This window comes from Tripterygium wilfordii, chromosome 14 (assembly GCF_013401445.1).
Source record: "Tripterygium wilfordii isolate XIE 37 chromosome 14, ASM1340144v1, whole genome shotgun sequence".
Lineage (NCBI taxonomy): Eukaryota > Viridiplantae > Streptophyta > Magnoliopsida > Celastrales > Celastraceae > Tripterygium > Tripterygium wilfordii.
In genome coordinates, this window is record NC_052245.1 from 4753493 (window position 1) to 4823989 (window position 70497).

Genomic DNA, 70497 nt, shown 5'->3' on the forward strand with positions numbered 1-70497 from the left:
GTGCGTATTCTGAATATGTAATTTTTTTTAAAATCTAACATGTATTTTGAGAGTTAAAGCGTTTTAAAATTTCGTTTAAGAGACTTGACCTCCCATGAACTACCAGTATATGGATTACCTACTACCTGAATAAAAATATCTAATAATAGGTTTAATGGGCCTCAATGGGCTTCCACTAATATCTATTAATAAATATGGGCCTTGCGTTGTATTCGTGTCGTAATTGGGCCATGAGAAGAAAAACTGGGTTTGGATTAACAGCAACTATAACGTGATTTTTCTTCTACTTGAGAATTCTAATGGGCCCCAATATAGCCCTTGATGAGACATTTTATTAGTTAAAAGATATTTATTAAGCATCATTATTTAGCCCATTAAAATAATTTATTCATATTATGGTTAATAATTAATTAATAACCTCCATGAATTAAATTATTTTATAGTAGCTGTTTTAATTATTAATACTAAAATGCACCAAACAAAAAAAGTTGTGGATGTGAATGGAACACTGGTGGGTTTTTGGAGTGCTATACATACACAGTGATAGGTTTTGACACTCCAAAAGCCAAATAAATTTTAGAGACACTCCATATATAAAGTATTGATTAATTGATGAATAGTCCACATGCGGGATCCAAATAACTACATAAAAATTTGACACATATCCTTCTCTTACTCTCAATCTTTTTCTTTGGTTGGCACATATACCTTTGGAGTGCTTGAGAATGCAACCCTAGTGTGAAGCTCACACTTGATAATGAAGGGTATGCACAAGTTTTAATACATATGGAGTGCCTCTCAAGTGTATACCATTATGAATGCTCACAAACCCATCAACTGCTTATTCTAGAATGGACGACAAACAAAAGTTCAATAACTGGTGACTTAAGGACGCTTGTTAAAGATTGACTATAACATATCATGATATCTCATGTGTGATGAATACTCTCTCACAAAATCTTTTAAACTTAATACACATCTTTTTTTAGATTTCAATACACATTTTTCATCTTTAACTATGTCAAAAAGACACTCATTTCATTTTTTTTAACTTAAAATACATATTTTTTTTTTCAAATTTCAATGCATTTTTTTAACTATGTCAAAAAAAACGTGTATTTTAAGTTTTAAAAATATGTGAGAGATTATTCATCACACATGACACATTGTGATATGCTATAATCAATCATTAACAAATACTCTTAAGACACCGTTAACACTACCCTTCTTTATATATATATATATATATATATATATATATATATATATATATATATATTCTGTCTAGTTTGGGGTCCAACTGGGGGTTCTGTTTTGTTGTCTGGTGGGTCTGTGAGTTACGAGGGAGTGAGGTCTGGCGGCCACATGGCTGCTATCTTGCGTCCAAGGCACACACATCATTTCTTCATGCAAAAGAATTCTCCTCCAGTGCTCTTCTTTGCTACTTATGGAAGATGAGTGATTAAATTGATTGTTTATCATTAATAAAATAACCCAATTAACTAAAATATATGAGTTTATTATGAGAGTCAAAAGTCAACCAAGTTTAGCCAGTGTTGTGCTGTGTTGTGTTGCCTGTCAAAGATAAATACGGAGACTGACTGCATATTTCCAAGAAAAAAAAAAACTTAAACCATGCAATTGTTGTATTTGTTGCAGAAAGAAACTGTGGCCGCCATGCATGCCTACCATTCTCTTCGTTCCATGGGAGTCAGGAAGAGTCAGCACTGTAATTAAAGTTGGTTCCCATTAATTCTCATCGAAAGTGGAAATCATGTTTTCATCCGTTTATGCCTCAAATTTATAGGATTGGTACGCTGCATTCCATCATGCATGTTCTTAGTTTTGATATCAATATTTTTTTAAAAAAAATCTCATAAATAATATGTTAATAATTGTGAATCTAATATTGTATTTTATGTTGAATAAAAAATAAAATTTATTAAAAAATACATGAAAAATCTAAACTAATATATAACATGTTATTTTCTAATAGAAATCTAATAATTGAATACATAACTCAACGATCAAAATTTTATATTTTATACCTAAAAAATGGAAAAAAAATTACTACCAATCAAACACACCATTTTTTAAAATTTTTTTATGCAACACAGACACCTTATCCAATCGGATTTTTTTATACCTAAAAATAGAAAAAAATTACTACCAATTAAACACATCATTTTAAAAAATTGTTTATGCAACACAAACACCTTATCCAATTGGTAAAATACAGGTAGGTCACTGAAAAATAAGGGTGTTTGCAATTTAGTCACTAAAGGAAACCGTTTCAAATTAGGACATAGAATGTTCCAAATTTCAACAATTAAGTCACTTTGATACAATTTCGATCAATTTGAAGCTGCAAATTGCTAACATGTGAATTAGGTGCCACAAGTCAGCAATTTTTTATGACTCGACTCATACATGTCATTTTTAAAAAAGGAAATATTGACTTGCAATATCTTTAAATTTAAAAAATGAAAAAAAAAAAACACAAACCCTAAAATCTTTCAACTTCTTCCATTTTCACATGCCGCCAAACCTGACATTACCACAACAATTTTTTTTTTGATAAAATCAGATTTCATATTTTGTTGATAAACGGAAACAATTAATTACACCAGGGAAAGAAGAGCAAACCCTTATATACCCCTACAGAGTGAGACACCTAAACAACCCAAAACTAGAACAATAGCCAATAGGGAACTCTGAGAAGAATAGGGCTAGCCTAAAATAGATACCAATGAACTCCAATCAACAAGACTCTTACGCACATCCCACATCGGTTAGATGCGGGTGTGAAGTTCTAAATATAAGGGGGTGCAACTCCCTTAGCAATTAGCAACTGTTTTCCTTATGGTAGGGCCACGGGCCTGCAAGGGGTTGTTGTTGGACCGATTTCTTGGGCCCATTATGGGAGGGGCTTGGGAGGACAAATCCGTGAGTGCCTTGGCCCAAAGCGGACAAACTACTAATTATTGAGGTGGGAAGGGTTGTTCGTATCATTTGGTATCGGAGCCTCTCATTTGGGTGCTTATGGGCTTGTGTGTAGCGCCCACATCATAGGCGCCTGGGTCGGGTCAACGTAGTGTAAAGGGCTACCTGTGGATCTGGGCCACAACCCCTGGTACCTACAGTGTGCAACCAAAGGGGGCGTCTGCTTAGAAGAGTGGGGGAATGTCACGCACATCCCACATCAGTTAGATGTGGGTGTGAAGTTCTAAATATAAAGGGGTTCAACTCCCTTAACAATTATCAACGGTTTTCGTAATGGTAGGGCCACTGGCCCGGGCCTGCAGGGGGGCTATTGCTGGACCTGCTTCGGGCTTGGGAGGACAAATCCGTGAAGGCCTTGGCCCAAAACGAATAAACTGCTAATTGTTGAGGTGGGAAGGATTTTTCGTATCAAATTGAACCCCCGTTTAATTGATTGCCAAAAAATCTAGGCAAGAACGAGTAAGTTAAGATTAACGAGGTCGGTCTCTAATTGCACGAAATGTATTAACAATATGAAATTATTCCAGGAAAAAAGAAGAAGGCATCAACCATCTTTAGTTTCAATTACCCAACTCATTCCAAAATAGATCCTATATGTTTATGTTACTAGCTGCTAATAGTGTCTTCAGGACGTTGGTTAAGGAACATCCTTCAAGTGTGACACATGACATAACATCATTTCAAACATAATACTTTTTTTTTTGAAAAGGTCAAAAGACCCAATATATATTTTAAAACTCACCACATGAGTAAAAGAAATGGAGGCCAGCAAAGGCACTCGGGCCACCATAATGGTGGAATACAATATAAAACAAGAAAATTGAACAAAACATATAATAACAAGACATAAATCAACTTATAAGACATCTTATACTGATTCCCCTCCTAAACCATACATAGCACTTTCCCAAGCTAGCTTCTCTGCTTGAACAATACTCACAACCGAACTAGAAACTTCCTCAATCCAAACTTGCATATCTTGTACGAGGAGCGCATGTTTGGCCATGGAATGGGCAGCCAAATTTGTTGTACATCGCACAAAGACAACCTTCCAACTCATGAAATAGCCTAGCAATCTCCTGATTTCCTCTATCACTTTACTCCATACAACATGGGTTGGAACACTCCCATTAATTGCATTAACAATGACAGTAGAATCACCTTCAAATATCAACTTCGTAAACTCATAAGACAATCTCACTGCTTGTAAACAAGCCAAAGCTTCAGCCAAGATCGGATCTAGTATAATAGATCTCACCAATGCACAACTGGCCAAAACTTCGCCACATTCATCTCTAAATACAATACCCATACCTGTTCGATTAGTCTGAGTATGTAAAGCAAAATCCCAATTAGATTTAACGACATTCCTAGGAGGACCTCGCCACAACTCTAGTATATGTTGATTACAGGTTGAAGGACTTCTAAGCTTTGTTTAGCTTTAATAAAATCATTAGCTGTATAAATACCACTCAAGGCTACTTGTGTAGGGTGCATAAAATTCCCTTCATGTACAAACTTATTTCTCCTTAACCATATCATCCGTATTGTAATTGCCAAAGTAGATACTTCTTGAGTAGAAAGAACACACCTTATATCATTCCAAAACTGCCCAAAGGATCCATTGAAGTATGAGTTCAGCTTTTGTAATTTTCAGAGACTAACACAGAATACATCTCTTACGGCAGGACATTCCCAAAGTGCATGGAGTGTTGTTTCATTAGTTTGCTTACACAATGAACAAACCGGGTTATCTATTGGCTATTGGCTCCGAACCAAGTACAAAGATTAGCTATTGGCTCCAAACAAGAAGCAGAAGGTCTATCTCTTATTTCAATCGCACGGTAATATCCACTTCTCACTGTGTATGAACCATTGGATGTCCCATTCCAATATATTGAATGACTAACATAAGGAGACCCAATTGGTTGTTTCAATATCATACTTGCCGTTTCCACCTCAAACATTTCCTCTATTACCCTAACATTCCACCATCCAATTGACCAATCTATAAGTGTATCCACCATAGTTGTCCTGAGGATGCCCAACTCATCTATATTAACATTATAAATAATTGGTTTCGGCAACCAATTATTCCCCCATATAAGTATTGTTGCTCCATTCCGTATCCTTCACCTTAATCCATCTTCTATCAGATATCGTGCATTCAAGAAGCTTGTCCACAAGTAAGAAGCATTTCTCTTCTTCTCCACCTTAAGGAAATCAGAGTTCAAAAAATATTTAGCTTTCAATACACGGTTGGATAACGAGCTTGGATTTATAATGATTCTCCAACACTGTTTCGCAAGTAATGCTTCATTGAATGCCTCAATATTTCTAAAACCCATCCCTCCACTTTTCTTTGATTCATAGAGTTTAGACCAAGGAAGCCAAGCTTTATAAGTACTCTTAGAATTATCACCCCACCACACCTTACGTAGGATTTGATCCACCTCAGTACAAAGACTCTTAGGAAATTGAAATAATTGCATTGCATACGTGGGTATAGCTTGTAACACAGATTTAATAAAAACTTCTTTGCCCACCTTGGATAAGTTTCTATGTGACCAACCCATGGCCTTCTTTCTCATTTTATCTAAGATATAAAGAAAGGTCGATTTCCGTGATCTTCCAACGATTGCCGACAATCCCAAATATCTATCATAATTTTTTACCTCCACATCACCAATCATAGATATCATCCGTGCTTTCTGTACAGGAGAAGCAAATCGGCTGAAAAAAATACTGATCATAATACTTAAGCACAGTGTTGTATTGAAAATTGAAAACAAGTAGCTTTTAATATTTTAAATTCTTATTTTTATTTTTTCACAACTATTCTTGAATTACAATTAAAAACAACTATATATTTAAACCCTAACTAATGAATTCTAAATTTTAAGTCTTAAATCCAAATTCTAAACTCTAAATAATAAACCTTAAAAACTAAACTCTAAATCATAAATATTAAATACTAACTGTTGGCACCAAAAATATGTTGGTTCTAACGGGCTTAGAACATGTGCAAGGCCCAGGGTGCGGCCTATTATGATTTGGAATATTACAGCTTATAAGCCCATATTGGAGAGGAAGAGAAGCCCAATTGTTGAGAAGCATGGCCCAAGAAGGAGTGTGTTGGAAATGACTCGTGTAAAGTGGAAGAGGTTGTGACAATTACAACAAGATGGTCCAAGTGGCAGCTCATGAGAGAAGTGGGGGAAGTTGTTATGAGAAGGTGGTATTAACTTCCAACTGACAGAACATTGCACAAATAAGAGGATAATTGCAACAAGATCATGGTTTATGGAGGGAGAATTTATTGCAAGACATGAATTATAAAAGCTGGTGGACAACAAACAACAAACACACACAAACAGTCAAACAGATAGACAGACAAAAATTCAAGCCCAAAGACACTTTCAAGGTTCCGAGCATTCTAATTATTTTCCAAATCCTTGTCAATTTCGAGCAAATATCATGTTGTTCATTCCAAATTCTTTTGTATTTATTCCTTGTTAAGTTTCAATGCCAACCATCGTTGTGTAAATTGATCTTAGTGTCTATCTATTTTTTCTTCATTCCAATCTCAACGAAGCGCACTTCAGTGGAGTTGGGGAACCTAGAACTATTGAGGTCGCAAGATAGTTCGTTCAATCGTCTAGATAAAAGTCTTACTTATATTCGGTGCATTTCGTTTAAATTAGTGTAGGAAACTATAAGCCTTGGCACACCTGAAAATCATCACCACCTTGGGCCACTTTTGGGTGACAATACTAACATATTTTTTTAGTAATCGAGAATGACTTGGTCCATCGTGCTCTTCGAACAACTGTAAACACTAAATCACATGTCACTAGCTATATGATAAAGTTTAATGAGTGCCCTACTATCCTTAGGGCAACTATAGAATAAATGTTTAATGAGTGCTCAAGGGCATCGTTAACATTCTCCTAAATTATATTGTTGTAATTGGGATGACGATGTGAAGGCGTAAATTATTTGAAGTTGCCACCAATTGATGTTTATAGACACAATTGGATGTCTACGGATGAGGCTTGGTCTCAATGCGATTCAGAGATCCATATGGGTCTGGGGGTCTAGTTATACTTGAGGAAGGTGTTGGGCACCCCACGACATTTGTCCAAATAACACAGTTGCCATCCAAGGTAAAGGGATTTTTGGTTTTAAGTATTACTAAAAATGAGTATATATGTACAGTAAAAATATAACGCCATAGCCAAAAGAAAACTGATGTGGATTGTCGGGTTGGATGTACCACTCTGATTCCATACGGTCCTATGATGAAAAATGTACCACCTTGTATGAATATGTAAAAAAAAAAAGCAATGAAATGAAATGAGCCCAAGCAGGCATTTACTCGGGAGAGGGGTTGGAAGGATAGAGAACAAAATAGGGAAATACGAGCAGAGGTGTGGAATATGGGACACGAGTAGAGATTTACTATGTGAAACACTAGCTATTTTAGTGAGATGGAATAGGGGATAAAAGTAAAAATTTATCACGTGAAACACCGTCTATTTTGAAGAAATAGAATAGGGGACACAAGTACAAATTTACAAAGTGAAACACTATCTATTTTAGTGAGATGGAATAGGGGACACGAGTAGAAATTTATTATGTGAAACACTGTCTATTTTGAATAAATAGAATAGGGGATGTGAGTAGAGATTTACTACGTGAAACATTATATATTTTGAGTAAATAGAATATGGCTTCCAGCGGTAGTTTGATGGCTTGTGATTCGTGATTTGAGTCATTTGACTCGAAAAGTCGTTTGAAAACATGAAGTGATCATTCATGAGAAAAAGCTTTTGAGTCATTTGAACCTCTATATATCATAGAGTACGTTTTCGGTAGTGTGTTTTTTTTTTATTATCTAAATGATGTATCGAGCTCTGCATTGAGTCATGTATTGCCTATTTATTTTCCTTAATATTATTTAGTTTAGTTGATTAAATTAATATAAATTTCAATGTTCTCCCATCCCATCCCATCTCATCTCTTTCCCTTGGAAGAAAACAATTGGAAATGCTACGTCAATATTGCGTTTCATCAGCCTCTAACAAGTTTTGCTCAACAACTCTATGTTGTAATTAGTCTAGGAATTTTAATTCCAAAACAAAAACAAAGATCGATTCTTACACAAGGTGTACTGTATTCTCACAGAAAAAGCAGACAGACAAAAATAAATACAGAGACTATAAAAGCAAATAAATAAATTGATTCCAAATTCCAAAACCAATGTGCACCCAGTTCGGCCTGCTTTCTTCACTGCGCAGCAATCCCCTCTCTCTCTCTCTCTCTCTCCAGTATATATAAAGAAGCACCGCCCTCATCAACCAACAGCCACCTCTACTTACACCTAATCAAACTACACACCACGAGGTGGGTTTCCATAAAGTCCTCTCTATCTATGGACGCCTCTGAATCTGATCCCGCTCCCCTAGACCTAGACTACTCCACCACCACAACCACCGCAACCATAACCACTCCCAGTACCACCACAGCAGGAGCCTGCAGCAGTGATAGCAACAACAGCAACAGTGGAAGCAAAAGCAGCAGCAGGAAGTGCAAAGGGAAGGGCGGACCAGATAACAGTAGATTCCGTTACAGAGGCGTCAGGCAGCGAAGCTGGGGGAAGTGGGTTGCCGAGATTCGCGAGCCACGTAAGCGCTCTCGAAAGTGGCTCGGCACCTTCGCAACCGCTGAAGATGCCGCTCGTGCTTACGACCGTGCGGCTCTCATCCTCTACGGCAACAAGGCTCAGCTAAATCTACAACCGCCTGGCTCTTCCTCCTCAAACTCCTCCTCCTCCTCCTCTTCGTCTTCCTCGTCGAAGTCTTCTTCTTCCACGCAGACCTTAAGGCCCTTGCTTCCTCGCCCCTCGGGGTTTGGCTTCACTTCCTCTCCTGTGGTTCCACTGGTCGCCGCCGCCTCCTCTATGCCTTACGGGATGATTCCCAATGTAGATCCTACATTTCTTGGGTCCAATTTAGTGCAGATTCAACAACAGTACCAGCCTGCGATGTTAGCGGGACCTTGCAACGTTGGTGGTGGAAATGAAACCAATTTCGCGTATTCAACTGATTCGAATCAACATCGTTATCAGTATCAGTATTATGGTCAACAACAGCGGCAGCAACAAGAAGTTGAGGGTAGTGTGTATGAGGATGTTAATGCGCTTGTGGGATCGGTGAGTTCGAGTTTGTCCATTTCTGCTACTTGTACTCCTCAATTACCTGTAGCTGCACCACCAGCACCGGGTCTGGATCTGGGCAACCCGGTTGGCCCGATGGGGCCCGTGTCTCCGGCTGTGTGGCCATTAACCAATGAGGATGAGTATCCATCCACGTCCAGTCTTTGGGACTATGAAGACACTTCGTGGTTTGATTTTTGAGAGGCTGGTCATCGAAAACCCTAAAAATTTCAAAGAAAGACTTTTGCATGCAGGTAATTCGTGCTCTCTCTCATCCGGGGGGTTTCATTTACCTTGAAGAGAAAAGATTCAATTTACACAATTTGTTGGGAGTATAACCAGAGATGATGAGCTGATCACACGTTGCATGTTCCCCTCTCTCTCTCTCTCTCTCTCTAAGGTGTGATTTCTTCTCATAAGCATTGAATTGGTGGAGATTTGAATTAGAAGTAGTACTAGTCGCTCTCATTAGGCTCAATTTCTTGTAGTTTGTTAGGAAGAAGGCATTTTCTTTATTCAATGAAGATGCATTCCATCTCTATTTTTCAATATATATCATTAATAAAAAAAGAGAGAAAAAAGAATCTTTAAGGAAGAAATTATCACTTTCTTACGCATATTTAATTTAAGGATATTGTTGTTTTGGATCTGTGAACTAAGAAAACTAAATAAAATTAATTAATTTTGTAAATAAGTCCTAGTACTATTATCTAATATAGTCTATAGTTTCATGGCTTTTTGTGTTTTTTTTTTAATTTAAAGTTATGCATGTTGATGTTTAGTTAATTAAATGGTACTTCTCCTTGAGAATATTTTTCGATTGAAGATTAGATCTTTATATATGCATTGATAAATATTATGGAGATTTATACATGAATTAAGTTGATATATATTGTGTTTTGTTCATTTTCTTTCTTGGAATTTACCCTAATTAAAGTATGCGCCCCCCGGCCCCCTCTCTTGAGAGTGTGTGCGGGGAATATTTATGCATATAACTTGTTTATATGCAACCGCAATGCGTAGACGCTCCATACATATGTGGGTCAATACTATGAATATCATTGCAAAGAGAAGAAAATCTACACTTTCCATCAACTGGTTTGGGTGAGTACCTTCCAGCAATGGCAAGCTTGCATGGTGTCAATTCCGTTTTCCGTGGGTATTTATTTGTATGTCATATATATCACGTATATAACGTAGTGTTTATGATTTCTTGCATATCATCTTCTCGAAGGAAAGCCTGATGTATAATGCATTTATAATGTTTATATGCATGCATGTTACTTGCATCAATGAGTCTTTCTATTTCTCTTTTTCTTTTTGGCTTTCGGCGTGAAAGTTAGGGCAACTTATATATGAGGAATATATATGTTGGAAATTATAACAACTGCTTTTGAGCAATGCACGACTGTTTATCAATATATCAAGAATTTGGCTACATTTATAGTATTTTAATTCCCCCTTTTAGTTTAATCCAATTACTTTTGGAGATGTGATTAGTATTTGTGCCACCTAAGTAGGATGAAGCTAGGACATAATATGAGACGGGTTGCCAAGGGCGGACACATGATTTTTATGCCAATGGGCAAAGCTAAGTGTGGTTCGGGGGAAGCATCGTCGGAATTATTATTTTTTTGAGATTATCTATTAATTATACATTCGAAAATATTAAAAACAACACTAAAAATCAAAAGTTTATAAAATAGGATAAGTAATAATTGTTACGTGTTTTCTTGTTTTAACCATTTGATCATGATTTTTTACAATAAGGGGTCTACATGGAAAATTTCAGAAGATCTTTTTGTAATTTGTCATATACTTAGGCTTATTTAAGTTTTTTGGACTTGTTAGTGGCTTCGCCTCTGCACCTAAGGCAATCTATGCATATGCGCGTGACTGTTTCAGAAGATCCCTATATATTTCTTGGATTCAGTAATCAATTTTACATCTGCTTTGCTTTGCATGATTTCTTAACGTATCAAAAACCGGAGATTGATTGGATTTTTATGATTATTTTGGTTTGGGTTATATACATATATGCACCCGTAAGCGGAGTATGGGTCCAAATTACATGGATTTGGAAGATCCTAAATTTGATTTATATTGAGAGCAATACCCTTGTGATCACGCGTTGAGTTTTGACTTAATTTATCATGTTGTTAAACGAGAAATTTATGTGTACGCTGGTATGACGGCTTTTATGGTGTCAAAAAGTACTTGACTTAGGCAATTAAAATTTTATAAGCTTAATTAATTACGTATGGATCATTCATATCTTAGAAGATCATTTGTTTGTGATACAATATTAATCAGCATTTATTTCTTGATATTTTGTTTTCAAAATAAAAACACCCATTCAAGTGTAAACCAGGATTTTGAATTCACGATTCATTGGTTCAAATCGGATTCGAATTGGATTCAACATAATACATTATTATAAGTATTTATTTAATAGAAATAATGATTAAAAATATTTCATATATTATAAACATAATACATTATTATAAATATTTATTTGATATAAATGATGATTAAAAATATTTCATATATTATAATACTCACAATAATAAAGAAATACATCATTGATATGCCTCAATTCAAAAATTCACTATCATTCATGTGTTCTTAAGTTTTCACATAACAAAAATATAATATATAAAATAATAAAGTAAATAAAAAAGTTGTTATGAAAAAAATACAAAGAAGCATATAGTGAAAAAAATATAACGTATATATGTAAAAATATTTAAATTATTAAATATATATTTATTATAATGTATATATAAAATAAATGTGCAAAAAATAATTTTATAGCTCATTATAATGTGTATGGACACGAATATAATATATACAATAAACAATTTATTTTGGACATGAAATGTCTTATTGCTTAGTGGTAAGACCTTTACTTTTATAGAGGAGGTCATGGTTCAGACCTCTGATTTTTATGTAGTAAATCGGACCGGAACCAAGCCCCGTCAAAGGTCGACTAGTCAGACCGGCCGGTCGGTTTCAAAACATTGGTAAAAAGTGTAATTTTTGGATAAGGGTCCGATGATGATGCACAGGGGCACGTATAAAGGGCTTGAATATGAGTTCTGCACGAACAACAGAAAAATATCTCCGACTCGTCCGACCATGTCAGTTCTGCAAGTGTAGCTTAATTTGGTCACAGACATGGTTTTGGTTTTCTCTATGACTCTATGTGTCTGTCTGAGGAGTTTTTAGTTATACAGAATCTAGTGGTGAACTGGTGTGTCCTGTCAACTGTGTATGATTCCTAGGACCACTAACTTACAAAAAGATAAAAGATTAGGGCTTCTTAATTGCTTTCAAGTTTTAGATTATTAATTAAATAAATTTCATATTGGACCTGTTTGTCAGATGGGCTAGGTCCATGGGCCTAAATTCAGCCCTTTCCTCAAGCTTCTTCTATTATTACCTACACGGTGTTGTGAGGACAACATATCAATATCAATATTATGGAGTTTTTGTCAACCGAATACGTATCTGACTATCTGTGATTGACGGTTGATTTAACAGATCCTTACCTTATTCAGTGTCTTGAATCGGATTTAACATGCATTCTGATGCTATGTATATGCTTGCAAATATTTGTCCGAATAAGATTCTGATGGCTGATGCTGTCTTAATCAATATATATATATATGAAAATTCTCAAGTAAGTGAGGGATCCCTCACTTTATTTAAAGTGAGAGTGAGAGATCCATCTAACACCACTTATTTGGTGTAAGTGTGGTTCCACATGTGGTGAGGCTCTCATGAATGATCTTAGATAAATCCCGCATGTTAAATAAAGTGTAGGATTCTATACCTAAGAAACTCTCTCTATATATATATATATATAATTGCAGTTTTGGCTCGTATGGCAGAGGCTGGCCACTGTATTCACAGTTTTTTGTCATTTTCTTTTTATTGATAAGGCATGTCACTGTTTTGAGCTTAAAAATATCTAACGAGAATCTTCTCTCCCCAAAAAAATAATTGTTTTATCAAAATTCAAAAGTGTGCAAACATTTGGTTTTCCCAATAATGGCTATTACTTGTCCATAATTGAATACTTAGACTGGACATGCCTGAAATCAGATATAAATGGATCCGTTTCGGGAGTGATTTGTATTTTGATCAATCGAGATGTGTTGTAAGGTAAAAAATCGTGGTGTTTTGAATTGAATTTTGTTGATAAAAAACATTTGAAGTGAAAAAAAAAATAAAAAACACCCTGTGGTGAGGTCACAGCGTGAAATATATATGGATGCACGTAACTCGGTTGTTAACGCGAAGCCATAGCGTTCTGCAAACCCAGCCGCCGCGAGCAGTGGTCATGGAAACGACGCAAGATTCTCAGACATACCACTGGCACTACACGGAGCTCGACCACAACTTTACGATCCACGGCCGTACTCTATTCTTCGTCCTTGCCCTCTTCTGCATCGTCATAATCGTCACGGTCCTCTTCCTCTACGCGCGCTGGGTCTTCCGCTTCCACGACAACCAAATCCTCCAGCCGACCTCATCCCGTGCGTGGGCAACGAGAGTACTGCAGGGACTCGACCCCGCCACGATAAATTCGTTGCCGATAAAGCAGCACAAGTACTCAACGACGGTTGAGAATAGCGAATGTTGTATATGCTTGGGTCTGTTTGAAGACGGTGAGAAGGTGAAGGTGTTGCCGCAGTGTTACCATTGTTATCACTGCGAGTGTGTGGATAAGTGGCTCAGTGCGCACTCCAGCTGCCCACTCTGTCGAGCTTCTCTCAATCGTAACGGAGTAAGTGAACTGTGATTTTCATTGTAAATTATGTTGTAAATCACATGGGTTGTAGCGGTTATTAATAGCTTGGATTGCTCATTTTAATGGTGCTCTATCTTCGTCTCGTCTCTAGATTAGATTAGATGGCGTGAAATGTCATCTTGATACATGCTCACTTCCTGTTCGATGATTTTCCTGAGAGAGCTAGTAGTATAAGCACACATTCCTTTCTTGGTTTAGTATCTCGAAAATTACTTATATTCTTAACATTTTCGTACACAACAATATTATATTATCTAATTATATTGAATTTCATTATTACTTTACCTAATTAAATTTCTTTACTACTGTCTGATTACATGTTACTGCATTTAATACTTTGAAGCCAAAATTCTGAACTGGTGCTTCATTAACTGAATCTTTTACAATAAGTCAATAACAGTTATTGAAAGTTGAGACCCCTGGATTATAGGTAAAGGAAATCGTTCACAAATGTTGAGTATTCTGGCAATGCCACTTATACATATAGGAGGTGAATGTGGGTCAGAGATCTTTATTGCAGCATCAAAATTGAAAGCATACATGATAGGGAACCAAATGGATCCTTGACATCCAAATTACCAACGAAATAAAAATCATCAGAATAGCAAAAAAATCAAATCTTTTTGTTGAAGGGTCTAAGGTACCTAAGGGTTCTCTTATCTCATGTTTGAATCTTCATCTGGACCATCACAAACAGTTTTAACTCCCTGCAAGGGCTCAAATACAAGAACACAATACAGACTAAATAAAAAATATTGATCTTAGAAAGATCCATCCTATTGGTCAGCCAGTAAAACTGATATCTGGCATCAGCTGATGATCATCTTGTTAAAAAATGCAGCTTTCTCAGGGAAGTACTCCATTAGTTCATCCTTGGTCACCCAGACAAAATCCTCACATCTATCAATTTTAAATTTGTTGGTTGCAATCACCTGAGACTTGAAAAAGAATCTCTGACAAAAGAAGAAATATATAATCAAGCCACGGAATAACAATTAAGCATACACATAACGCAAGGCCAAGAGACGGAGCATGGTCCCTTTGTTTGTTTATGGTCAAAAGGTAAATTGTATTCAGGTAAGCCATTACAAGTATAGGAGTAAAGATGTACCTTGCAAGGTGACAAATCTGGCACATCCTCTGTTGGCTGTATAACCATATGAGCCATAGGAGCATTCCCAACAAAATACGTGTGGGAAAGGTCCCCTATGACAGATTGTAATGCAGATTCGGCACACTGCAAACACAATAGCAGGAGATATAACAGAACGAAGAAAATGAGAAGATAAGAACATAAAGCAAACTTTACCTTACGTAATGTCTCCTCAGATTCGTACACTTTCTCTGGAAAATGCCACACAGGCTTGCCATTGGGAGCTCCAATAGTGTTACCGTAAATAAGAAGATAGAGTCTTCTGTCAAGGGCTCTCTGTAATGACCTGAAGTGATCAATACACTAATTGAGATTCGAGAAATGTTCGGGTTCAAGACAAACTCCACCCAAAAAAAATAGAGAAAAATTACTGCTCCAATGGGTAACTATCTTTTCCTTTGTCATCGTTCTAAAGAGGAAAATGTTCGCACAAAATGTCAATGCAAAAAGAGGAAACCACAAACTAAATTGCAAATGAGCCTCTACCCTAAAGAGATGGAGCATTGTGAATCACAGGAGTCTCATGGATGACAGATGGTTTAGCAGGAGAAGATGTCAAGATTCAAAGCATAGGGGTTTTTTAATAGTGCCGGTAGAAATGACTTTGTAAATGCAATATAGCTTGGATAATTTTTTGAGACATTTAGAAAGAGATAAAACGAGACCTTTCAGTGTGATAGAAATTAGTTGGATAATTGGAAATGATGGAGGGATGGCGAATATAGAGTGATCAATGAATGCTTGATTCCAGTCATGATAGAAAACCAGACTGTAGAAACTGATATCATTGAATGCTGGATTGGTGTATTCCCTTTTTAAATAAAATTCATTCATAATAAATTACTCAAAGAAAAGAAAAAGTGAATGCCAAGAGAACAATGAGCAAAGTGGACCTCCGCCTGCCACATATCCCCTTCATGCACTAAGTGAATTGTTTTAAAATGTGATTGGTTTGACAGTAAAATTTTAATATAAACATACTCATGTTCCACTTGCAGATCTGTTTCAAACAACTGTGAGCTCATAATGCACATCTGAAGCCCGGACAAGTTAGCCTTTTCAAGTAAATAATGCACTATAAGACCCTGTAATGATATTAAAACAAGGGAATCATGCAATCCCATGTAGAGAATATAAATTTCACCATGAAGCCTGTCAAGCAAAGGATAACTATGCTCCATCTGGTATAAAGAAAACCATCAGCCGGCATAAAACATCTCAATAAAAATGAATTTTAAATGATTTAATTTCAGTTATTATGAAGACAGGCTTAATACTGGAAAAAAAGTACGCATTTTGTATGCCATAGCCCCTATATAGTTTGACAATTTAATACTAGTATGAATAACAGTAAGGTGTAGAGATATGAAGGATGAATACAGTAACACCAAGATTTACTGATATTCCAAAGGTGTTTCAATCTCCCTTAACAAATAACTTTCTGGAAAATGTTTCCACAATATATTCTGTAAAATAATCAAAGCAGTTGTAGCACTTTCTAAGCAGTTGTGGAATGAAATAACTGTGGCAGCACTTTCAAATGACCATTACAAGCCAAACCCTCCCCACCCACCCCCTCGCCCAAAAACATAAAAGAAGGAAAAATAAAACATGTCAATAGGAGAAGCGGGGAACATGACTTGGTACAAGCTAAAATTGGAGATCTTGCAGTAAAGTATTTCACCACTGGCTGCTCAATGCATATGTGTGTGTCTGTTTATACGAATAATTTACAAACAAACACTCATACCAAATTCAAGTGTTGTAAGGTTACTGTCAGATATTTCTCCATGCAAGTCAATCTCACTTGACAGTGCGAGTATGTAAACCAGAACTGTTAGTTAGTCTATACTGTTTCTCTATCCTAGAACTAATCACAAGTCACCACCAATAACAAGCAGACGGAATTTTCCAATAATGACATGAAAGAGAAAAAGGCAACTGAAAGTAAAACAAGTATTTTAATATCAATCCCACACGAAAAAGGTCACATAACATGAAAGGCATTCTTTGAAGTACTTTTTGAAGCTGTTACTTACTTCCTATCATTTGTTTCATCAGCTTCAGTGATCCGTGGAGCTGGCTTGTAGTCAATTTGGTAGTCCCCCTTTCCCCTGGTTGAAAATGTGTTAAACATAGTTAATTAAGGAATGAAAACTTCCATCTGCACTAGTCTCTGTGCGCAAGAGTGGAAGTTAAACAGAGCATATGTGCACAAAAAGATAAATTATTATGACTCATGATTGCAATTTAGCTTAACTGGATAACAAGAAATTCCAGCCTCCATCAGATTTAATAAACCGCATGGATATACCTACTTACGTTGGCAACTAAAGAGAAGCAATCCTCTGGAACATACCTCAAACATGAGTACAAAAACAAAATTTTATTCAAGGGCACAAAGAGAGTGCCACTCAGAGAGAAGTTATCATTTAAAATTACAGATACCCATAAAAATCCAATCAAAATCAGTCATACTTTGCACATTTAAGAAAATATTTATTAACACCGATCCAGAACAGCAATTCATGTCAGTTTAATTGCCACTTCAATTTCAAGGCAAAGTGTCAACTTGAAGACATGTCGGCAAATGGCTCCCTAACACGATTTCATCACATCCTACTTCATCTAACACAAATTTAAGTATGGAGACTATGTTGCAATGACACAAGTTGAGTGTGAAATAAAAATTAACAGAACAAAAACCAGCAATCAGCAACTACCTAAACAATTTGCAAGGAAAAATTACAATGTCGACAACATTTAAGAGTAAAGGGAAAAAAATAGATAATTTGCAATCATTTTACTGCCACGATTGTCACAACTTAACAGGAGAAACAAATTATGGTAAACCTGCATGCATCTACCTCATCTTGAAAATATCAGCAATTAAACACTTTCAAATCAAAGCATTGACAGAAGCTAGGCAAAGTCCATCGGAATGAGCACTGAATGATCTAGAAACAAGACCCATTTTAAATCTAGGCCAGAATATTTACATCTTAGAGGACATGGCACAGCATCAGAAATGAGAAGTAAAATCTTAGCATCGCATGCTCGAAAATGGTTGAGGTTTACGAAACTCACCCAGCTTTAGACTTGTCTAGAAATTCATCAGGATATCTGCGTCGGTATTGCTGCCCCCACCTAAACCTATAGACGAACCGAACCATTATGGATGGAATCGGAACATAAGAACATAAATTAACAAAAAATAAAATTGAAAATAAGCGAAAGAGAGACTCACGAAAACTCCTGAAAAGCATAGACAACAGGGTCGATTTTGGGGATAACAACCGGTAACCTCTCGAACAGCACCGAAGCTACAATCTTTTCAGAGTTTGTGCTGAACCCTCGCCTCGCTATCAGAGATCGAGCTAACGACGTCAACGTTCTCTGCATTCTTAATCTACAAAGACCCAACACATAAATTCCAAACAGAGAAATGCAAAGATCAAAATACGTAGCACCGTGAGAGAAAGGAGAATCGTACAGTTACTTCCGAATATATCCCGAATGTGGTGCAGCCCGCAGCGGCAGTGACGAAGTGACCTGCGGAGGGATTAGCAGCGACTGGTTGGTTTTGGGGCCTTCAAAGTTCTGTCAACTAGCCTCGGTGGGCTTTCTTAATTAAAATTGGGCCTATATAGATCGGCCCAAACTTTCAGAGCCCAAAACGGGCTTTAGGGTTTTAATTCCATATAACTGAACAAAAGCGAACAGGGGTTCTTGTGAATACTCGACGGTCGAGACCCTCGCCGCAGGTTTCAGTGGACGCAACTAGGGTTTCTCAGTTCTGCAGCTGAAGAGTTTGGCAACTCCGTCACCATGAGAGCCAAGGCAAGCTTGCTTTGATCTTCTTGAGCATTCATCATATCACTCTGATTTGTAACAGTCCCTTTTCGATTTTACGATTTCAGTTGAATTTACTTTTTGATATATGATTATTCCTTTTTTTCAACAGTGGAAGAAGAAGCGTATGAGGAGGCTTAAGAGGAAGCGCAGAAAGATGAGGCAGAGATCTAAGTAGGCTTGTTTGCTGTAATAATGAAACGATTTGTCGTTCTAGTGTTGATCAGTATTGCTATTTTGTAGTTCGTTTTAATTTGTTTCATTGTTTGACTTTTGACGAACCTCTAGATTATGGAAATGAGATTTGGATTTTATTATTGCGTTCTTAATTTCAAATGCTGGTTCGGTTCTCTGTTTTTACTTTGCAAGTTTGTTATCCATTAGTGATATTACTGTATCTGTGATTTTTCTTCAGTTTTTAAATGTATTTTCTGCAGATAAGTGGTTTGAGTCTTCAATAAGATAGGGGTCTGATTGTTCATTCTGGGCTTCCATTAGTTTCTGACTAAGTTTTGGTTTTTAGCCAACTTGGATGCTTGAATCCAGGGCCTTCTGAGTAAATTAATGTTTTTTTTTTGTGAATTTTGTTATACTGATGTGACTTGACGTTTTTGTTAGCATTGGTCTTTGTTAATTATCTGTTCATGAGCTTTAGATACTATTTGAATTTATAAAACTGCTAGTTCAAAGAAAAACTGAGAAGCTGATAGCTGATATATTATCGATATTGGGTTATATTGGATTAGGAATGTGATTTCTGTGTGCTCAAGGTTTTGGAAGTTCAACGATGTGACTATATTGTTGAGGATGGAGTGGCCTGTTATGTTCTGTGGTGCTGATATTGGCCATTAAGAGAAAGTATGCAGATGGTGAATGGTACATATCGGTTTAGTTTTTTTTGCGTTGCATGAGGTTGTATTTTTTGTGCAATTAGGATTCAAATATTTCATGTCATGCTTTTTGCAGAGTGTTTTTTTTTTTTGGTGATGTTAAAAGACTGACAATTTCTATTACACGTCCAGAGAAAAACTGATAGGCCGACATTTTATTGATTTTAGGTTAGGAGTGTGATTCTTTGTGCCTTTAGTGTTATTGTTGGGGTGGGCAGGGTGGCTTATTAGCTATTGTGCTGATCTTGGCAATTGAGACAAAGTATACAGATGGTGAATACCGCATACCTGAATGAGTTTTACATCGCTTGAGGTTACTGTTTTTAGTGCAACAAAGGACATCTCTTTTGTGTCATGCTTTTCGCAGGGTTTTTTTCCCCTTGTAATGTAAAAAGGCCTTGCAATTCCGAATCCATCTTCTGATTGATATGTCCTTTCATCAAAGCATGCATCAACTTCTTCTCTGTTTTAATTCAAGTAGGCTTTAATTTGTTATTTACTATGTAATAATCCTCTTTACTAATTAGTGGTTGTGACGAGTTTACATAGTATCAGAATTCAGGCTTCACTAATTAGTGTTTGATGATGCCTACTAAAATTGTGCTGTCATATCCCCCTCCCCCTTTCTCTCTTATTCCTCTTTAAGCCTAGATTATAAATTTAAGAGTTGGTAAATGCTCTTGGAGCTGCTAAAAAATGTAGCAATAGTTTGAACATCTTATAGCTAAGCTTGTTGTGTGACCTATGGGATGGCGATTCAATTGGAAGTGGGATTTTGTTCTGCGGTTCTATACATTGCAGATATTATATAGTAAGTACACATTGGGATAGGATGCCTTGTTGAATTTGTCTTTTGTGTGTTATTTGTCATTTAATGATTTCGGATCAAAACCAGTTTTTCTCATATTTTTGTTTTGTTTTTATACTCGAACAGTGTTGTTTTATTCTGTTCCACTCTGTTGCTCTGTTAGTCAAATAATTAATGGTTAAACCAACTTTTATACCCTCAAAGTTGTGTGTATTTCTCGTTTCTATATTTGAAGTTTAAAATTCAGCTCAAATGTCCTTGAAGTTTAAAAAAGCAAGTTATTTGTGTCCCGATTTTCCTGTTCCGACGAGTGAACGTCGGATTTTGGATATGTGGCAACCGGAATGACAGTGTGGCATATCTACATATAACTCATGATTTTAAAAGAAATGCCACATCATTATTTAAACCCCAACTCATCAAATACCCAATTTGATAAAATCAAGGAAAATCCCTTCTTCTGCAATAAGGTCTTCTAGTTCTTGGGCGGCCACGGCTACCGCTCGACGAAAGTTGGTTTAGCTGGACTGAAATTGCTAATCTTAAAATTAATTAAACGATATTGTGCCAGAAATGGATGAATCCTGGACTGCAAGATCAAGATCTGTTTACAGGGGTAGGGTTTGATTCATGTGGCTCTGGGTCGTGGTTCTTGAAAAGTGGTGGTGGCCGTCATCATCACTTGGCCCGTGAGAAAGTCGTCGTCAAGAACCAAATTTGTGAGGAAGAGAGAAGATGGAACCTAAAATGACTTAAACCAAGCTCTACGTTTCTTGTCCATGGCTGTTCTCAAATGGGTCTTCTCCAATTTTTTGATTATTGTTGTTCTGCAAATAGAAGGGTTTCTTAAAGCATATAGATTAAATGAATTTACTGTTGTAATCATGAGAAAATAACGAAAATGGGTAGAAGTTCTTTACAAAAGTGGCACTGCGATGATGCTGCCGCCGTCGACCATGGTAGCTGGTGGGTTGAAAGAAGAATAGGTTGGTTTTTTGAAATTTCCGTCACTCACTCATCGAAACAGGAAAATTGGGACACACATGACTAGTTTTTTGAAATTTTAAGGATATTTTGGGCAAATCTTAAACTTCAAAGACATAAATGAGAAATGCTTATAATTTTAAGGGTATAAAAGTTGGTTTAACCAATAATTGAGCAAATAATGGTGGATTGGTGGAGGGACCTGCAATAATTTAAAGTAGAGTTTGAGGGGTGTCATTAAAACATTTGGATTTGTACGGTGTGTACCTTAGTAATGGACTAAATCATGGGGATGTTCATAGACTTTTTTTTTTTTTACTGATCGTGGCAAGATTCGAAGTACCAAAGGAATCGACAAAAACTCTCAAATCAACTGAAAAATGTCGCGATTTCCCTAAATCTTTCATGTGCTTAACAGAACTGTTGGTTCAAGCCTTTATCTTGTAGCTTTGATTTGTCAATTGAAAATGACAAAAAGCCCAAGTACTTGACAGTCAAAGAGAGTTCAAATCTACATGACATGCTGTCTCTTTAGCACAACAGAAGCAGATCCGCTTCCAGCTTGGCACAGCGGAATGGCCGGACGATCTGTTGGAATTTTATAAGCTCCCACTGGGAGTTTATACAGCATTTCCGCTATAATTTTTTTTTTTCAGCCCCATATAATGATTACACTTTTATTACTTTTTAATAAAGGTTGTGTCCACATGCATTACAATATTAATTTCTTTTACTTTTTTATTAATATTTACAACATTATATTTTATTTTAAACATTTTTAACTTAACACATTATCTTAATTAATTTTACATAAGTAATTGTTATAATATTTAAATTTTATACTTAACATTAATTTTATTAGTAAATTTTATTTAATAAATTAAATGTAAGATTAATAAAAATAATTATTTTATTAGTTTTATGGACAAAATTATATTTATTATATTAAATTTAATAAGAAATTTTGATATAAAAATTATAAAATTTAATATTATAAAACTTTAATTTAACAACATTTCCGCTAGTATCAATTTTTAATTCGTCAAACACCTCACAGCATATTCCACAGCTTTAAGCTTAACATATTTCCCACAACATTTCCTAATCCATCTTCTGGTTTTTGATATGTCCTTTCATCAAAGCATACGTCAACTTGTTCTCTGAAAATTCGAGTAGGCTTTGATGTGTTATTTACTATGTAGTGTGTAATAATCCTCTTCACTAATTAGTGGTTGCGACGAGTTTATGTAGTATCAGAATTCAGGCTTAATTAGTCTATCAGCGCAAACTGACCTGTATAATAATATTGTGCTTTGATGCCTAGCTTTTAGTATGGGTTAAGTGCATATAGGTCACTGAAAGATACCCCAGTTTACAATTAGGTCACCCAAAGAAAAAAATTTATAATTAGGTCACTCAATGTTCCAATTTTGAGCAATTAGGTCATCACGCTCTAATTCCGGCCAATTGATCGCCGGAACTTGCTGACATGTCCACTTTTGCATATGTGGACCAAATTGACGTGGAATTTTGTGATGAGGTGGATTTTTTTAATAAAAAAAATTGAATAAAGAGGAGAGATTTGATTTGATATACCGTATACATTTCCACCTTCCCACCATAACCCATCTTCTCGAAAACACTTCTAAACCCTATTTCTCTCTCTGCCCGATTTCTCTCTGCGTGGAACGCAGATTTCTTCAATCGTCTTCACCGGTTAACTCGTGTACCTTTCGTCTTGGGTTTATGGCCATCGGATAATCGCAGGAGTCGTAGGTCTCGCAAGCTTCAGTGGTTCCAGAAGTAAAAGGTATAACCTAAACCCATCTTTCTTCTGAGTTAGGTCAATTGGGTCAAGTCCTTCTGGGTTAGCTCATATATCTTTCGTCTAGGCTTATTGATTGTCTTGTGCCCATGATTGGTGCTTAGTTCTTGACCTGTTAGTGTTGTATTGTTTATGGTGGCATTTTTTTGTGCAAATGTAATATGTGTGACTTTGTCTATATGGGATTTGATGTAAATCATGCATGTACGAGATAGTATGATTGATATATTTTACTGGGTATTTTGCTTTTCACTTGTAGGTTAATGGACTCCATATATTTTGACATGGTCTTACACCATGGGGGTAAACTAGAGAAAAATAATATATCACAAAAGATTGAATATGTTGGAGGGGATGTTTCATGTTGGGAGAATTGTAATTCAGATATGTTTAGTTTATTTGAAATATTGAAATGTTTGAGAGAGGTAGGGTATAACAGTTTGAAGAATTGTAGTTTCTTGCTGCCCAATAAGAGTTTTGAGGATGGTCTAAAACCCATAAGGAATGACCAGGATGTCCTTCACATGATAGAGTGTATCAAAGGGGAAGATCATGTAGATGTCTATGTTGAGCACCCTGTGGAGGTTCCCATATTTTATGATGGCCCAATACCTGATCCTAAAGCTGTTATTGATGTGGATATTGATGTTGAGGAATTGACTGATTCAGAGCACTATGTAGAGGTGGAGACTGATGAGGAGGAGAATGGGTCTTATGAGCAAGATGATGAGGGTGGGCAGCAAGATGATGAGGGTGGGCAGCAAGAGAATGATGATGGGCAGCAAGAGAATGAGGATGAGGTGGTTGTGGAGGATGACTCAGATAGTGATTATGCTAAAGATTTATTGAATGAGTATGACTGTGACCATTTAGAGGATCTTGATTATCATTTGCCTATTGATTCTGATGACAGTGAGGTAGAACAGAGAAGTAAGAGGAGAGTGCCTAGGGGACCTGTACACAATCCAAATTTGCCTATGAAAGAAATTAGATTAGAGCTAGGGATGCAGTTTAATAGTTTAAAAGAGTTCAAGATTGCTGTGAAAGACTATGCTATTGCTGGAGGATTTCAGCTTAAATATTATGTAAATAACAAGGACAGATGCCAGATGAAATGTGAGGGAAAGGTTGATTGTCCATGGAAGATTTGGTGTAGCCAAATCAAAGGAGAACAAACATTTCAAATCAAGACTCTGGTTGATTCACATAGCTGTACTAGGTTGTTTGTCAACAAGCAAGCATCAACAAATTGGTTGGCATTCAGAATTGCTGATAAGATTAGACTAGAACCAGATATCAAACTGATTGACTTAATACCATGGGTTAGTGAGAATTTGCAGTTGGACATTACAATTTCACAGGCATATAGAGCCAAATTGAAGGTTAAGGAGATGATTGAGGGTACAGCCAAAGAACAATATGCCAGGTTGAGAGACTACTGTGCAGAGATAAGGAACAAAAATGTGGGGAGCACATGCATTGTGCATGTGAATAGGGTTACAGCTGACAGTCCACCTCAATTTAATAGGATATACATATGTTTAGATGCTTTGAAAAGGGGTTTTTTGGATGGTTGCAGACCACTGATTGGTTTGGATGGATGTTTTTTAAAAGGATGCTATAAAGGACAACTTCTTACAGCAATTGGCCAAGATGGGGATGGACACATATATCCAATTGCATGGGCAGTTGTCTTGGTTGAAAATACTGAAAATTGGAGGTGGTTTTTGATGCATTTAATGGGTGATTTGGGGATGGATAGAGAGTGGACCTTCATTTCAGACCAACAAAAGGTACTAACCTCATTCATTCACAGAATTGGTTCATAATAATTCTTTGTTGTTCCCACATTCACTAACATCATGCATTGACAATATTTGTTTTGTAGGGATTGGAGAATGTATTCAACATAGTGCTAACTGGTTTTGAGCACAGAATATGTGCTAGACACCTGTATAATAATTTCAGCAAAGAACACAAGGGAGTGCAACTTAAAAGCCAGTTCTACAAGATTATTGCAAGGACTACAATTCCTGAATTTGAGCATGAGATGTGTGTAATGAAGACACTTTCTGAACCTGCATGGAAGTGGCTGGATGATAGGGCTGACAAGTTGTGGAGTAGAGCTAAGATTAGGACTACTTGTAAGAATGATATGTTGCTTAACAACATTTCAGAGAGCTATAATGGTAGCATTCTAAAACATAGAGGAAAACCTATTATTACATTTCTAGAAGAATTGAGGAAGGATGCAATGAAGAGAATTGTAAAGTTGAGAAAGGATATGTTGGATTCTAATTCCAACAGCCCACTGGTGCCAAATGTTGCAAAGAGGATTGTGAAACTAGTGGATCTTAGTGGGAGATGGGAAGTTATCTGGAGTGGGGATAATGCACATTCACTTTTTGAGGTAACCTGCAGACCAGAGAAGTATGTTGTGCACATAGTGGAAAGAACGTGTAGTTGCAGGGTTTGGGATCTCACAGGGATACCTTGCTGCCATGCAATTGCAGCTCTCAGGTACATTGGACATCCTATTGTTGAATATGTAAGTCATTATTACACAAAAGAAACATACTTGAGAGGGTATAGCCACTTTGTTCATCCTCTTAATGGTATGAATATGTATCCCAATACTCATGCTGAAGCTGTGCTTCCACCACCGCCAAGGAAAAAAATGGGTAGGCCGCAAGTAAAAAGGAGAAGGGAAGCTGGGGAGAGTCAAGATCCATCGAGGTTGAGGAGGGCTTATCCTGTGATTAAATGTGGCAAATGTGGACAACCAGGGCATAATAGGAGAGGTTGTAGATCTGATGGTGCAGCAGGGATGGTAGGAGGAAATCCTAATATGGTAATGGTTCATATAACTTTAGTTTTGTAATTGTCTGACATTTGTATTTGATGCAACTTGTTTTATATTTGTATGTTTACAGGCTGGTACCTCTACAGCTGCAAGTACAAGGCCTGTTAGAAGTGGTGTTAGAGGTGGCTCCTCAAGAGGAGGTGGTGTTAGAAGAGGTGGATCAAGAGGAGGTGGTGTGCCCAGAAGAGGTGGGATACGAAGGAGGGGTGTTGTGCCAATGAGAGTAGGATCCAACTTAACAAGTGATACTGTTGGTGCTGCAACATCATCAACTAGAGTTGCCTCAATCCTACAAGCATCTCAAGAATCTGTTTGCACAAATAGTGATAGAAATTAAGGAGCACTAAATATCTTTTTGGTCTCATTTTGTATGTATGTCTATTGGCAGTATTTTAAATGCTTTACATGTATATTTCTTATGTATTTTGGATTATGTGTAAGTTTATTATTTATGTCTTTTGGATGATGTTGATGGATTAGTACTTGGTGATAGAAATCAATGTTGTATTTGATTTTATCGGTTTACATATATGAAATACATAACAAGTATATTCTGTGACAATTTGGGTCATAAACATAAATTTAATGACTTATCTGCAAATAAACATTCTGTTAAAATATAAGGTTTTATATACTTTTTCATAATTTTTTTACAAGTTCATATTTCAGGGAAAAAATAAATTTTTTATTAAAAAAATCCACGTCATCACAAAATTCCACGTCAGTTTGGTCCACATATGCAAAAGTGGACATGTCAGCAAGTTCCGGCGATCAATTGGCCGGAATTAGAGCGTGATGACCTAATTGCTCAAAATTGGAACATTGAGTGACCTAATTAGAATTTTTTTTCTTTGAGTGACCTAATTGCAAACTGGGGTATCTTTCAGTGACCTATATGTGCTGTCATATCCCCCTCCCCCTTTCTCTCTTATTCCTCTTTAAGCCTAGATTATAAATTTAAGAGTTGGTAAATGCTCTTGGGGTTGCTAAAAAATGCAGCAATAGTTTGAACATCTTATGGCTAAGCTTGTTGTGTGACCTCTGGGATGGCGATTCAATTGGAAGTGGGATTTTGTTCTGCGGTTTTTATACATTGCAGATATTATTGTAAGTACACATTGGGATAGGATGCCTTGTTGAATTTGTCTTTTGTGTGTTATTTGTCATTAAATGAATTTCGGATCAAAACCAGTTTTTCTCATATTTTTGTTTTGTTTTTATACTCGAACAGTGTTGTTTTATTCTATTCCACTCCGTTGCTCTGTTAGTCAAATAATTAATCAAATAATGGTGGATTGGTGGAGGGACCTGCAATAATGTTAAAATAGAGTTTAAACAAACCCCCCTCTCTCTAAACTCTCTCTCTAAAAACTCTCTCAACTACTCCAGCAAAAGTGCAGCCGTGGAGGAGGAGAGGTCTCTCCTCCTCCTCCCCCACTCACCTCCACACCCACCCCCAACCACCCCCACTCCCTTTCTCTAACCACCTCCATACCCACCGTCACCTCCACAACCACTTTTCTTCACCTCCAACTCTACTTTTTAAATTTTAGTCTGTTTTCCTTTGTTCTGTGTTTGTCCCTCTAGATCTGATGGATTTTCCTTCAGATCTAAGGGTTTCGTCCACCGATATGGTGGTTTGGCTCCTCTCTTGTCCAGATCTGATTTTCTTGGACAACGATGAGGCTTTATCTGGCGGCGGCGACGGCGACGACGACGTCCGTCTTTTGACTACTCTGCATCAGGTTGTAAAGAATATGTCTCAAGACTACAGTACATGCTCCATTCTCTGGCGAGGTTTCAAGGCAATCCTTAATCGTGCTTTTGCTGCTTTCAGGCCCCTGCCTGCCTCTTCAAACGAGTTTAAACTCTATTTTAGCCTGTTTGTGGCATTTGTTGTTGTCCTGAGTCAATTCTTTACCCTTGATGTAGTAGGAGTGTTTTTATTTTTATCTTGTAATCGAGGAGTCTACTCCTCTATATATGGTGCTGCGTTGTTTTAATAGAAGTTCGTATTTCTCTCAAAAAAAATGTTAAAATAGAGTTTGAGGGGTGTCATTAAAACATTTGGATTTGTACTGTGTGTACCTTAGTAATGGACTAAATCATGGGGATGTTCATAGACTTTTTTTTTTTACTGATCGTGGCAAGATTCGAAGTACCAAAGGAATCGACAAAAACTCTCAAATCAACTGAAAAATGTCGCGATTTCCCTAAATCTTTCATGTGCTTAAAGCACTGTTGGTTCAAGCCTTTATCTTGTAGCTTTGATTTGTCAATTGAAAATGACAAAAAGCACAAGTACTTGGTAGCCAAAGAGATGGGTCCGGTTTTTATTAAATAATCTCTTGTTAATAGAAACTCATGAAAACTTTAAATTTTTATAAATGTATCCAAACTACATAAATCTAAGTCATTTTACAAACATACCTCGTAATCAGATCTGTCATTGTCGACTATATTGTCGTCTATTGGGGTCATTCTTCAGTTGAAGCTTGTCAGAAACGTGAAATTCCGACTCGTAGTTATTCTAGAATTGGTATTCGAGACCAAAATCGTCCAAAATGCCTTGTTTGGAATCAAACTCAGGTCGTCAATTTTCGACAGCGTCTTGATCGGAAAATGGGTGGAATGGAAGCGCCTTGCCACGAGGAGTCCAAAGGTGGTGTCAGTTTCCTACAACAATGGCCAGATTGTCCGAATCAAACGATTTTTCTCGTGGTGATCATAGACTTTCGAACGTGATTTCTGTGATTACAGTGGAAGAAACTCATCGGGGTTGGTCGGGTTTAGTTCGTGGTGGCTTGAGCTTCAATTTGGTGGTAGTGGTTACTGGATTGGTGCTCGGACGGCGACGATACCATGGTTGGCCGTGGGTGCTCGTGAGGAAGAAGAAAGAGATGATGAGAGGGTAGGGTGTAAAGAGCATATGTCTTAAAGAATGACAAAGTCAAAGCAAAGTCAACAAAATCAGAATACACTTAGTAAAAGTCGGGGTTGACTAAAGCTCCCCAAAGAGAGTCCAAATCTACATGGCATAGCAATGTTTGGAAAAATTTCAAAATTCAAAATTTAAAAATCTCTCTATATTTACTCTCCTATTTTCCCTCTTTTCTCTCTCCTTTCTCGATCTCTTTCTTTTCTCTCTTCCCCAATCTTTGTTTGTCGACAATAGCCACTGATTTCATCGGAATCTCATCTTGAAATTTTTGGAGCCCGATTCAACCACCTTAGGTCATCCTTCCATGAACAACCATCATCATTGGACTTGTCTTGACAAACTCTACAGGTTTCAGCCCTTGAACGATCAAATATAGTCTTCGAAATAGTTATTCCATTGATTTTGTATGTCATTCCATTGATTTTTTTAAGTTTCATAGGCCTGTAATGATCTGTAAGTTCAAGTGAATGTTTATTGACTTGTGAAGCTCGACAATGGCGAACTTTTCATTATTATCTGGGTTAGTTATATAAACTGAAGTGCATGCAAAAACCCTTAAGGTTCTCTATTTTGTTTTTTGTCCTCTCTTTATACCTTTGTACAAAGAACACTACAATGTTACATTGATTTAAAATAATGGTTTTTGATATTCGTTTGATTTAAAACAATTGATTTTGGCTATCATAGTGATTTGAATAAATGAATTTTGACTATTCCTCTGATTTGAATTAATAGATTAAGTCATTCCATTGGTTTGAATAAGTGGATTAAGTTAAACTAGTGGAATTAGCTATTCTACGTATTTAAATCAATGAAATAGTTTTATTCCACCTATTTAAATCAATGGAATAACTATCCAGAATCCATTGTTATTGAGAAGGAAAAAATAATCCGAAATTCATTGTTTTAATACATATTCCAATGTTTTTTAAAGCGACAATGCAGAATCCATTGTTTTTACTACATAATTCACTGTTTTTGAAAACACAGTCCGTAATTCATTGTTTTAAGCCCAGAATCCATCGTTTTTTGAAAGCACAATCCAAAATCCATTGTTTTTTCAATTTCATTGTTTTCAAAAATAATGGAATTAAGAACAACTAGGTAAAACCTATTGACAACAGATTTTGTTGGAAAGAGCTTTATATAGTGATTCCTAATATGTATTTATAAATATAACATGCATTTTGAGAGTTAAAACCCTTTAAAATTTTGTTTAAAAAAAAGTTGAAAAAATAGTGATGTCACCATAAGATTTGAACTTGTAGTTTTAAACAAATGAGGGTATTTTTGTCTCAAAAAATCATATTTTAAATTTGTCTTTTCACATGATAAGTCAACATGTCACATAAGTTTGGGCTACTTAGCACTATTGTTTATCAATACCATTCTAATAAGTTATAATTAAGGAAAAATTTTATTTGCATATCATCAAAATCCTAAGTTTACACTACCTTCTCCAACCTTGTAAGTTTACAATAAAATTTTCTAAATTTACACCCAAAATACTCTTTACTTGTAATATATGAAATAGGAATTCCTTCTTTATAAGTTGTCTTCAATTTTGCAAGGGATTTTTTTCTTCACATTCAAATTCAACCCATGTTTCGACAACTGAGACTTTGATCTATTCAAAGATAGATGTTCTTCCCCAACTGATCCTCCTAAGAATCGGGACTGATGAGACATATTCAAGCCTCTAAGCCTCTCAACATGAATGAATTGACCCAATTGGATCTTATCACCTGCTATTGATTTTGCTGAGTTTGATTTGTATTTTTTTGTGTTAAATTGGAAAATTAATGTAATCAGTGAACTAGGTCCGATTCTTATTTTAAAAAAGATATAGTACTATGGTTTTTTATAACAAAAATCAGGATGGTGCTGATAATTATTGATAACAAAATTGGATGGTCGTATTGATTATTGAGAATAAAATCGTGATAATTGTGTTAATTTATTATTATTTAAGGGCATATTCGATATTTCATATAGGGATATAGATTTAAATAAAAAATCTAAAAATGATGTAAACTTAATACTTTTGTGGTGTATAAATAAAATTTCTCATAATTAAAACACCCTGACTGAAAACTCAATTCAGTACTTCTTGAGTGATTCATGGGCTTCTTGGGCCGAATTTTTAACGATGGGCTCAATCCCATTTTGGCCTCTCAATTTATCAACGTAACTTTTCACCTCATCTGCTATGATACGTTGCATAACCGTTAACAAGCAAATCTCCTCCATTTCCCCTTCACTTCTCTCCTTGTCATCCTCCATCACGCGCTCCTCTTCATTGTTCTCACCATTCTCCCCTGCCGCCGCCGCAGCCTCCTCTTCCTCCACAGAAATAACAGTCTCCCCTGGCAGTGATAGAGTCAATAAAGTCTCTGGCCCCTCAATTACTGCATCACCGCTGCAAACTTTCTGCTTCTGCGTCGACGACGCACTTGAGCACTGCCTTTTCACTCCCGACTCGGGCTCCGACTCAACAGAAACCTCTAAACTCGGACGCTTCATGGCGGAACTGGACTCAGACGACGCCGAAGACATCCGATCGCCGCGGTTCCGACGCAGTGTGGAGTTCCAGTGATTCTTTATAGCATTGTCCGTCCGCCCGGGGAGAAGTCGAGCTATGGTGGCCCACTTGTTGCCGTGTAAGGCATGGGCCTTGACAATCATCGCGTCCTCCTCCGGCGTAAACGACCGGTGCTGCACCTCCGGACTCAGCTGGTTGCACCACCGCAGACGACATGACTTACCGGAGCGGCCGGGAATTCCCGCGCCAATCATGGACCAATTCCTGGGGCCGTGTTGCTCCACCAGTTTGATAAGCGTGGCGTCCTCATGTGGGGACCACGAGCCCTTGACTCGATCGCCGCCGTTGATCTCACTCACCATTCTAATCGTCCCCGATCAATTGAATTCACACAGGATGTGTAGATATAAATACTTGATGGTAACGGTTTTATGGAGAAGAGGAGGAGGAGGAGGAGGAGGAGTTGTTGTTGGTGTGAACCGTAAAACCGCACGTTGACATAACGACTTTGCTCGATCGTTATAAGCGTGTTGGTTTCTGTTTCACTATCATCTAACTGATCCTTCTTTGACTGTAAAACGGGTTCGAATATGGTGTGATCCATTTTGGATCCTAATTTATTTAAGAGAAATGCTAGATTTCCAAAACACATCTCGTTTTACCCTCAAATCTATGTAGCATTTGATAACCATTGATTATAAACACGTGTAGTAGGGCCATCCAACAAGTGAAATGGTAGTCATATTTCTGGATCCAAAACATGAGTCCGACCCACCAGATTCATCCACACCCGTATCAGTTGATATAGTGGATTGATTTTTCTATTTATTTAATTTTATTTTTGGGTATTATTATTGGACTGTGAGTTTCTGTTACAAATCTGTTTTGAAGTGGGTGAGTGATGTGGGAAGTTACAACTGCTTCATTTATCTTTATTCGGAATAAAACTGTTGAAAATAAATAAATATATTAACCGTATTTTATTATTTAATTAGATGAAATCAAATTACGGAATAACGGCTTTCAGGTAAAAGAAATTGAGCGGAAGAGAAGCTGAAATAACATCTACAATGAGACAACAAAATGCCCGAGAGGACACTTTCGCAAAACAGGCTGCTGCCTCGAAACTCAGGCAGCAATCCCAGCCATTTGCTTCCGAATTTACAATATTGATTAGATAGTGGTCATGATCCATCAGATCAGTCGGTGTAGCTTGCAGTCTTTGTTTGTTTGTGCCAACAAAAAATAAAGAGCATCTACATGGTACATTCAGATCTCGAATTGCTAGACAATATTCTCTCAACTTTCCTATTCTAATGCAACATAAATGGCAGAGAACCAAAGAGAATTAAAGTACTGTCAAGCAGTCTCTCTGATTAATAAGAAGGCAAGAAGAACCTCTGCCTCTTGCTTCTAATGTGAGTGTAAGAGGGCATAGATGATGAAGATATCCTACTCAGTACTAAAAGCAGAGACTGCTTGACAGTACTTGGAGAGACACACTCCCCACCACCTTCATTGCAGAGTATTAATATGCTTTTAATTCTGCCGCCAACACTTGCAATCTCTGCTTTCACCGTGGTTAGTCTTAGTCCTTTGAGAGCTGTAATCAGCTCCTCAAACAATTCCGGCCTGTCGTCGCAGCAAACTGAAGCTCTGATGAACATGCTTTGTCGTTCTTCATCATGATCCAGGTCACAATCAACCGTTACTTCATCAACTTCAGTTGGAATTGTGAAGGTCTTGCTGATTTCAGAGGCTTCTCTCTTCAGATCCTTCACATGATCTATCACTCTGCCTAATAGTGCTGCCTTGTCCATCTACACAAATCAAAATTGACCCAATTCAGTTTCCTCAAGAAAAAATCAGTCTTTGATGTTTAATTGAAGAGGGTATACCTTATCTGATCTGGGAATCAATTTCCTGAGAGTTGCAAGCTGTGCATTAATCCGGTCTCTTCGTCGCTTCTCGGCTTGGCTATGACTGTTTGAAGCAGATCCAGCTCTATCTTCTGAAGTCCCTTGTAGTGGAATTGACCATGAAGGGGTAGCATGAAATGGAGAATTAGTTGCAGAGGCAGAGAGTTGAGGAGGTTGGAGTGGCCATGGAACCCAATTAGACCCAGAATGGTAGCAATTCTCCTCCATATCCAAAAAGAAGGCTTCATAGTCTCTTTGTGAAAAGGAACCATTTATGCTTTATAATCAGTGGCATCAAGAGCAGCTGCTACTGTTTCTGCACTAGCAAGTGTGACCTCCATATGTTGATTGTGATTGGTGTGATATCTAGTAATTTTCAATTGGTCAAGCAAGGGTACTGCCTGTCACTTCAAAATGAATTTCTTTTGAAAACTTTAGCAACATCTTAACCTCTTCAAGATCATGAAGACCCACCTGGACCTGGGGATCAGAGGTTGTAAGAAACAACAAATTTGACCCAGTTTAGCATTTACTGAAAGTTAAAAAGATAAAACAGAACCAAAAGTTAAACCAATAATGATCAACATTTTGTAATGCTAAATGGATTGCTTATGCATTTTAACTCTGTATTTGATTTGATTAGGTTTGTCTTATCTAAATCCAGATTTTAATGTACTAGGGTTTCATCTCAAGTGGATGGATGTGTTTCTGAAGCTGCTCATTTTGGTGGCGTTCTTTGTCCACATCTGCTGGGATAAATCCTTTGAGATAAGATATCAGATTGTCCTACACAAGAAAAAGAAACAGGACGGCTTCAATAACAATCACCAGTTATTTAGGGCCCCATTCACATTCAGACATGGGAGCTCATCATAAAGACGAGCTAAAAGATTGATACGACTTCTGATCCACCACTCTCCCTCTGCTACTGTACACTGTTCTATTCATCTATACAGTTTGGACTTTCATTGAGTGCAGCAGTATCTTTTCAGTTTCCTCCATTATTTGCTGCTATAGCTTTCTGAAGATAGCGTATAAATATCATGAGGAAGTTGTGCAGAATTCAACAGCATTTCGCAGAATGACAAATGGGTATTAGGAGAAAAACAACTGAAAAATATGATAAACATGAGTCTATTTTTCACATTGTGCTAGTACCACAGATGGTCAATGATACAAATCATGAAGTAATAATCTTACAACCAGAATTTAGTATGAGCTAGTAAGTTTCAAGTTCCTGCGGAAGATCAGTATATCCCAATTCACATTATAGTCGTAAGTTTATCACATAATTAACAAAGAAATGAAAATGATGTGATTTACATGACCACCACAAGTTGTATCAGTTGCTTTGCGCATAATTGTCGAAAAAAATTTCTGCAATCATCAATATATATGGTGTACAAGAGCTTAAAATCCTAGACATGCAAAGAAGAGAGTCTAAAGTGAATCAAAATGGTCTATGACTTTCCATGAGGTATGAGCACCACACTAGTACTCGTTAAAATGGATAGCACCGACCTTCCAGACGATGTAAGTTGTAGCAAACATTACAGTGCTGATAAAGACAAAAGAAAAGGCTATGAAGAAGAGATCAGCGCCCCCAGGAAACTGAAAAGTAAGACCCTGCTTAGGCATGCCCCGGTCTCTGTCATCAAACAAGTTTGTAGGGGCCTCAGGAAGGCGAGATCTTTTCTTTCCCTTATCACTTTCTTTCAGAGCATCCAATAATTTCCTACCCATTTCTGGTTTTGATGACTTAAAATCTGTATAACGATTAAGAACACGGGCTGCTTTTAGCCTCTCTCTTGCTGTTAGAGACGCTCTTTTTGGTGTGGATCGCATGTTGGGAGACGATGGTGTCTCCTGCTTAATAGGTGAAGAAAGCACTGAACCATTAGAATTCCCAGATACTTGAGACCTTGATTCATCGTCTTCTGTATTTTGAAACTCATTAATTCCTCCTGGAGAATCCGGTGAGGGGGAATTTGGTGCTGAAAACTGATTATCAGATAGTGATGTTCCAGAATTTCCACTACCCTTATCACTCATGTCTGATGCAAGCTGATCACTATTTGCAACTGAGAGGCAAAATCCCCACTTATTTTCCTTCATAAAATTCCTTGAACCAAACATTACGAAGGGAGATGTAAATTGAGCTGCCTTTGGTGCCAAAAATCCCACATAAGACCTCGATGTATTCTGGTGCCTAGATTGCAACTTTAACAGAAAAACACTTCAGTAAGATAATCATGGGTCACAACCACCACCATGATTTGGCCGCATCATATGAGATTAGGTATTAAATACATATTTCCATGGCTTAATATTATGTAAAGGCACATCCATTCATTTCAAGAAATAGTCAATGAAATTCTAATTGAGCTCTGGAGTTTCACTACTATCACAGTCCAAAAGGGGTCCCTTAGCAAGTTAACTGGATATTCAACTGAATTACAGGCAAAATGCACGTCAGCGAAGGGAATCTATGATTGCATTTTGAAAGCAAACCTTTGATATTCTCATGGTTCTCATACAAGTTTGGAAAACACTTTCCTATTTCCAAACATCAGAACAACAACATTTTAAGAAGCATAAGAAAAAGACCAAGTTTTGAAGAATTTCATCTATGATTGCACAGTGCTATCTATGAGCAGAATCAATTGATAAAAGAGTAGGCAAGAAAGCCATGAATTTCATTGAGAGAGATGCCATAATGCAAGAATCGGGTAATAACATGTTCCAATAACGTGTTCACTAGTCGCTTGCTTGTAATCGATCCATGAAGCTTTGAAAGCAAACTGTTAAGTTTCAATACCCAAAGAAGTTAATTGTCAACAGTTGTTGTAGACTGTAGTCTTCAGTTACTGATTAGAGAAGAGCAAAACAGTCGGGAGTAAACTGCAAGGACATTCTTGATACAGCTTAATATGAGTACATTTTGAAGCCATATTCAGCATGTTTTCCTTCACTTCCACTATTTCATCTTTAAGTATACCCAGATTCCTTTAATTTTCTGAAAGATTATGTAACCTAGTTTATGTTAACCAACCAACCAGAATACCAGATAATCAAAACAGTCAAGCAACTAACCAGTGCTCAATCCAAACCTGTAGACCTCAAAATCAACAGAAAAACAACACGAATCTACCCAAACAATTACAATTTCCAATCACAGAACAGAAACCCAACTCATACGTGGATAAAAATAGCAATAAAACGCTTTCAGGCAATGGTAGGACGTCAGAACAAGTGACCTAAAGCATGAAATGAGCGAGATAAAGAGGTGAGGATTACCTTTGAGTTGAAACCAACAACTGAATTCAGGGAAACGGCCATCTTTGGTTGTCGTTTAAGGCCCAACCATAGATGGTGAGGCGAGAGAGTTTCTCCCAGTTTGTTCTTTTTTCCCCCTCTGTAGGTGTGATTTCAAGGTCGGTGGCATGAACGGAAGAGATGAGGTATTGCCATTTGCCACCCCCACTGTCTTTCACGGGCGCGTGCAACGAATAAATTAGGAAACCTTAAAAAGAGAAAACAAAAATAAATTAGAAAATTGACTTACAATTTAAATAAATATTAAATAAATTACATTTTTGTTTATTAAATAAATCTGAACCACTAATTAGAGTGATAGGGATGAAGTGTATATCACCTTTATGATCAGGAATGAATCTCTCCCGTTTCAAAAAAAGAAAAAAATGCATGGAAAAACAAAATGAGTGTGAGGGATGATACTCCACCGGCTCGAATGCACGATCACCTCCTCCCGTGCGTTACAATTCTCCTCCTCCGGTGCCCAACCATATGTGAGGCATGGCAACCAAGTGCCCGACAATATGTGAGAGGCTATGGCAACCGATGGGGAAAATTATTAACAGAAAGGCAAAGACATTCAGGGAGGGGACTCAATCAACAGATTTGAACGAGTCACAAATCAAGTGGGAACGCACAGCAGGAGTAAAACAAATATATGGATAAAATACAGTTCTCGTATTACAGCTTACCAATCTCAACTTCTACTGTTGTACACACAAACTTGCGCCAAAACTGCTTCTGATTCATCAACAAAATTAAGCTTTCCTAATTACATTGACACCCAAAATTCAAGTTAACCCAAGTCAACCAACAAACCCTCATCTATCTACCTTTCCGGGTATTTGTTAAAGTGGATCATCCACAAGGAAAAAGGAAAATAAGAAGATAAGAGTAGATGAAAGAGATGTCCATACATCTAAGTTACAGGTATATACAAGGTTTCCAGTTCATCACGAGGATGTCATGTCGGATACATAATCGGTCTGATTGCAGCTTTTAGATCTTCATAAAATCTTTGCTCTGAAAATCTGCTGGCTCTTATCCGTGCAGAAGCGGCTATCTTCAGCCTCTCAGTCTCCGGCATCCTTACTATTTTCAAAATGGCATCTGCATACTCCTCTACCGTGGAGGCAAGAAATCCTGTTTGCTGTCCATCTTCTTCTTGAACAATGTCCATTTTCGGTCCTGCAGAGTTATGAGCTGCAAAGGGATGGAATGGAACTTATGCAAAACCAGCTGTGACAATATCTTTTTGAATAGAATAAAAAAGTAATTTGATATGCCCACCAATTGGTATGCTGCCAGCAGCCATATACTCTACAACACTTATGCCAAAGTGCTCATCAACCATGGAATGGATTCCAGCAACTGCACCTCCCAAAAGTTTCACCAAGTCCCTACATTACAAGAATTTAGCATCGAAAGCAAAAAAATCCAGTTCACCAACTTGTTTCACGAGCAAAAAGAGAGGCTAGGGTCGGGATGAAAAATATTTCACCGCAATTTTTGCACACTAACATCCGCAAAAATTGTCACCCTTATGAAGTAGATTGTTAAATAATAGGTGATAAAAACAACACTGCAATATAGAGCAACATCATAAAGACAGAATTATGGCAAAAGGTGTCGACTTTCATGAATCTAACAATTCTACAGAAGTTGGCAACCTCGATATATATGAAATATGCCTTACAAAAAACTAACTCCTTCAAGACACAGATCTGCAATCCACATACCAAAATAGGCCATTTGTGGTATGGATACAGCCCAATAATCATACTATGGCTCACGTCTCTGCCAACAAGGAGTTGGCAATTAATGAGGCAATTTATGCTACATTTTGCATGATTAGGGAACAACGATCACTAACCACTGCGATCTTTGTCCAAGCATAGCAAGCTCATAGATCGATCTGAAAATTACTGTGAAATACACTACATGGAAAAATCTGACCAATTTGATGATCTTTGTACACAATTAGCCACGTAAAGTAACATCAAATGATCAAGGAGCCACAGAAGTTGACATGCAATCTGCTTCCCATATAAAATGCTAAAAAGTATAGAGCTTTGAGTAATATTAAATGGATTGTAGGTCATAAATAGAGAGACTAATACCTGTACATCACATTCTTAAAGAATTCCACGTCTCCATCCACCTTCAAATCAATGGCTCTGTCTTTCAAATTCTGCATTCTATCCTCGTCTGATTTATTTCGGCAACTGCCTACAAATTGGAGCTTAGGCCTGGGGAAGTCAGTAGCTAACTTCTGAATGGCAATTGAGAAGGCCTCAAGTTGAACAGCATGGGCCTGAGACAATAATCAAGTTAAAAGGAAATAATATAACACATAAAGGCCCGAGAATTGAGCCGCTAAGATAGTGGTACCTTGAGCTCATAAGATTTACTTAAGTATGCCCACCTTCTCGGGACGAAATTGAGCAACAGATACAATAATCGGGGGGTCGGCTGGTCTTTCCAAAGGAAGAGCCTGATTGGAATTCAACTAGTTAAAAACTCGAGACTTCCAGAATAGCAATATGTAAGAAAACTTAAACAATGACATTAAACAGACAAATCAAGTTGCAGGACGGAACAAACTCTGCTACCTGCTTCAGTAGAATCAATATTAAATATACAAAGAGAAGACAAAACCAATTAAAGAACTATGATTTCACTAACTTAAATAGACGTAACTCATAAGCCAGTCTAGCTGCACTAAACAAAAAAAGGGGAAGAAAGCCTAATTTGTAAGGTAACAAAGCCTTTTTAGATAACTACCACTTCGTTTACAGAATTAAATAAACAAAAGATAGCAAACCTGAAGCCCAGATGTATCACAAGGAGGATAAACTCTTTTTATTCGGTCAGGAATTCTCCAAAGCTTTTCAATATGAGAATGCGTCCATGAAGAATTCACCATAGCTAGGTGTGCACAAGATCCCACAAATCCATACATCCAGCTAAAGCATGTATAGTAAATGATTTTACAACGTGATAGCCAAATGCTGCCAAAAAGAAGATATTTGTTAGATCCCACATGACATAACAGGAACACCAACTACGTAGTCAAATTTTATTCAAGGTCGCATCATGTAAAATATCTACAACTGGTGTTTATTAAACCAAAATGTTAGAGATATATAAAATAATACATCTATATATCTCTAACACAGCAAGAAATAGAATGTAGTCTCTCTTTCAAGCACTGAGGCAGAGTACAGAGCTATGGCCACTACCGCTAAGGAGATTGTTCATCTCAGACATCTCCTTAGTCTTTTAGGTCTTCCCATCTCCAGTCCGACCCCGTTGTGACAACCGGAGTGCCATCCATATTGCCAGCAATCTGGTTTTTCATGAGAGGAGGAAACAATTGAGATCGATTGTCATTTTGTTAGAGAGCAATTCCTGTCAGATGTTCTCTCTACCCTTCACTTATTTTGCTGAGCAGCTTGCAGACTTTCACGAAGTCCCACACGGTCTCTCGTCATCAGCTTCTCATTGGCAAACTCTCAGTGTTTGATCCACCTTGAGTTTGAAGGGGGTGTTAGAGATATATAGATGTATTATTTTATATTATACTTGAGGACGCTCTACTCTTTATGTTAAGCCTCTATATATGCTTACTTGTAACCCTAATTTTATTATCAATAATAATATCTTTATTATCATGGCACGCTAGATAGGGGACGAAACTATGACCTTTGCTCCGATACCATGATAAGAAAGCTATTATTATTGATAATAAAACTAGAGTTACAAGTAAGCATATGCTTAACATAAAGACTAGAGTGCCCTCAAGTATAATATAAAATAATACATCTACATATCTCTAACACAGAAAAGAATAAACAAGACCATAAAGTTTCTCTAACTCCAAAATTGGTCAACCATATAGGTATAATTCCCTGACCATGTGTTTGAGGGTACAGAGGGTCCGGAAAGGTAAGGACTAAGATGGAAGGGAACCAAATTTTTCAGTTTCTAATGAAAGGCTGATGTCTTGAGAGGAAAATTTGTGAATTAATACCACTAAAAAAATTCTGAGCCCGAATTGAGTTCCCTCGGTAAGATCTAGGCCCCAAGTATAAACAATTGTGCATAGTGTCAAAATTCCACAGAAGCTAGAACATAATTCAACAACTCTACCTCCCGGCAAAATATCCCCCTAATTTTAAAAAATACTGTTTATTTTCTTTTCCCTAGAGTGTGACTTAACAGACACATTCTTAAGAAGATGCAACCAAAATGAAGCATGGGCGAGTTACTAATATCAAACCTTTGAGCAATTAAGGCGTTGTTGTTGTACATCGAGTTCCTTTCACGAACACGAGAAATCATGTCTAAACTGATTGTAGGGTAATGAGTGTAACATATAACTTTGCATCCAAATAACCGAGCAATCGGATAAGTGAAAGCATATCCGCTAGTATCAAAGTAATATAGGGGTGTAAGATTGCATAAAGCTTCCCATGAAAGATAGACTGAACCCAAGCTTTGACCAATCATGGTGAAGTGAGGATAGGTGGTTTCTTCAATCCATTTTCTTTTATACAGATGCACCACCTGAAGATTTGAGAAATTTACGTAACATGAACAAGAATAGAGAAATAAAAGGAAAACCAACATATTAAGATTTTACCAATTGCTTGGCTCCTAGATACAATAAACAGAGACCATGAAATCCCACATAAAATGTTGAAATTGCAGCTAACTTAGGAAATCAGTAGCGTCATTCTACAATCACCATAACAAGGATAAAAGAGAGAACTGATAGTTAATATACAAGCTTTCGTCACTAAAAAAATTGTTATCTGAAAGGTTTAGACAAAAGAATGACTTAATGAAGCAGTAGAAGTGTAGAACAACTGAAAAATATAAAGTAGATGTAGAAGTCAATTACTGCTGCCATAATCTTTCACTATTTAGATCACGTCAAATTCAAAGACAAAAAAATGGTGCAAAGATAAATGAGTTGGCTGCTATTACATATCTAATTATCCACCATCAATTTTGGAAAAACAGTTTATCCGACAAGGTCCTTGTCTCATTTATTTGATAGTACACTTTGATGAGGATAGAAGTTCAAACCACTAAACTTGATATTCACTGAAATTTTCTGGAGCACATCATGATTTATTATCCAAATCAGCAAAATCCCAAGCCGAGCTGAAAATAGTTAGAGGATATTTTTCATAATTGATTCTCAAAAAATTGCATATCGTCAGAAAATATCTCAAATATGAAGAAAGTGAATACACTTTTATATTTTACATCCCTTATTCTAAAACTGATGCAGGAGGAGTAGTGGAGGACCATTAATATAGGCTTTTATAAGTTAGTCTATTATTGGGTTTATTTTAACTAAGTTTCTTTTAGTTTTCATATTAAGGGTATTGTCGGAATTTCCAGGTATGTTGGAATTTCGAATTTAGCATTAGTTATTTGTTTTATGAGTATTTTATTAGGTTATTTCCCTAAGTCAAGTCCTAGTTATAATTGGAATCATATTAATTTACTTTTAGGAATTCTAGTTTTATTTGAAGGAAGTTTATTATGTAATTAGGATTACTAGGAGACCTATATATATGGATGCAAGTCAAGAATAAATAATATGAGAGTTTTTATACAAATTTACTATAGAAGAGATTCCTTAGGCACGCTCTGTGAGAGGTTGAGAGGGGAGGGTGAGTTTATCCAACCCTACCTGAGAGACTCAGGGTCCTTTTTGTTTGATTCAAAAATTCAAGAATTTTGTTCCAGTTTTAGACCTGGAAATTGTGAATTTCTGTCATAGGGTTCTTAATTTTTGGGCTTAATTTGGGGGTTAGGGTTTTGGTTGCTCAATCCTAAACAAAATCTACATCAGTAGTTCCAAAACTACATCAAAAACTCTACAGTAATGACCTATGATTACAACGTTAATGATTTACGATATAAAACAATAACTCCAAATCTAATGTATAAGCACTTAGAATAAAAATTAAAGGAGCAAAATTTCAGCTTTTCTGGAAAACTAAGAGTGTGTTTGGTTTGTTTTCTATTTTCTGTTTTCATTTTCTATTTTCCGAAGAACAGGAAACATGTTTGGTTTATAAATAAGAAAAATATGTTCTATTTTCTGCATACTCAGGGTCAAAGCAAAATAAAAAATGGATTGTCAATGTATATTGCATATAAAAATACAAGTACACGTGAAATACGACGCAGGTTTCCCAAAATATTATAAGAAAGTCACAGTAATTAACTTAATCTTGTCTTTAAAATGGATTAATTGTCTGCATGTCAATTAATCATTGTACCAAATACCACATTTATGCTACTTTACCACAATACTGTTTCTCGAGCAACCCCTGTTTCTACACATCTCACCTCCCAATCTATCGGTGCGTAGGGGTCGGCATCTGGCAGGGCCGGGCCAGAAATATGAGGCCCAAGCATGGCCCGAGCCCAAGCCTGGATTTACTATCCGTGATTCAGGCTGAGCTTGGGACGAAAATGGAAGCCCAAGCCCAGCTAGGGCCCAAATGAGTCGGGCCAATGGGCCAAGCTTTGGGCCTTGGGCCGGGCTTAGCTATTACTATTTTTTGATACACATATATATACATATACGTGTAGACATATATACACACATATATTTACATGCATTACGCTCAGTAGATGTATATATATATATATATCATTGCACATATATATACATGCATCACAGTGGACATATATACACACACATATCCAAGGCTATAACTTCATTCGATTTTTGACTTTCTTGGTTACCAAGGCATTTTAGTCACTTCATGGCTTTGTTATTTCTATTTGACTTTCCGATACGTCTCAAAAATCAAAGTACGCCAACCTCAGAGTACTAGCATTGAAGATTGAGATACGAAGACGACGGAGTAATTATTGAGCCGGTGTTGTCTTTTTATTGTTTTCTATTTTCTAAGCATTTTCCATTTCTGACGTTTCTCAAATTGACCAACCAAACACGTTTTCCATTTATTTTCTATTTTTCTAGAAAATGAAAACAGAAAACACACGGAAAACAAGTAGACCAAACGCACTCTAAACTTCTCCATTTACTTTTAAATCACCTCCCACCACCTAAAAGAGGGGAAAAAGATCGCACAGCACAAACCAACTCAACTCAATTTCATCAAGTCCACAGTACTTAGAAAACTCTAATACCTACATCTGCACCTGCTTAATCATTTTGACTAGGTGTAAACATCTGCTAGAAGTTCACTTCTTCCTCTATCTTGTCAAGCCTTGCTTGAAATCTATCTGTGCATGCTACAATCAATACCAAGGAAATAAACAATCACAAAGTCCCCATATCACAATAAAATAAATTAGCAATAAAAATTATAATCCCAAAACCAAAGAAACTAAAACCAAACAGAAGACACCTACAAAGCACAGCATCACCAAACAATGATGTAGCAGCAGCACATATCCAGTTTTACATACACATATGGAGGGAGACCCAAGGAAGGACGAGAGAGAGAGAGAGAGATGAGGGTACCATGGGAGGGCTAAGGAGCCTGACCCCGAACCGATCGTTGGCCCGAGTGATTAAGCTCTGTGGAGAGGCATCAAGATCGCCGGTGTAGACAACAATGTCAAGATCCGATCTCTCTTCTTGAATGGCTTTGACGGCGCACCACAACACCCTCTCGCCGCCCCCACCGTCGTTGGTGTAGGGATGGAAGAAACCAACCACCCTCTTCCTGTTTCTTCTGCAATTGATGATGTGCGAAACGAAGGTCAGGATCCAGACCAACAAAGGTGTGATTGTAATCCATACGAGAGCCCCGTTTCCCATCACAATACAAAAGATTTCGAGGGTTTTAGATCGAAATTGAGTGAAATATCAATGGCGGAGTAAAACACAATTTGGTGGACTGGTTTCCTGCTTAATTCAACTGCGCTCAGACACGACAACCGTGAAACTTACCTCACTCGATTACAGCTCTTCATTTTCTTTTTTTGATTGAATTTCAGCTATTCATGAATGTAGGGGCTCCAATTCCTAACTTCAATTTTGTTTTTTTTTTTTTTTTTGCTTAAAAATGACATATTAAAAATATTTAAAATTTAGAAATTAGGATTTAGAGTTTAATTTTTAGTGTTTAGAGTTTAGGGTTTAAAATTTAATTTTTAGATTTTTTTTTTCAAAATTACTATATTATAATATTATGAACATTAAAATAATCAATCATACATTTTAATTCATGATTTAATTATTTTTGGGGAGAATTGGAGATAAAATTTAAGTTAGGAATTGGAGCTCCCTAACCCTCATTTCATTGCATTGACTTTAATATGTCTATTACTCTTATTTAATAGGTATCGATAACGTGTGTCTTAAGAGCATTTCTTTTTTCCTGACAATAGAAGCACACACATACAATACACATGTATCCCTCCAACTCACACACACATGCAACCCTCACATAATGATAATATTCACACAAATGCACACACAAATGCTACTCACAAAGATTGAACCCTTGACCACAAGGTAGAAATACAATAATGGGAATCAGCTAGGTTGGCACTCGGCTTGTGTGCCCTAAGAACACTTGTTAAAGATTCACTATAGCATATCACATTATGTCATATGTTATGAATATTATCTCATCTAATTTTTTAACCTTAAAATACATATCTTTTTCAAATTTCAATACACATTTTTCTTCCTTATCCAGAAGGTCCTCAACAGTCACCATACACATAGCCATAGCTTATCACAAATGAATTGAACCTCTCCACTATTAAATTTTTTTCCTTCCTTTTTCTTCTCATGTGACATAATCATCTTTTCTAAAGATAAAAATTGACGGAGTCTTAGATTTCTTTATCAAGAAAAAAAAAAGGAATTGATCCAAAAATAGAAAAGGAGAGATTGAATTTTGAAGTCATAAAAATTATATAAACACCAACATTGCCTTCAAATTTAAGGTGGTGGACATTTAAATTTGATTAGAATCGAACATTTCGATCACCAATTGAGTCACCTCTCATTTTATTTGCCAAACATTGCCTTCAAATTTAAGCTAGTGAACATTTAATTTGATACGATGAAGGGTGTGATTGAAAAATGTTTGAAATTAGGATACTATCATAACAACCATCAACGAAATTTTACAATTTTTGGGCGGCCGATGATCTGAACGGACCATAACTTGGAAACTTCAAAAAATAAGAACATGTAAAGAACGGGAAGAGTAGCAGGAAAACAAGGCAATGCAACGTAAGCTAGCGACTTGGTTAACTAAATTATTATTGTATGAAAATGGCGCACTTTGAATTATCAAAGGCATCCAAAAAAAAAAATTCATGCCATATTTTCGGCATCTAGGATAATAAATATACGCTTTGAAAATCGAATATGTCGTCTACAAAAAAAAGAAAAAGAAGATGAATGGAATATGATTCATCAATTTGAAGAAGAAAAAAAATATTTACTTATTTAATTAGAAACTTATAAGTTTACATCAATATAGTGAAGTGAACTAGCTTCAGGGAAATAAATATTACTCGCATCTCAATGTGTTTTGCCATACTTGTTAAATTTATATTTATACATTCTCTTTGGAAAGAAAAAAAGATCAAACGAAGAGGTAGAAAAAGGAGAGAATTTAAAGAATGAAAAAGGTGAAGAAAAATTCTCTGATGCTCTGTGCTTTGAGATGTAAGAAGCCACCACAATACATTGATAAACAAAAACGCATAACTTACAGTATTCCATCTGGACCATCTCAAAATAAAGAGGACTGAAACATGTCACAAAAAGATGGACTAAACATATCTCAAAGCAGCATAATAAACCCAAAAACATATCCTAGTTTTTTTTTATCCACAACAAAAAAAACAAAGAGGATGTTTTTGGATTTTTTTTTTTATTCTTGGTGTATTTTTTGGTCTACCAGCAGCCAAAAATGCCTCTAATACAAAAGAATATTAAAATACATATCCACACACCTAATATAAGACCAAAAATGCTTTTATTATTTCAACTAAATCACAACGGCAAAAAGGATAGATGGTACACAACCAAGGAAACACCGCAGAATGGAATGGTGCACAGCTGGGTCACTTTTCTTGGTGCAAATTTTTCACAACCGAATTCCTACTTCAAAATGGCTTCGTCAGTAGTTTCCCATAGGTGGCATGCCAAAAGGTGGCATTGGAGGCATTCCCATACCTCCCATGGGTGGAGGCGGAGCAAAACCACCACCCATTCCAGGTCCTCCCATGCCTGGCATTGGTGGCGCAGGCAAAGCAAGAGGCAGTAACTGAGCATACATGTTCTGAAACAGCAAACATATATCCCAATCAGTTGACAAAAATTTCATACCCATAAAACGGTGAATTCAAAATCCATGTGCATGGGTCAGTTCTTATTATATGAGCAGCAACTATATCATTCACATTAATGTGCTTAATTCATATTTCATTCGCACAGATGTGCTTAATTTATGGTGTCAACTCTGTCCTCTAAGACAATATGGGCAGTCAGATACTGAAAAAGGAATTCAAGAAACAAAAATGTCATGATGCTATGAAAAAGAGGGCTCGAAAGCAATTAACCTGCTGTGCAATCACATCCTTGTCTTCCTGCTCTTTAACCTTAACTTCTTTGAGAGCCTCTATTTTGTCCTTCACAAGTTCATCAACTTTGCCTGTGTATTCACGAATAAACTGCAAGGAAATGAAGGTAAGCAAATAATCATACACAAACGGAAGCTATGCATTCAAAATGCAACTAGCTAGGCTCCACCACCCAGGTATATTAGACATGTATATCAACATAATTAAAGAATCAAATGAATCACCTGTAACAGATATGGGAATGAAAAGTCAATCATATTGTTAAACCAGGCAAGCTCTAGAGCAACGTCTGGTCGTATTAAATCATAACAAACGAAGAGGCATGATGCGAAGCATTCCTTCTTGCCCTGCACAGACACATCCATACAAAAGTCAATTGAAAATTTGAAATGCTAGACAAAACAGAGTAACAGAGCCTAACGGAAAGTGTATGAACCCAATATATATAGACAAAGGAGCTGCAACAACTAAATCCAATAATACAATCTGACATTGATGGCTGACCATGTATTCAAATCCTAGAGCTTCTATTTTCAAAAGCAAATTAGTCAGACCAAATACTCTTCGTTACATTAGTATTATAATGTAAAGCCTTTTTATCTATGTTTTCAAGGGGTAGAATAAGGCGAATCTACAAAATATTCAAGGCTTCAAATTCCCAGTTAAATATGGATGTAAATATGTCGTAAATACAAGCACATATATCATATAGACCAAGTCAGGTACCTGCTCAATGAAATAAACAAGCAACTCCTCTGCAAGTTCACGATCACCAGATTGTGAAGCTGTCTCCATGGCATCCTTGTAAAGTTTATCTTTCTTTGACAAAGCAATGGACTGCTTCCACCGGCCAGCTTTTTTGTAAATATAAGCAGCAACCCGTCTCATTTCAAGAAGCTCGTGTTTCTCAATCTGTAAAAATACAGCAAAGGCTTATAAAATTGTAACCTCAAATCAAAATACTGTGAAATGAGAACCACAATGCTTAAAAATATATGCCCCACTTTCTGTGCAAGGCCAATCTGGTCAAAGTTGTCATGAAATTCAATTGATTCACGCAATCTCTCATAGTCTTCCTCCTCTATATATATCTCATTCAAAGCCTCGTTTACAGCAGACACATTGTTGCTCTGAACTGCAATCATGTATGGCTTCACCAGACGCAGGTGACCAGCCTGAAAGTTCAAAAACAAAAAACAAAAATAAGAAAGAGTTAGAGCAGTATGATTAAATCTCATGCAAACTCGTCAACAAAAATGATAGGCCAACAAAGACAAACCTTCCGCATGATGTCAACAACACGTGTATGATCAACCCGAAGTGCCAGCACATTAAGAACATCATTTATAAGATCGGGATGTTCTTGCAGGTAAAAATGCACTGCCTTGTAGTATAGCTCCACATTAGCAACTTTGACCACCACGTCTTTGAATTGCATGTGATCCCATGCTTCAGGGGAATGGTTCATTATAGTCGTCGCAGCATTGTCAAATTCATCATATTGTATGTACAAATAAGTTAGCTCTTTCCAATGCTGTTGTTCATCGCAAGCTCGTATAAGCTTGGGGATATTGAGACGTGTTGAGAACAATTTGATGTGCTCCATAAGCTTCTCAGGACGATATCTAGCATATAGAACTCCCAATTCGGTGAAAATGCCCATGTGTGCGCGTTCTAGCCCTAGACCACTCTCCATGAGAGAAATTAACTCGTTGAAGCATCCTCTGTTCTGGTAATATTCGCTGACCTCCTCCAAATCATCAACCTAGAGAATACACAACAGATCATAAAATTGAGGAAAATACATGAAGTACAATCATACAAAATGCCGAGTACAGAACAAAGAAACAAGCAAATATAGGTTAAAATGCTTAAATGTGGAAGAACACCAAAAATAAAGTTCTCATTGTCAAGAGAGCTCATTCTGAATAATTACAGTAAGATATAGATTATGAATTCAACTAAAAATGGAGCCTGAGGCATTCTTTCGCATGGTTTTGACTTCCAAATGGGTAAAAACACTAGTTAATCGGAAAAATAGATGCACATATCATACAAAAAAAAAAAGGAAAACACAAATCAACACGGAACTGAATCAATTACCTGTACAATAATGTTGAGTCCACAAATCTGAGCCAAACGGAACTCCTCCGCATCAACACAAGCAAAGCAAACTTCCTTCCATGTCTTCGCACTGTTTGCTTTGCGTGCTGCATCAACGGCACCCTGAAACTGTTTCAACTTCACAAGTGTGCAAGCCAACTTGGCCCAGTTTGATATAAATGCAAATATAATCTTTGCAGCCTCGTATAGGGCATCATCATACAAGCGATCACCAACATTTTGAAGATTGGCTACATTCGGCATAAGAATAAATTCTTCAATATCACTCAATCTATCAATCTTGGCATAGGCAAAGATGAGCTCACTGTCTACCTTGGGCTCCTTCGTTTTCTGCCTAACCATTAGAAGGTACCTCACCAAGTCATGGTAGACATTTGCATCCTCCGCAGCACGAATAACCTCCAAGAATTGAGAAGCGTCTTCCGCACGAATAAATGACTCAATTGCATCGCTCACCAGCCCCTCTCTAAGCTGAGCCTTCGCCACCTGGCTCCAAACTGCATCTTCTTCAACGCGGAATGCAAATTCCACAGCCCGGTCAATGCTGTGGATGTTATCTAATAAGACATTAACAGCCTGAACATTCAAATTGAACTTCTTAAAAATCGCAAATGCTTCTTCGAAAAGTTGGGCTTCTACAGCTACCTCCCCAACTGCAGGCCCATCAAAGTTATCTAATCTGTTAATATAATCCATAACCCTAGGTGGGTCGGCCTTGATGGCTGTCAAGATGAGCAGGTTCTGTAGATTAAAATTGCCACTGAATGCGGAGTTTTGGAGCACAATCTTTTCCAGGAGTTCAATTAGTTCATGGGGCAAGTCAGCAGTCATAAAAGCTTTAACAGCTGCCGAAACTTGTTCTGGGCTCTTGCTTTCTGGCAAAGCAGTAGATACCACTTGATCAATGAGTTGTCTTCTATATTCATTCTCTGGATCAAGGACCTTCGCCCAAAGATCACCATCCATCCTTTCAACGACATATCTGACATCAAAGTATGACTATGTAAGATGGAAGCACAAATGTTCTGGTACAAAACCAACACAAGTAGAAGCTAAACAAATTGCACACCTGGCTTGCAACTTAAACAAAGAGTTCTTGTTTGTCACATTAATAAGTTCATCATCACATTGTCCTCTACGGTAAGCCACAACAGCCAAAGTGGGATCACGTTTCTCACAGTACTTGCCCACAACCCGTGAGTCATAGTAAGGGTTGGTTGTAAGGAAGTGCTCAGGATTGTTATTGCTCTCAATAATAATTTTACCCAGGGCATTGTGGACATGCACATCTTGGCTTCCCTCACTCACAAGATGCTCCAAGAACTGAGTGAGTAATCGAAGTCGATTTCTGGAAAGCAGAAGCAAAGCATGAGAACAATTTCAGCTGAGAAAAAGAAGTAGAAAAGGAGGATGAAACCTCAATCACCTCTTCTCACACTGCTCCACAAGCGGCTCAACAGGAAGCAACGAACGGACAGAGAGAATCAGTCCTTTGATAAAATCTTCTGGGCATTCATCATCCAGCAGCTGCCCCACGACTAAAGGAGCATTTCCAGGGTTCACCTATCAACAGAGGCATATAGATTCCCATATAATCAGAAGAGTGTGTCACAACATGTGATAGTTAATGCTACCATGCATCTTTAAAGAAATAAATACATTACCTTCTGAACATAACCTTCAATATAACGAAGCATGTTGTTGGAATACAAGTAGTGAGTGAGATCAGGAACAAAACCAAAACGGTCACAAACATTGATCAATGGTCGTGCATCTGGAAGCTTGGCTTCCATCAGAAAGTTCTTCGTCTTTTCAGGATCATAAAAATTTGATTCTCTGGTAACCCGCTCAACCTCCTTTATTTGCCCAGTCTTGGCGGCAGCCTCAATGTACTTGAAATGTATATCAGGATCCTCACTGTCCCATTTGTCAAAGGAAAACAGTTCATTCGTAATTAAAATTTGTAAGCAACCATGTGTGAAACAATGAAACAAGGACATTAACAACTGAAAGATCACCTGGAACTCAAATATGACCCAAGGAAAAAGTACAACCCCTCAAATGACTTGAATTGCTCAAAAATCTTAATGCATGCATCAACACCCAACTGCTCACAATATTCTTTTGCAACCTGCAAGAATCATTTAAATTAGCCAAAGTAAATATGCAAAGATATCATCCGCTCGTCAGATATTAAAAGATGTACCTGCACAATTATCTGAAGATTGCCTCTCAGATTGACAAGAAGGAGGTCCTTCATGCACTCCAAAGCCCATTCCCGTGAAAGAGTCCCAAAAAATTCAACAAGTGCCTGTAAAGGAAGAAGCACCCATTCACAACCAGGCAAGATTGACTTCTGCAGATACGTGATGTAGCAGTATATTTTAATACAGCACGATACTGTACATCATATACCTGAGGCTCAATTGCATGAGTATTTACGATGACACGTTTAATATCAGGCAACTCCGAATAGTGCTGCATATGATTAGAAAGCCAATGATAAATAAAAAATTACATACATTTAAAAATGCCGATTATTGATAAATAAAGAAATGGGAAGCAGCAAATGAATTAATTACCTGCAAAGCTCGCACATAAAGACCAGCCTTTTCACATAGTTGAGCAATACGAGGACGATCATAGTGACTGAACATTCCATTAGCTAAAATAGCATCAGCTACATTGGGGAAAGTTACAAGATTAATTTCCAGGACCTGCATAAAAGAAATTCAGAAATGAACTTGTGCAGATTAGATATAACTACACAGTTCAAGGCCTAGATCAATAAAAAATTGAATACACAAATAACCTTTGTTTGAAGATAACCGTGTTCAGGTAGATTAGGCTTCAAAACATCTAACAGAAATGCAGTTGCTTCACGGATCAAATTCCTCTGGAAAGGACAAGAAAAAATTCATAGTTAAACCAATACAAAGTTATATGGTAGCACCCAATTTTTCCAATTCAGCGGCTTAATCTTCCCAAACTTTTGGGATAAAGGCTTTGATGATGATGATGAGCGGCTTGGTCTTGATTATTAAAAAAATGAAATACAACAACCAACAAAAGTACCTAAATTTCACAATGAAATTGAATTTTGATGACAGTGCATGGCCAAAGAACTTGTGCTACAGCCTAATAATAGAAGATTGTTAGTAAAGGACCTGTAGAAAAAGATCTGTAATGGTGTTGTAATCAACTGGACAGCCTCCCTCCATTTGCGACATCATCAATGCAAAGTTAACAGCTCCCTGACATATAATTCAAAAGGTAAATATCTCGTTGTACTTAAAAGAATAGCTTTGAAATGAGACCTTTATGCAAGAAAAGCAGAGATCGAAAGAAGACTTCCACAACAAACAAACAACTTATGAATCTATTTTTTGAAAAGATGAATTTTTCTCCTGGACTAGCGATTTGTAAGGCTGCATCATGGTAAACATTGTACAAAACTTCAAAATCCAATATACATGACCAAAACATAGATCTATTAATAAATCCAACAAACATTACAACTCTGAAAGGACATATATGAGATTATATCCAGTGTACATACCTGGGGATCTGCACGGAGAATAGTTTGCAGGAGAAACAAATAATCAGGTGTGTACCCAACCTAAGGTAAGAAGGAAAGCACAAAAGGATGAGGCTCCACTCTTATTATAACAAAAGCTACAACTAGGAGAAGGGGTGGGAAACATTCATCCTAGACTTACTTCCCTTCCATCATAACATTTCAAATCAACAAGGCAAGATAAAAACGGTACTGCTTACTTGCTTTGAGTAAATCAAAATTTTGTCAAACTCCCTCCGCTCGGCAAAAGCAGCAACAACTTTTGGTGTTGCTCTAGCCTTGATATATATTTTCAGCGCAAGATCATTATCCACGGTCTGCATCATCCATGATAAAAATGAAAAAACATGAGAAAGCACAATATTTTCCCAAGACAAAGGCCCAGGAATTTCTTAGAGCTCAAAATTTTACTTAAGGAACTTTCACTCTTATATTGCAGGGCAAACCTTCACAAGGTCTCCAAGTTCCTCGCTACATTCCAACTTGTCCTCTGCCAACCAATTCTCCAAAAGATTTTTCTTGTTCTGATTTACAACAAGGCGTGACAGTTCCAACGACTCAAATGCATTAAGCTTTCCTCTTGTTAGAAGAGTACCGAAGTACTGCAGCAGTGGTGGTGTTTGCCCCGCTTGCACAGGAACGCTCTAACACAATGGAAAGATAAAACAGGTTAACCAACTCTGTGCATTGACTATGGAAATATTATTCCTGTGTCACAGAATTTGTAATGAGGATTGTCCAAAAGAAGAACCTAGAACACTGAAGGTAACAGGTTGTATTAAAAAAACCAAAGAAAACCTGAAACTTGGCAACTGTGTCAGGTGTACGAAGGATTCCCTGTGGAGACTCAGCAGCAAGTTCAGCAGCTTCTTTATACTTTGTTTGTGCAAAAAGTTCTTGGAAACGCTGGACAACCTGAGATTTCCAGGACAACAGTCAAAAAAATCTCAGTGCATAATAAAAGCACAAGGAAGTCAAATCATGCATTAAAAAGAAAGCCAATCGAAGTGATAATATGTCACACTGTGAATAATACTTCTTTGCCAAAGAATAGAAAGAAAACATAGACTAAAACAATATTTCAGGACCAACTACCAAGCAAAGAGTGTTAGTATCACTACCATGCATGTGTTGGCAAAATTAATAATGATACTTTTGAAGAAGGATTTGAAGGATCACTTTACAGAGAAATTACGGTCACTTACAATCTGGTAAATTTTATTAAAAAAAAAAAAGATTGGTGAATCTCAGAGGAAAAAGTCTATCAAATACCAGATTCTCTGCTCCAGGAAGGTTCCCTCTTTTCGCGAGATTGACCGCAAGTTCCAGATTGTTCAGCTGAAACAATTATAACCAGTTTAGTATGCTAAATGTCTCATTCATTATTTTGTCCTACCATAAAAGAAGGCAAGCACATAGACATGACATACTTGACCACTGACAAAGGGTACAATTGTTGCTTCATTAACAGTAGCCAGTAAAACCTGGCCTCGCCTATTGATTGCATAGAAACCCCCTGCTGATGAAGCTTCTGCAGTCAAGAATATTGGGTCTGGACTAATTCTATTTCTGTATACAGCTGTAGCTGTCTCCAAATCATAAACAAATAGTAGTCCAAGCTTGGTGATCACGTAAATCAAACTGTACTTTTGGGATACCTGTCAATTGGCATAATCATAATTAAAATACCGTACGTGCATACCCCTGAAAAGGTGCAAAGATCAGCAACCAACAAACCTGCATCGCGACTGGAAAGTCATCAGCAAAATCAGGAGGGAAGAAAAGATCAGCCTGTTTCTTTGTGAATGATGGCTTACCTGCTTAGAAAGTTTAGTTAGAATGAAGTAATATCCAGAGATGAAGAATACAAGACAATAAAGGGACCAAGTTTTGTTATTGGCCTTATTTGTTGTTATTGGATATTGTAACAAAAAAAAAGTTATTTAACAATTACCAGTCCAAAATTCAAAAAAAAATGCCAAACTTTCCATCGAGAGGAGATAAACTATTGCATTAGTTTTGAAATAAAATTTAACTTGATTCAAAAAAAAAAAAAAAAGAAACATATTGCATGCCACACTATCCACAAAAAAACAAATAAGAAAGAAAATAAAAGACAACAAAAGAGCTGAACAACCCTATCAATTTATTTCCAATATCAATTCAGGCATCTCCTTTAAATTCAGGAGCAATCATGCACCCTCTTTGATTAATAGAGGGACATGACAAGACATTTTAATAACCACCTTGCCGATATTGTCTCTTCAAAAATAGCATTCCACAGTTGGGAATTGTAGCCTTTCAAGTTAGAATCAAGGCTTATTTCGACACTAGTTTACTTTATTAAGTGTATTTCACCGTCAATGCCGTAATTTTAGTTAATTTCCGGATAGGAGTCCCAAAGTCTTTACAGCTGTTAGATTAGTTATTTTGTCATTCAATCCAATAAGTTAACTTGTTGGGTTGTGCATTTCACATCATTTATACATATTGTCATATTATAATTTCTAACACTCCCGCTCACATGTGGGCTGGGCTATCCGACGGCCCAATACGTGCACAACAAACGAGACCCAACACTTGGGGCAACAACAAACGAGGCCCAACACTTGGGGCAACAACCAATCACACAAAGGTCCACACTTTAGGCAACAATAAATGGGGGTTTAAATTGCAGAAGGTAAAGTTTAAACCCAAGACCTCTTGCTCCAAAACCATGTTAAGATTAATTTTTCTTTTGGTAACCGAAAATTCCCCAGCTCAGTATGCCTGCTAAATAGCTGGGCCAGCTCCAATCTTGGGCCGCCAACCCAGCCCGCTCCATGCTAGCGACATCAAGATTAGTTACTTTGCCATTCAACCCGATAAGTTAACTTGTTGGGTTGTACATTTCACATTATTTATACCTATTCTAACAACAACAATACAAATACTGCCCTTTTTATAGCAAGTGAACCTTTTCTTTTACAAATAAAACTATAAAAGAACAAAGACACATTTTCAGCAATTTTTTCTCGAGACCATGCCATCCAAAGAACCCTTGTAGATTTAATGCCAGAACTTGGCACAACATTTAGATATTAATTGTTCTTCCTCTCCTCCACCACTCTTAGTCCTCCAATTAAGCATCTTTTAGAATCTAGTATTACTATCCCAGTCTTCAAAAGTTTCCAATTTTCAAAGCCAACAAAATCATTACCTTAACCTAGTTCCGAAATCAACAAGATCCCATAACACTACTGCCCATAGGTACCAGTTTCAAGTCGCAAATGGATTGTAACAGCCCCAAGCAGTAAACAAACAAACATCACAATAGACAGACAACTTCATTACAAACATCACGCTGTTCAAAAAAGATTAAGTTTACCAGGCTGGGCACCAAGCTCTATCACATGTAACTTTGATGTAATCTGCCCAGCATTAAAGGTCTTGGTAGCAAAAGATATGAGAACAGAAGGATTCTCATTCCCCGGGACCTGTTTTAAAGCAAAAATAAACAAACAAATATAGCCTGAATAAAACTTTTAAACAGACAATTCCAGAAAGCAAGGGAGGTTATTTAAGTTTCAACCTTAAATTGTGCAAATGCTGCAGCATGTGCCTCCAGAGCTTGACTACGCTGCTGATCAACAGAGAAAAGCTGCATGTTTCCCTTAACCAATTGTTGGCGCTATAAAGAAAACAGAATCAGGAGGTCAATTGATCATCAACATAAACTTTTAATATGATGGAGCTGTGTATAGGGCACAGATGAAGATCACACAACCAATATAAAAACTAAAAGACAACAAGGCAGTCAATCAAAGCCTGCATCCTTCTTTTTGAGGTACAGTGCAAACTTATTAAATGGAATTCCCAACAATTTTGACAATCAAATCAATACATGTGGAAAACCCGGGCAGTAAAATTCTATAAGATTTCAGGATAGCAATTAGGTAAACAGGCATACGCTAACCCGTTGTCACTGCATTCAAGAATGTAAAGCACTAGCACTACTATTCTCTATTTTATTTTGCATAAAGTTTCATCTCTTAAAATTATTCGAAAAAGTATCATTAGAATACAATTTTTGAAAGCAGCACCACCGGAAGCAGTACAATACCTCAGGTGAACCAGGTGCAATTCCAATCAAAACCAACCACTTCTCTGTGGGATCGCATCGATAGTTTATTATCTGATTGTTTGCCAAATTTGCTGTTCTCTCAAACACCTTTGCAGGTTCAGAATCCCCTACACGTGATAACCAGTAGAATAAATAACATGAACAACATTTGAGCATGCCAAGTGTGCTAACATCACACATAAATCCATTCCCCAGAATCAGAAACCGTAAGAATCCTAAGAAATAGAACCTCAAGAAAGTAACTTAGTTGTCTAAAGAAAAAGGTCTCTTTTACCTTCAATTGACCAATGATATACAGATGTCTGTGTGACTAGGCCCAACATCTTTGGTGTGATCCACTTCCAAAAGACAATCTATACATGAAACATTGAAACTTAGCCCAACAAACAAAAGTAATCATTTCCCATTATGAAAATAATTTCTTCCATTATCTTCGGGTACATAGCAGTCTGGAATGTGGCTATGGGTTTATGGTAGTTGAACCAAAACATTAACAATGGGAAAAACAAGCTTACCCCCGAGCCCACAACCAGTGGCGGTAATGTACATCAACTCATTTTAAATAAAATAAACAAATAAGCTTTTAAAGATCCTCACCTGCTCAGGCATCTGATGTGATTTCACCTTCGCCTTCATCTCAATGTTAAATATCTGTAAGTGATCTTGGGTAGTTCCCGGAAGTTGAGCTACATTCAAAAAAGACAAAATAAAATTACCTTATAAATATAAAAGAAATAACAACGTCATAGTATGAATTCCCCCATACCCAGGAACTTCTCAATATAGTTATGCGATTAGTATTTTATATGAAATTTCTTTCTTTTAGGAACAATTAAAATTCTATTCAACAAAATGGTACAAGTTAACAAAGAAACTCTGCTCACAAGCACTCAGTATACTCAAAATGTGAACTAAAGAAATACCTGAAAGAAATGTGAACCAAAACAACAATAACAGTATGACAAAAAGTACAAGCTTGGCCAGATGAATATCAGACCAGTAATATATATTTTTACCAATGTCACCATCATATTATCACCACCAGCATTGCAATCAAGGTCCAAATAACAGAATCAGAATGGGAAAAGGATGAGAGTCCAGAAAGAAAAATTGAGCACCACATTACACAGGATTTCTATAAAGAGATTAGTTAACAACTTAACATTCTCTGGAAATGAACAGGAAAGTTAATATTTCAGCAGACAAACTACCTCCTTAATAGATAAACTACATTCTATAACTGTAAGATTCCTATATCCCAGCCCACCCACCCCACCACCAAAAGTAGAAAAACTTCCCCATGGAGTTTAATGCATCGTTGTTATGCATAAACCACAACAAGGAGGAATAAATACCCATGACTTACCATAAGGATGTACCAATCAGCAAACTATATTAGCATACAGTCGGACTACCAAGTATGACTTAAGCTGACATTTGGTAGGCGAATTCCACCCGGAAAGTGAATGATGAATGATCAATTCCAGGTAAACCAGGAATTCCATTGTTCGGTTGCAATGCGGACAAATGAACAGAATTCTCAGTTCTCAGTTGCGCTAATTTCAGGAATTCAAGGTTCCAGACTCAAAGTCCAGAATGCACAATTCTGGTTTTTTATGGAATTGTCACCACAAGTCAAATGACCTCAAAGCCCTTATATTTATTTTTCAGCCTTTCACACTAAGTATACACTATAAAATGTCATATTATTATATATTAATTTTGCATATGAAATTATATATATTAAACTAAAATGTCATTCAATACAAAATATACCTATATATATATAAAAAAAAAACCCATGTTAACATCAGTCGGTAATTACATGTTATATCGTCGACGTCACATTAATTCATTGCTTGTGTAAGAGGAGAGGGAAACTTGTCTTTCAATTCATATTCTTTCCATTCCCAAATGCATTATTGCACATCAAACATAGGAATTCAAATTTCCATCGTAATTCCTTGATGTATGATGTATCACATCATGAATTCTTTTACCATTCTCGTTCCCCTTTTAGTTTCGATTCCCATTCCCATTTGCAACCAAATACTGTGCAAGCAGAGATACAGGTCATTATAACACTAATTTACAAATAAGACTCTTTCCAGCCCAATGCAGCGAACAGTAACCTATTCTTTGGGTAACCGAGAACAACTCAACAGGCGTGCCCTTTGGACAGCGCACTAAGCCCAAAATCGGGCCGGCTAGGTATGCGCAAATCCGCTCGACAGATTAGTTGGGCTAAGGCCTAGCACAAACCACTTGAAAATAGCTATGTCAGCTTAGAATCAAACTCCCAACCTTGCGCAAGATTCTACGCCCTAAGTATGGAAAGATAACCAGCTAGGCTATCAACAAGTGGTTTAGCTAACGGTAACTACTTGAGAGCAAAAACTGATAAGACAAATAAAATATAAGGATGCCCGAAAAAATCCCTATTCCAACTAGTTGTTCATATAAGAACCAAAGTGTACTTACAAGCAAATATATCTTGTTAGCTCATGTGCTAAGGTGACAGTAAGGATCATCCATGATCCAACTAGATATAAATCAAAAAGTAAAATTCAACAAACAGCAACAGAAAGAATACAAATCCATAACAGCTGAATGCAGATACACAATCCCAACGAAAATGAATTAACCTACCTTTCAGAGCAAGGATTCCTGAGTTTGGATTCATGAGAGCTGAATCTGCCGTAATAGGCCTCCTCAAAGGCTGCATTGGCATATTCATGTCAATAATGACAACGCTATTCTGAGGGGCTGTTTCCCGTACACAAATATATTTATCGGATTCCATCGTAACATTTGTAAATGTGATAAATTGCTGACTAATCCCGACGCTTGGCAACTGCAAATACATCAGATCGCACAAACTCACAATTCAGCTCCTCAGTAATGCATGGAATATTAAAGAACGCGAACAAATTAGAGTATGCGTCAATGATAACAAGATTTTTGCAGAGCTAAGATTCATAACAACTCTGACACACACTAAGCTTCGCGAACACAATAAATATCGAAAATCGAACTGAATCACAACAAGTCATGACACTCAGTACTAAAACATACTGATCTTAAACTACTAAGATTCTGCAATAACAATTTCGGTATTCCACACAATTACATATCTTAATTCAGCTAATAAAAAGGAAAAATAAATGGAGCGAGCAAAAAAAGCAAATAGCTAACGAGCAAACGAGAGAACACTTACAGTTAAGACCTCTTTCATGGCAATCGGGGCGTTCGCGGCAGCCATGGTTGCTCAGGGAGACTTCTGAATATCGACAAATCAGATCTGCGGAATTCTCAATAGAAAGTCAAAACCAAAACTCAAAATCGGGGATTCAAATCGCTGCGAGATCCCGAGCAGCGACGGAACCCTAAAACTCTTGCTCAAGCAAAGACACAAAGATCTACAGGGGGAAAAGAAGAAAAAGAGAGGGACATGAGAGAGTAGTGACAGGAAATGGAATGAAATATTCAAATATCAAATAACAAAAAGCAGAGATCTCAACTTTAAATATTTTAAAAAAAATATATTATCCTACAACAGAAAGTACGTGTTTAAGTGTGGGCTTTGCGGTGTTTATGGTAAATTGGTAATGCGTTTATTACATTATTGATAAAAATTGCCTTAATTTGGTTTTATGGGTCGGGTATGGGGCCCGGTCTTGATAAGCATTTCGGGTTGTAATAAGTTTTATCGCCAAAACCCAAAATACGTGTAGTTATGAAGGGATTTTAATCAAATGCCTAATATTGAAAACTCACCAAATTTTAAAAAAAAATCAATTAAAAATAATTGACTTCCTTTCCATATAACTTAATTGAAGATTAGTCATTGTATTTTTAAGATACAAATTACTGAATTTTGTAATTAATTTATAGTTTGAATTCATAGACGCCGTAAAAAAAAATATTCGTCCCAAAAATACTTAACCTATTAGCTGAAAAATATGAAGAACAGTGTTAATCTCGTAGCAAAACCTTTTATTGCGTAATTTTAAATTTTCTTTCTATTACAAAGAATAATATGGCATGGTTTGTGTGGTGAGATCATGGAATAATACAACAGTTTTAGTTGGACAAAATATATCTATAATAGAAAAAGGGGGAAAAAATTGGAAGATCTCATCATTCAAGTGGAAGATCATTTGTGGAAGCATACAAATAACTTTTACTATTGGTGTTGACTCAGTGTCCATGTATGGATGGATTTTACGTGGAAGACAATATAAAGTTTTTTTTCTCCATGGTCATCGATTAGAATTGACATGTATAGGAACCCCCACTACACAACTTGTAGAAACCAATGCCTAACAAATATTATAGTAGTTCGTAGACTGGTAAGAAAAGTTGAGTGACAATGCACTTACAGAGCATTTGATTGCTAATCCAATGAGTGTGAGTGCGAGTGTGAGTGTGAGTGTGAGTGTGAGGCGAGCTTGAGGCTAGTGTGTGTCAGGTGAGTATGAGGTGAACATTATTATGTTTGTTATGAAATGAAAAATGAGCATGAGTTTTAGAATTTTAATTGTACAATTTCCATACTACCCAATTTTTTGTACAAAAAATAAGAATAGATTAATTTAATGGTTGTGATTACTTCTTAACAAGGGGTATAATAGTATTTTGAGTATCAAACTCATTCTCCCCCTGTGGAGGTTAGCCAATCTCACCATTTTAGTGAGGTTTGCTAATCTCATAAGGAGAGAATAAGGATGGGATGAGTTTGGGATTCCACCCTCCCAAACTTAACCAAACGAGGAAATGAGTGATTCTTACCATCAGCTCGCCTCATTCCCCCCTCAAAATGTCAACCAAATGTCTCGTTAGATAAAATGTGTTACCCACCCAAGTAATCACATAGGAGATTAGAGGAAAAACCAAAAGAAAGACTAAATTTGTGAATTTTCACTGTGTATTGCAACTTCTGTGATAAGTACAACCCTAGAATTGATACATCAACCTCTCTCTTGCACGAAGAATCCTAACATATTCTATCACGATCAGGGCAAAAGTTTTCATCTTATAGTCGCACTGACATACTCTTGGTGGAGAGCCATCGATAGTGTGTATGGAGGGAATAGGTGGTGATGATCTACAATCAGTAAGAATGGAGGCATCTGAAGTCATATGGTGAGAGGCTCCAGAGTCAAAAATCCAAGAAAGAGACATACCAGTGGCAAAGTAGGCAGAGGAACTACCAGAATTAGAGGAGACAGACATCTAATCCATACGCTATTGAACCTTCTAAAGCTGTTGTTGAATGCTCAGAGATCAATAAAAGGCAGAGGAGTGACAGAGGCAGTGGAGGCACGGCGACCACAACCACGGGGTCCCACTTGTGCTCTGGATGGAGCTTCCAGCAGTCATCCATAGTATGACCGACCCTTATACAATAGGAGCATGTAGGTCTGCCTGAGGAAGATGGAGGAGCTGTCAAAGTACTAGTAGGAGCTACGACGAGTACATCAGAGAAATTGGAAGGTACTGGAGGTGGCCTGATGTCACCAAGTGTCCAAAGATGAGTATCCTTTGCAACCAACTCTACAACCACAATCTCCAAACTGGAAGTGGGGTGGCGATGGATAAGCTGACCAACCATAGGGCAAAACTCAAAATGAAGGGCCATCAAGAACTCATATAGATGTCACCTATCCCATAAAATGCCATGCCCATATTCGCGAAGCGTGAACGCAAACACAACATACGTGCACCTCACGTGTTACATCATAAGTCATTATGATCTCACTCAAAATTTCAACAGCATCTCCCCATAAATTGGGTAACCCAACTTGTAACAGAACAAAGCAAACAACATCTAACACTATCAAAAGTCAATCGACCCTTAGGGTCCACAGTCAAGCACACATCCCATCATTGTCATCAGACACACAGTAGTCACAGGACACTACTCTCGGCCCACCAAACACAATCTACATCCAAAGCATAAGTAGAACTCCCCGTACAACAACTTACTCACACAACTATGGCATGCAACCAACAAGTCATACATATATATCCATATTTATAATACACATTCAGACACACATCAAAATACAAATCCAGGCCACCACCATCACGCGCCCTCCTTCCGATCCTTAGCCTGTGCACTAGATCCTATCTCATCTGTGGGGAGGGAAGGTAGATAGGGTGAGCAGAAGGCTTAGTAGGGATAAAATAATAGAGCACAAGTAAAGAATAATAAGGCTGAAAGGTAATAACGTATAATCGATGCAATAATATGCAATGCAATATAACAAATGCATCCGATCAACCCAACCAAAGCTCCATATACGCCTCCAATGACACCCAAGTCGACAAATCAGATTCCCACCCTACGATGATAAGTCGACGTGAATCCACCTGCGCTACCTCTCTCTTTAGCATCCAACCAATACCAATAAACAAACACCAATTATCCCATCAACGTCAATCTTAAACCGCTAGAAAGAGGGTCGGTACATATGTGGTCGCAACCACTCACTAATGACCCAACAATGATATCTTAGCATGCCATAACTAGCCAGCGTGTATTAATAAATACCGCTACGGGAATCCTATGGATTAGGACCATCACAAGGCTTATATCCATCATCCACGCACGTGCCTAAATAACATTCATCACCTAATGTGACCCGGGTCCATCCTCGGGTCCCACCATGTATCTAATGTAAATTATTAAAATTTATGTCATATAGAAACACCCATTCATCATGATGCATGAAGAATCACACAATACCCGATTTATGACCAAACATTTCAAGGGTTATATATTCACCAAATTAAATCACCAATAACATTTTCATTGACAATAATACAAAAATATGGTAAGCCTTCAACGCTTATTTCCCATCGAAAAGGATTGAGACGGAAATCAAAGCTTACCACCATTCAAGCATTTCGGTGGCTTGAAAGTGTTTAGAAATAAAAATGGTAAGAAATCCCTACCTTGAAGTGAACTCGCAATTCTCACCAAGAAAGCAACGTCTACTCCCCAATAATTCACTAACCTTGAAGCTTGTTAGTGCCACCAAATCAAGAAAGCAAAGTCTCATCTTGTATTGGTTCAAAGAACACACTTGGATCTAGTAATATAAGAAGATTAGAAACCTAATTTTGAGTTATTGGACAAATAAAACTCTCATCGAATCAAAATCCCCAAAACCATTTACTCCTAACCCTAGAGTCAAGAATTTACCTTAATATTTCTTTTTTTGTAGACAATAAAGTGTGTGTGCGTTTCAACTTTGGAGTACCCTTACCGGCCGGAAAACTAGCCGGAGCTTCGTCAGAGAAAGCCTTTGCCGTGAGAGAGTGTCATTGTAAAGGAAGAAAAAGCTTAAGAAAAATTTTTCTTTTGAAGAAAAACATAGGGTGAGGGTTGTGATGCGCCCTCACCCATTTACTTAATATTCTTTTTGTTATTAATATATATTTTTTAAATCCTTATTTTTTTCCTTATCTACTTTTGATTCCAAATTAATTTTCAATGTTGTTTGACACTCATATGAAGTTTTTTTTTACCCCATTTTATTCATTTCGTAAACTAAGTAGTATTTATTTTTTTACTTTTATTTTTATTATTATTTTTTCCTTCTTTTATAGAGACAGCGTATTACAATCGAAGGGGTCACTTGTCACACCCCAACCCTCGGAGCGTGAGGGGGAGAAGAAAAGGACACAACAACACCACACACAACGACAAATCAAGCAGAAAATCGAATAGCATCTCCCCATAAATTGGAGAATGCCACACTGCACATATAAAAAAAATTCAAAGATAGCATAATATCCAAATAGAATCCAAAACAAAGACCCTTACGGCCCACGTCCATCTCCATGCTATCTAACACATGAGTCTCGATCACGTTGATGATTTATATCAATATTTTTCTTCTCTCTTGTGACCCTCCTTATAACACACAAACAATTGGTTTGTAACCACTCCTCTTTTTATATTTTTATTGGCATACTCTTCTCACACCAAACCCCATTTTTTTCGAATAAGCCTTCCAAAATTCAAAAGCATCATTCATTGTGTCAAATTGCATACCTATTTTAGGTATACAATGTTGTTGCTCATCTAGTCTTGACTTCTCATTCATAATATTGCAATTCAAGTTATCCATGCTAGACAAGTCTCTGCAAAAAAGTAAAAACAATTTGATAAAATTAAATACAATGGATAGAGAATGAGAATAACAACGATGGTGGATTGCAAGATTGATAAGATCAAAGTGAATTCGGGGTTTCAATTGAAAGCATATCAAATATCCATTCATCACTGTCCAGTATTGCCATTTATCACCTTCAGTGGAGCTCAAATCGACCTTTTGCTTGATAGTTGGCTAAAATAACCTCTTGCCAACATGTGGTTCGATTTGCCTAAAAAATGGGTAAAGGGTTTTCCGTAACAAATGGTTCTTGTCAAAAAAATGTTCTATGTCAAAGCACTTATTCGGGACTTGATTTCTAAAATAAAATATATATATATTTACCCCCATCAATCCTATATGTATAGGTACATTGATGTAAATTTACTGTCTTGATTTTTGATGTAATAGAGGTGGGACCCAATATTGATTTTTTGTATAGTTGTGAGTATGGTTTAAGTGGGGCTCATGTTTGGAGCTAACAGAGATTGGAGACCTTTTTATCCATGGTCTATTGGCTTAAAAAGCAACCATTGTGGTTGGGGTCATTAAAAATCATTAGGAAGTGTGATATGCTTATATGACATAGTATGTGAGGGAAGAGATATGTGAAATGTTACAATGATAGTGAGAGACACATTTGTTGTTGATTGTAGTGTTAAGTGGGCCCATCAAGACAAATGAGGTCAACATGTAAGAGCATTTGCAATGGTTGCCCATTGTTGGGGACAAGAAAAGACATTAGGACTTGGGAATGTGTGATGTGGCAAGAGAATGAAATTGAAACTCTACAATGGTTTGTACTTGATTGCTTCGTTTATGCCAATATTTTGGAGCCAAAATAACTGTCAAAATGTTAAGACGCTACCAGACAAAAGGTTTTTGTTTTATTAATGGCACAACACAACCAAAAATGATAAATGCCCGATTAAAAACCATTGTCAACAATGTTTTGTACATGTGTATCACATACACACAGTATATACTCTATATCTCTACAATTATATAACTCTCATGTATGAATCACATATACACAATAGTGTTATACAATTATATACTTTTTGACTAACATTATGCATCAATGCATATGTCAGTTTGTGAGCTGTAGGTTCACGGGAGAATCAACTGAATGCAATTACATACACAAACCTGTATATATGTATTCACATATATAAACTCATGTTCATGTGTTACAACTTTGTTTAACACACCAAACTCTCACACTTTTATTCATTTAACACTAAAATGACAGACGACTCTTGTAGGAGAAGATTTTGGCTAGCCCAACGGAGACACAAGAATCAAGACGCCGATGAAATTGATGAAGGATTGGAAGTGTTGCATGTACATACGCATCAAGATTATCAACAGATCAACCAAATGCTTCTCGCATTTGTGGCTGCCGCAACAATTCAACCTAGTTCACGCATCACGATTCACATAAATCGTAAAATATCTCATGAAGATCTTGTGCGTGATTACTTTGCACCTGATTGCACTTATCCACCATATTATTTTAGGCGAAGATTTGGTATGCATCGGGAGTTACTTCTAAGGATCAAAGCTGATTTAGCAAGAAATGATACATATTTTTAGCGTCTACCTGATTGCACGGAATGGCTTGATTTCTCAACCAGAAAATGGTAGCAACCCTTCGGTTATTGACAAACGGTGGTCCAGTGGATAGAGTGGATGAATTCATAAAAATTGAGGAGTCCACTACAAAAGAAGCACTGATTAAATCCCAAATTAAAGGAAATCCCAGACATAACAGTTATGAAATCCACCTATAACACAATCTTAATCCAAATGATACACTATCCCTACTTCAAAGATATCACCATCACACAATTTGATTTGGATATATATATAATTTATAGGGTAAACATATGTATAATAAACAATAAGTTATGCATATGCACGATCCTAGGCAGAATATGTACATGTTATCACCAACAGAGTTATGAAATAAACAAATCTGGCACATAGCATGAATAATTTGTAAAATAATTGACACTGTAAACCCCCTTGGTTTGAACTCCATGCTTTGTTTCCATATTGCTGTCCATTTTGTAACCCAAGAGTGAAAGAGACCCCATCTACTTTCACAAGCTTACTAATTTCTTGACCTATCCCCATCTCTTCTGCTCACAAAATCTTCCCAAACTCTCAATCAGAATGAGACCTTGTCTTGACTTGTCCCAACGGTTGGGTTTGTATTAATTTTGACCCAAGCTTTGCACAAATCAATATCCTCCTCCATCTTCCAGTTAGGAGGTCGTGGAGTTCTTCTTCATTCTGAGTATGAGTTTTTTTGTGCGTTATAAGGGCCCTGATTCGATTGGCACTGAAGGTGTGGATTGGACTTAAGAAGGGAATGTGGTGGTTTGACCTTGATTACTATAGGGGTAAAAAATAATCAGACCTAATTCAAATATAAATGGGCAAGATCGAAACAAAAGCCCAAAAGAGGCAAGGTCCAAAAAGCCCAAAATAACACAAAAGACCAAAACATAAGTTCAAAGGGACATGATCAAGTATTTTACAATAAGCCGAACATTCGGCAAATAAAAAGATGATTCACAAGGCTAAGTAATAGACAATCGATGGACGAAGCAGAAGACAATGCAGTTTCATATTAACAGTTATGTTCAGAAGAGACAAGAAACTTCTTTAACTGCTATAAACCTTCTCAACTGTTGTAAACTGCTTCAACCGCTACAATGTGACATAACTGCACAAAACGAGTATAAAAGGAAGATAGTCGACAGTGGAAAAGGGGGCAAACTCATCAACAACATTCACAACACTTTATTCTTTTCATGTATTCTTTGTAACCACCTCAAAACAATAAAAACAACTCATAGTTCTATACCGTGGACCTAAGCTCAAAGTCGAATCACGTAAATTTCTTTGTCTTTTATTCAACCCTTCTAAGTTACACAATAATCATTTTCAGTTGTTGAATTATTGCATCAACAATTACTAATTGGGTTAGGTGTTCGTGATGATTGTGCTACAATTGAGGGATTTAGAGAATGTTGTTCATTGTATAGCCAGCTCTGTAGCATAGATGGGTTGCTAGCAAACACCATAGGGCCTATGCTCGATTTAACCATTTGGAAAATGGAATTCCAAATTGGGTTTAGGCCTGTTGGTCGTTGGTTTGGAGGAGTTTGAGAATTGGAATCCTTATTGTTGTTCATATTTAATTAAGAGAAGAATACTCAAATCTTGGTTGACACAAAAAGGACGGAAGAGTTGAACCTAATTTGAAGAATACTTACAGGCAATTGAAGAAATAGTGTGATGAGCTTACCTAGTTTGCAATAAAAATGGAAAAGAGCTGCGTGATCGAACGGTGGACGACGGTCGTTCTCTCGTTGATGCCAGATCCGTCGAAGCTGGAGAGCTGTAGCGTTGAAAGGGAAAATCACGATTTAAGTTTAGAGGAGAAGTAGTTGCAGCGTGTGGGCCACCTTTGATGAAAAGCAAGCCAGCATGGGGGCAATCCAAACACCCTTCCCCCATGCTTGGCCCATTATATTTGAGACAACAAAAAACGATTATTGTGTTGCAAGGTGAGTCCAGAAATTTCTAATTTCTAGGATCCATGGGCCATTAAATCCTACCTATTGCAAGTGCTCTAAGGGCACTTGCAACGGTGGATTTTTAGGCAAGCATGGATGGTTTAAATGGATTTCTAATGGGAAATGGAGAGATGCAATTCAGACAATGGGTGGGCTTTTTGGCAATCAAAATTATTGGACCAAGTTGGAGACTAAGGACTTCTATTGGGGCATCAAATAGCCTAATTTGTGTGAGCCCATTCTCAACACCAACTGCAAAGGAGGTATTCACCTCTGGAAGAAAAAACCCTATCTCATCTCAATTTCAACAGCCCCGTCTACAAAATTGGCGTTAACGCTGCGAGAGTGTTCCAACTGGGGGTCCTCGCTTATTGCTCTTCAAAGAAGAAGAAGATCAGTTTTGAGCCTTTCGACTTCATATCATTTTGTAGTAAACGTAGCCATGAACCCAAGCCAACCTCCAAATTCCCAACATCTTCCAAATCATCAACAAATGATTCCCACTGACAATTCTGCTTTCTAGAATTCCTTCGTCCAAATAGTGCAATCTGGATGTTAATGATGTTCTTGGTTGGACAGGACTAGGTGATACCATCATGGTAAGCATTTGATTAGCATTTTGCATTTCCTACTGCTCAAAAGCATACAAGTCTTCATCTGAATCATCACTCGACTACTCCTCAATCATGTTGGCTCTTCGACGAAAGAAATTCCACCTTCTCTGAGAAGAATCTCCAGACATTGTTATCTATTGATAACTTTAATAAATGAAATTTTATTGAAATAGAATGGGGATTTGATTTGGCTCTGCTCAAAATGTTGAGTGTTTAGGATATTTATAGGCAAATGAGGCATGTATACAAGAAAGGCAATTGCAGATGTAACCATGATATATTTTCTTCCAGCATTTACAATTTTTTTAATTAAAATATTGTATTTACTTGGTGTACAATTTTATTAATTAGAATAAGGGTTGATGGTTAATGTAATTTAATAGAAAATCATGTTCAAGAGTATATATATTGTTGTATGTTATTCAAATATTTGTCACCAAAATTAACTAACTTAAGCCAACATCTATTAACACCAGGGGGGAGCTAGGAATTGATCATGGGATGGGTTGACGCATTTTCGTTTGTTCGGAAAATTTTCGCGGGGTTGCCCCTGAAAAAG

General features: G+C 37.0%; 9 protein-coding genes across 9 annotated transcripts; 3 read left to right on the forward strand and 6 right to left on the reverse strand.

The window, feature by feature from the left end:
• The first annotated feature begins 8437 nt into the window (after positions 1-8437).
• On the forward strand, positions 8438-9421 carry LOC120014140 (ethylene-responsive transcription factor ABI4-like). Its single transcript, XM_038866061.1, has one exon. It carries the CDS (start codon positions 8438-8440, stop codon positions 9419-9421), a length of 984 nt encoding a protein of 327 aa, XP_038721989.1.
• A 4023-nt stretch (positions 9422-13444) lies between these two features.
• Positions 13445-14252, forward strand: LOC120015394 (RING-H2 finger protein ATL66-like). The gene has a single exon (XM_038867805.1). It carries the CDS (start codon positions 13497-13499, stop codon positions 14025-14027), a length of 531 nt encoding a protein of 176 aa, XP_038723733.1. The 5' UTR covers positions 13445-13496; the 3' UTR covers positions 14028-14252.
• Positions 14253-14496: 244 nt separating this feature from the next.
• Positions 14497-18801, reverse strand: LOC120014395 (39S ribosomal protein L46, mitochondrial). Its single transcript, XM_038866337.1, has 7 exons — positions 18683-18801; positions 18437-18598; positions 18277-18342; positions 17229-17303; positions 15346-15475; positions 15148-15273; positions 14497-14989 (listed from the first exon to the last, which is right to left on the reverse strand). Exons 2-7 carry the CDS (start codon positions 18589-18591, stop codon positions 14846-14848), a joined length of 696 nt encoding a protein of 231 aa, XP_038722265.1. The 5' UTR covers positions 18592-18598; positions 18683-18801; the 3' UTR covers positions 14497-14845.
• A 2839-nt stretch (positions 18802-21640) lies between these two features.
• LOC120014141 lies at positions 21641-26748 on the forward strand. The gene is made up of 5 exons (XM_038866062.1): positions 21641-21725; positions 23418-23526; positions 23808-25341; positions 25437-26399; positions 26482-26748. The coding sequence occupies exons 1-5, from the start codon at positions 21641-21643 to the stop codon at positions 26746-26748; spliced, it is 2958 nt and encodes a 985-aa protein (XP_038721990.1).
• A 4639-nt stretch (positions 26749-31387) lies between these two features.
• Positions 31388-32807, reverse strand: LOC120014843 (transcription factor MYB77-like). The gene has a single exon (XM_038866922.1). The coding sequence runs from the start codon at positions 32254-32256 to the stop codon at positions 31453-31455; it is 804 nt and encodes a 267-aa protein (XP_038722850.1). The 5' UTR covers positions 32257-32807; the 3' UTR covers positions 31388-31452.
• A 327-nt stretch (positions 32808-33134) lies between these two features.
• LOC120014845 (transcription factor bHLH51-like) lies at positions 33135-34288 on the reverse strand. Its single transcript, XM_038866924.1, has 2 exons — positions 33793-34288; positions 33135-33714 (listed from the first exon to the last, which is right to left on the reverse strand). Exons 1-2 carry the CDS (start codon positions 34039-34041, stop codon positions 33271-33273), a joined length of 693 nt encoding a protein of 230 aa, XP_038722852.1. The 5' UTR covers positions 34042-34288; the 3' UTR covers positions 33135-33270.
• Positions 34289-35047: 759 nt separating this feature from the next.
• Positions 35048-37315, reverse strand: LOC120014844. The gene is made up of 2 exons (XM_038866923.1): positions 37111-37315; positions 35048-36033 (listed from the first exon to the last, which is right to left on the reverse strand). The coding sequence occupies exons 1-2, from the start codon at positions 37150-37152 to the stop codon at positions 35305-35307; spliced, it is 771 nt and encodes a 256-aa protein (XP_038722851.1). The 5' UTR covers positions 37153-37315; the 3' UTR covers positions 35048-35304.
• A 459-nt stretch (positions 37316-37774) lies between these two features.
• LOC120014842 (GDP-Man:Man(3)GlcNAc(2)-PP-Dol alpha-1,2-mannosyltransferase-like) lies at positions 37775-45089 on the reverse strand. The gene is made up of 7 exons (XM_038866921.1): positions 44654-45089; positions 41411-41697; positions 39953-40139; positions 39554-39622; positions 39249-39442; positions 38419-38528; positions 37775-38331 (listed from the first exon to the last, which is right to left on the reverse strand). The coding sequence occupies exons 1-7, from the start codon at positions 44951-44953 to the stop codon at positions 38093-38095; spliced, it is 1386 nt and encodes a 461-aa protein (XP_038722849.1). The 5' UTR covers positions 44954-45089; the 3' UTR covers positions 37775-38092.
• A 1728-nt stretch (positions 45090-46817) lies between these two features.
• Positions 46818-61059, reverse strand: LOC120014711 (clathrin heavy chain 1-like). Its single transcript, XM_038866744.1, has 30 exons — positions 60787-61059; positions 60219-60423; positions 58167-58255; positions 57844-57922; positions 57549-57676; positions 57018-57116; positions 56814-56922; positions 55184-55263; positions 54877-55104; positions 54719-54784; positions 54245-54361; positions 53893-54090; positions 53647-53763; positions 53429-53488; positions 53037-53123; positions 52682-52765; positions 52452-52586; positions 52285-52347; positions 52076-52180; positions 51888-52000; positions 51534-51786; positions 51296-51432; positions 50939-51217; positions 49849-50851; positions 49025-49510; positions 48750-48920; positions 48472-48657; positions 47970-48092; positions 47725-47835; positions 46818-47444 (listed from the first exon to the last, which is right to left on the reverse strand). The coding sequence occupies exons 1-30, from the start codon at positions 60829-60831 to the stop codon at positions 47283-47285; spliced, it is 5118 nt and encodes a 1705-aa protein (XP_038722672.1). The 5' UTR covers positions 60832-61059; the 3' UTR covers positions 46818-47282.
• Positions 61060-70497: the final 9438 nt, after the last annotated feature.

What these genes read in the sequence shown, in the direction of transcription:
- LOC120014845 (XM_038866924.1), bottom strand. Translation starts at nt 34,041, where the DNA reads ATGGAGGAGAATTGCTACCATTCTGGGTCTAATTGGGTTCCATGGCCA. An exon ending in TGATTCCCAGATCAGATAAG is followed by an intron (nt 33,715 to 33,792) that starts GTATACCCTCTT and finishes TGATTTGTGTAG; the next exon opens with ATGGACAAGGCAGCACTATT.
- LOC120014711 (XM_038866744.1), bottom strand. Translation starts at nt 60,831, where the DNA reads ATGGCTGCCGCGAACGCCCCGATTGCCATGAAAGAGGTCTTAACT. An exon ending in TTCCTGGAGCAGAGAATCTG is followed by an intron (nt 54,362 to 54,718) that starts GTATTTGATAGA and finishes TGGAAATCTCAG; the next exon opens with GTTGTCCAGCGTTTCCAAGA. An exon ending in TTGTTTAAGTTGCAAGCCAG is followed by an intron (nt 50,852 to 50,938) that starts GTGTGCAATTTG and finishes CTTTGATGTCAG; the next exon opens with ATATGTCGTTGAAAGGATGG.
- LOC120014842 (XM_038866921.1), bottom strand. Translation starts at nt 44,953, where the DNA reads ATGGGAAACGGGGCTCTCGTATGGATTACAATCACACCTTTGTTGGTC. An exon ending in GGCTCCTTAGCCCTCCCATG is followed by an intron (nt 41,698 to 44,653) that starts GTACCCTCATCT and finishes TCAAATCTTCAG; the next exon opens with GTGGTGCATCTGTATAAAAG. An exon ending in CTCAATTTCGTCCCGAGAAG is followed by an intron (nt 39,443 to 39,553) that starts GTGGGCATACTT and finishes TTATTGTCTCAG; the next exon opens with GCCCATGCTGTTCAACTTGA.
- LOC120014844 (XM_038866923.1), bottom strand. Translation starts at nt 37,152, where the DNA reads ATGGCCGTTTCCCTGAATTCAGTTGTTGGTTTCAACTCAAAG. An exon ending in TTGTTGGTTTCAACTCAAAG is followed by an intron (nt 36,034 to 37,110) that starts GTAATCCTCACC and finishes TTTCTGTTAAAG; the next exon opens with TTGCAATCTAGGCACCAGAA.
- LOC120014140 (XM_038866061.1), top strand. Translation starts at nt 8,438, where the DNA reads ATGGACGCCTCTGAATCTGATCCCGCTCCCCTAGACCTAGACTACTCC.
- LOC120014843 (XM_038866922.1), bottom strand. Translation starts at nt 32,256, where the DNA reads ATGGTGAGTGAGATCAACGGCGGCGATCGAGTCAAGGGCTCGTGGTCC.
- LOC120014395 (XM_038866337.1), bottom strand. Translation starts at nt 18,591, where the DNA reads ATGCAGAGAACGTTGACGTCGTTAGCTCGATCTCTGATAGCGAGGCGA. An exon ending in CTGAGGAGACATTACGTAAG is followed by an intron (nt 15,274 to 15,345) that starts GTAAAGTTTGCT and finishes TTGTGTTTGCAG; the next exon opens with TGTGCCGAATCTGCATTACA. An exon ending in CAGATTTGTCACCTTGCAAG is followed by an intron (nt 14,990 to 15,147) that starts GTACATCTTTAC and finishes TTCTTTTGTCAG; the next exon opens with AGATTCTTTTTCAAGTCTCA.
- LOC120014141 (XM_038866062.1), top strand. Translation starts at nt 21,641, where the DNA reads ATGGGTAGAAGTTCTTTACAAAAGTGGCACTGCGATGATGCTGCCGCC. An exon ending in GTGGGTTGAAAGAAGAATAG is followed by an intron (nt 21,726 to 23,417) that starts GTTGGTTTTTTG and finishes CGTGGAACGCAG; the next exon opens with ATTTCTTCAATCGTCTTCAC. An exon ending in AAGCTTCAGTGGTTCCAGAA is followed by an intron (nt 23,527 to 23,807) that starts GTAAAAGGTATA and finishes TTTCACTTGTAG; the next exon opens with GTTAATGGACTCCATATATT.
- LOC120015394 (XM_038867805.1), top strand. Translation starts at nt 13,497, where the DNA reads ATGCACGTAACTCGGTTGTTAACGCGAAGCCATAGCGTTCTGCAAACC.